General features: G+C 38.4%; 1 protein-coding gene across 1 annotated transcript; it reads right to left on the bottom strand.

Moving 5' to 3' along the window:
* Positions 1 to 41,333: 41,333 nt before the first annotated feature.
* Positions 41,334 to 63,013, bottom strand: CMAS (cytidine monophosphate N-acetylneuraminic acid synthetase). Its single transcript, XM_069489768.1, has 8 exons — positions 62,674 to 63,013; positions 55,405 to 55,547; positions 55,095 to 55,250; positions 48,186 to 48,319; positions 46,416 to 46,510; positions 45,846 to 46,017; positions 44,927 to 45,080; positions 41,334 to 41,910 (listed from the first exon to the last, which is right to left on the bottom strand). The coding sequence occupies exons 1-8, from the start codon at positions 62,931 to 62,933 to the stop codon at positions 41,720 to 41,722; spliced, it is 1,305 nt and encodes a 434-aa protein (XP_069345869.1). The 5' UTR covers positions 62,934 to 63,013; the 3' UTR covers positions 41,334 to 41,719.
* Between the last annotated feature and the right edge of the window lie 9,076 nt (positions 63,014 to 72,089).

Raw genomic sequence — 72,089 nt, 5'->3', positions numbered from 1 at the left:
TTTTCATGATACACATTTTCCATGAACTTTTTGAACACCCCTTGTATACCCATAACATACATGTGTCATAAGTTTACCTATCTTTCTCCTGCTCACATCATCATATACACACACATATATAGACAGAAAGGAAGGAGGGAAAGAAAAAAGAAGGAAAGTTAGCTGGTAGACAGCCAGATGAGCTTCCAGCAGACAGCCGGCGCAGCTCTTAGCCGTGGACATGAGCCATCTTGAACGAACAGCTCAGTCTTCAGGTGACTCCAGTCCCAGCTGCCATGAAAGACTCCAAATGAGAATTGTCTAGCTGAGCCCAATAAAATCATAAAACCATGAGAGGTAATAAATTGTTTTAATGCACCACATTTGGGGGTAGTTTGTTATACAGCAAATAGATAATAAAACAGAAATCGATATCTGTATATGAGGTGTTTTTATAACAAAAACCTAAAACATGTAACATTGACTTTGGGACTGGACAGTAAGTGGAAGCTTGACCCTGGGAAAACTGTTAGCAAACTCTTAAAGAATAGTAAGGAAGTTATTACTGAGTGCTGGATGGAAGAGGATGTGTGTTATGTATGGCAGAACAATTAGCAACACTATCCTCCGAGTTTGTGTGGAAAAGAGAAAGGGTACCTAACAAACATGTGACCTTGCTAAGCAAATTTCCAGGCAGAATGTTGAAAGTGATGAGTGGCTTCTTCTAGTGCCTATGATAAAAACAGAAGCTAGAGTTGAAGTAAAGGAAAAACTGTTCAGTTTTTTATCAGAATTTAGCAGAAAACAGAGTCTATGACAGTGTTTCTAGCTAGCAAAAGGTTTTCAAAGTAAGAAATGGCCTCGGAGCAAAGATCACATCCATGGCACAAACAACAATACATAGTCTCAGTGTAAAGACGAAGTCAAAGATGTGGCCCATGAGACCGTTGGTGAAATCTCAGAAAAATTAAAATGTGTGTCCTCATAGACTTCTCAGGTATATAAGAAGGCTTTTACAAATCTTAAGGTCATGTCTCTTTTTACTAGGCAAAAAGCTTCTAAGATTCTTTTGCATCATCTCAAACCACATGATGTTCATTCCAAAGGAGAATGTGGCCTTTCCTGAAGATATTTATTGGTGGGGCTTTTGTCTCCCATGGAAAGAGCACCAATGATATTCACAGAAAACCTGTAGCAGTTTTTTGTTTTGTTTTGTTTTGTTTTATTTTATTTTATTTATTTGAGATAGGGTCTAGCTGTATTGCCTGGGTTAAAGCACAGTGATGTCATCATCATAGCTCACTGCAACCTTGAACTCCTGGGATCAAGGAATCTTCCTGCCTCAGCCTCCCAAGTAGCTGAGACTATGGGCACTCACCACCATGACTGGCTAATTTTTCTATTTTTTTTGTAGAGACAGGGTCTTGCTATGTTGCTTAGGCTGAGATTTTTATTTTCTTAATGGTATTCTAGGGCTTACTTTATACATTTTACCTTATGAGAATCTAGGTCAAATTTATGCTGTTAACTCCAATGAGATATAAAAATATTACTCTTTATTCCTTCTTCCCTCTTTTTGTGCTATTACTGTTATACATATTATATCTATATCTGTTTTAAAAACCAACAATATATTGTTATATTTATTACTTTACATAATTAGATGCCTTTAAAGAAGTTGAGAGAGGAAGAGTGGGTATGTATTAATAGAGTGCATTGTGTTGACCTTCTAATTTACCATTTCTTGTTCTAGTGCATCAAATTACCATCTGCTGTCATTTCCTTACTCCAGTGCTGCTTTTCTCCCATCCACCTCCTTTGTGCTATTGTTGTCAAATATATTACATTTCTATAGATTATATTCAACAATAAATATATTGTTTTATATAATTGCTTTTTTACTCAGTTAAGAAAACAAAGGAAAAGAAATATGCATTTCTAACGTCTTTTATAACTATATAATTACCTTTATGGGTGATTTTTGTTTTTTCATGTGGATTTGAATTTCTATCTCGGTCCTTGATTTCAGCCAGAAGAACTTCCTTTAGATTAGATTTTTTAAAGGTGATCTGGTACAATTGAATTCTCTCACTTATTCTTAATCTGGGAATGCCTTCATTTCGTCTTCACTTTTGAAATAAATTCTTCATTTAGAAATAGTTTTTCTAGAAATAGGATTCTTTCAGCATTTTTAATATAACACCCTGGTGCCTTTGGGCCATCATTCTTTCTTATGAAAAGTCAACTGTTAGAAGAAATAAGTTCTAGTATTTGACAGTACAGTAGGGAAATTAAAGCTAACAATAATTTATTGTATATTTCAAAAGAGCTTGAAGAGAAGAATTATAATGTTCCCAACACAAAGAAAAGATGTATGTTTCAGGTGATGGATATCCCAATTACCTCGATTTGATCATTACACATTGTATGCATGTATCAGAATATCACATGTATCTCAGAAATATGTACAACTATGACATGTCAATTTAAAACATTTTTTTAAAAAGAAAAGTCAATTGTTAATTATACTGGGGTTCCCCTGTAAGTGATAAGATTTTTTTTGTTTTTAAGATTTTTCTCTTGGTGTTTACCTTTGAATATTTTACTATGATTTATCTTTGTGTGGAACTCTTTACGTTTTTGTATTTAGAGTTCTTTGAGCTTCTTGGGTGTGTAGATTAATGTTTTTCATCAAATCTGCGGAATTTTCAGTCATTAACTTTTTTTTTTTTTTTTGCTTTCTTTCCTCTCTCTTCTCTTTCTGATATTCTAATTGTATGTATGTTGGTGCACTTAATGGTGTCCCACATTTCTTTGAGGTCCTGTTCATTTTTCTCTATACTTTTTGGTCTCTATTCTATGGATTGTATAATTTCTAAAAATTTAGCTTCAAGTTCATTGACTCTTTTATCTGCCAGTTCAAATTGTGAATTTTTCATTTCAGTTATTATACTTTGCAAGACCAGAATTTCCTAGGTTCTTTTCTTTCAATCATTTTTTTTCCTATACATAAAAAGACATTGTTATTATACCTTCCTTTACATCTTTAATCATGGTTTACATTAGTTCTATTAATACACGTATAATGGCTGTTTTGAAGTCAGTGTCTATTGAGTATGACATATGGGCCCTTTCAAAGGCATTTTCTGTTGCTTGATTTTTTTTTTCTCCCATTGTGGATGATTCACACCTTCCTGTTTCTTTTTATGTCTCATATTTTTGTTGAAATTTGTACATTAAAAAAATATACTCTAACAACCCTAGATTCTGATTTCTATTCCCTCTTCCAGGCTTACTGTTGATGTTGGGATTTTTGTTTGTTTGTTTGTTTTTTAGCAATTTGATTTGACTATTTTAGTAAAGTATATTTTCCCCCCAGTGTGAAGCCTCTGATGTCACTTCTCAAAGAGAGCAAAGAGATGAGAAATACTGGGTGTGTGCATAGTCACCCTGAGATAATGGTGGTTTTAGCAGGGCTCTCTTTGTCTCTTTTTTTGATCTTTCTGTTGAGCTGTCTGTTTCTCTTGGTATCTCACCCAACTATTAGACTCTACTACTTGCTGGCTGGTTGCTCTATTGTTTTCGACAATATCCTGGGATATAAATTGTTCTACAACCTGACCTAATAAAATTTGAGCTACTTTGCAGAGGTAGTTTTTGAAACCAATCTTTTTAATCTGGTTCTGACCCCAGGAGATCTCTTCTTAGCTGTCCCTTTCCCTGGTGAACAAGATGGTCTACAGTCTATTTTATTGCTCATAGAGCTACTAGACTCCTTTTAATGGCTTATCACCAAAATCTCCATTGTTTTCCAAAGCACCTTTAGTATGGAGCTCCCCCCACCATTCTCTTCCTAATAAAGACAGTTCCTCCAGGGAGAGATTCAGAACTCTAGTCTTATGCCCAGCATCTCCCTTTGGGCAAAATCTCTGAGTCTCACTGCTCTGGAGCTTATAGTGATAACAGTGGTCCATTTCTCCTGGTGTGACACCCCTAATCAGGGCTCTGGGAAGGGATGGTAGCTTCAGTTCTTCTTGGTTTGCCTCCCCTGATATGGAATCTCTGGTGTATGTGTTGGCTGGGCCAAGGGCAATGAGGGCTCCTGTGTTTTTATCCTGCTGCACCAAGAGTAGAGCCTCCACCCTAGGGGTGGGAGCTGGATGAAGGAAGAGAGCCCCTAACTCCTTGGCTACAGTCACCTGGAAATTACTCTCTACAAAACAGAACTAGAGGAGATGAGAAATACTGGTGGCCTGCCCTTCCCAGGAAGGTATTATATCCCTTGCTTAGGAGCCAATGGGAGAGGGAAACCCATATTTTTGGCCATATTTTTCTGTAGTAGAGCTTCCATGTTGAGCTGGCAGGGGTCATGGAGGGAAAGCAGATCATGGCTCTACTGTGGCACTCTCACTGTTCTTATCAAGATTTAGTAGATTTTCTTGATTAAATGTTTCTTTACTTGCTATCCACTTTTAGGATAATTTTTAGAGACCTTAAATGTTTATTTTATTTTTAAAAAAATTGACATGGCTGGGCGCGGTGGCTCATGCTTGTAATCCTAGCACTCTGGGAGGCTGAGACTGGCGGATCGTTGAGCTCAGGAGTTTGAGACCAGCCTGAGCAAGAGCGAGACCCCGTCTCTACTAAAAATATACATATATATATGTATATATATATACACACACACAGAAAGAAATTAGTTGAACAACTAAAATATATATAGAAAAAATTAACCGGGCATGGTGGCACATGCCTGTAGTCCCAGCTACTCGGGAGGCTGAGGTGGGAGAATCACTTGAGCCCAGGAGTTTGAGGTTGCTGTGAGCTAGGCTGACGCCACGGCACTCTAGCCCCGGCAACAGAATGAGACCCTGTCTCAAAAAAAAAAAAAAAAAAAAAAAAAAATTGTCACCACTTTTGGTTGTTTTAGCAGGGAGTACATCCACAGAGCTCCTCAAATCACCATTCCAGAAGAAGACTTCTCCTATAGTGTTAGTTTTAATTTTTATTTCCTTAATGATTGATGATGATAAATACTTTTACAAAGGTTTATTCATGTCTTATGCTCTTTTTTGGTTTTGAGTTGTTTGATTTTTTTTAAAGTTATTAATTAGTAGGAGTTCTTTAAAGAGTGTGCAAATGTGTACAGTATTGAATATCTGTATTACAATATTTTCTTCCAGTCTGTGGCTTGCTTTTTACTCTCTAAATGGTGAATTTTAATCAACAGAGGCTCTTAATTTAATGAAGTCCTATTATAAGTCTTTTTCTTTAATGGTTAAGGCTTTTGTTATCCTGTTTAAGAAATCTTGGTCTTTCCAAAGATTATGAAAATATTCTTCTATGTTTTCTACTGGAAGCTTTTTACTTTTAAAATTTAGTTCTCTGTTCCATCTTGAATTTTTCTTTGTATATAGTATAAAGCAGGATGCATTTTACTCCCCATATGGGATCCAAAAGAATGAGTACCATTCATTAAAAAAGACATCCTTTTCCACTAAATTTCACCTTTGTTGTGAATCAAGTGATCACATGTGTGTGTATCTTTTTCTGTACTCTTTATTCTATTTTGTTGGTTTATATGTGTAGCCTTGAGCTCAGGCTACACTGTCATAATTACTCTTGCTTTATGGTAAATCTTGAAATCTCATAGTATAAGTCCTGCAGATTTGTTCTTCTTTAATGTTTCTTTGGCTCTTCTAGGGCCTTTTCACTTCCATGTAGATGCTTGCTTGTCAACACACACAGGTGCTCACACACACACACACACACACACGTGCATGCACGTGAGATTTTGATAAAACTAAATTGTCTTTATGAATCAATAAGGAGAATTTTGACATTTTAATAATATTGACTGGTCTGGTCCATGGACATGGTATATTTCTCTATTTACTTAGGTGCTCTTTAACTAGTCTCAGTAATACTTTGTAGTTTACAGTGCCTTGCACATGTTTTACTAAATTTATTTTTAGACTTGATCATTTTCATATTATTCTAAATAGTATTGTTTTTCATATTTTATTTTTAAATTGGTTACTTCTACAACACAGAAATATAACTCATTTTCATGAATTGACCTTGTAATCCAGCAGCCATGCTCAATTCAAATATTCATTCTAATTGTAGATTCTTTGGAATTTTCTATGCATATGATCATTTCAAATTTCATTTTCATCACTGTCATGAATATCCTCTTCAATTATTTCTCTCACAGTAGGCCTCAAATTTTTTGTACTCAATTAAAATATTGATTTTTTTTTTGTTGGTGTGTAATATCTTTGATGGTTAGACAAGCAAACTAAGATTCACCTGTGGTTCGCTGAAATAACTGGGAACTTTATTGCCATACCTAATTGAATCTAGGATATTACAATATTAGTGACAAAAGGTAAGAGTGACTCAGACAAAAGTTTATGCACTTCAACCTGAAACTTCTTGCTTACATCAAAGCTTAAGATATTTCTTTTCTGACTTGGGTGTCTTGATTTGCATATTATCTTATCTAAATTACTTCTTGTAAAGTTTGTCTTTAGTTACAGATTTATCTACCAATTTATTGGTAGAAAAATTTATATTTCTCTTTTCACTCTATTCCTCTTTTCCTGAAATGCAAATACTAACTACTTCCTCATCTCTGTGTTAATAGAAATCTAATTTTTTAATCATTTCCATAGTGACGTAATCCATTATTGTCACTAAAGCTTTTCCTTATCTAGGCCAAAGAATTTAATTCGTTTTAGTTCCTTAAGATAATGATTATATTCTCGTAGCTTGGTAGCTTTGTATGCAAACTCTCCTAGCATCTTGTTGGAGGAAAGATTTTATAATACGCTTTATCAGCAAAATTCAGATAACATCATTTTCACAGTAGACTTTGGCTCAGTTATAGTTTGGAATACCAGCTTAGTTACTCCACAATTACTTTCCACTGAGCTAGAGTAAAGATCAAATACCATACTTGCTCTGTGCCTTGTGTTAGGTCAGTGTACTTTTTAATAGATTTGACAAAAGATGTCATCCCAGAACCAGTTAAATGTTCTTCATAAATTCAAGGGTATACTCTTTTCCACTATGTCTTCAAAAGAACTTCTAAATTCTCTGGATTCTTTTGAAGCAAGAGAAGATGATGTGTTTCTGGTTTCCTATCCAAAATCTGGTAAGTTTGTTTTAATGCATTTTAAAAAATAGAGAAATGCAATAATAATAAGACAAAATATTCATTTTTGTGAAACATTTATTTTTCAAAATTTTCCTACAGCTAATTCTAATTAAAAATTTTGATATTAGAGAGCTAAAATATGTGCCTTGTAGAGAATTTAATTGGAAAATTTATAGCTTCACTGTGCTTTTGTTTCTATTTTATTCATGAAGACATATATAGATGTTGATATATACAATAAGCATAATATCTGTAACATTATAAAATTCTCATCATAATAAAATTCTCATTTGCACCAGACATAATGATAACTAAATAATGTTTGTTCAGTTTATTTACTTAATGATTGATTTATATGTAAATAATATATTTTTCTTCTAGGCTTAATAAGAACTATAAATATTTTTATTGTTAAAGGGATTTTACTTCAAAGTTTGTTCTCACATATAGGTATACATACATGAAGAGGTAACTATTATGAATAATATCATTCTGTAGATAATCAAAATAATATCATTCTGTAGATAACCAAAAATAACCGATATTTTTGGATTTGAGAGGTGGGCATGGTATACCATATTCAGTTGCTTGTTGCTATTTCTAGAATAGTGGCTATGCAGGGATGGGCATGCACCTATTGGAATGAGTTCAGCAACCAAGAGCTGGAGCTCCCTTAGAGTTGCATGTGCATTGTCAGAAGCCTAAGAGGTCTTTGCAGGAAAGACCCAGAGTTCACACAGGGCCAGATCCTCCAGGCTTTCTGAGAATAAATATAAACCACACACATATCTGTATTTATACATATATTTATATACATATATAAATATATATATTTGTATTTATACATACATATATACATATCTTCATTTATACATATATTTATATACATATATGTATATTTGTATTTATACATACATATATACACATATACACATGTGTATATATATATACACACACATCTGTATTTATACATATATTGATATACATATATAAATATATACTTTTATATATATATACATATATATAAAAATATTATTTGTCCCTAGCATACTTCAGGGCAAAGTTGAAATGCAATAGGTTGCTCTGTGAATAAATATATCTTATCTTAAATTGATAGTTAGAAAGTAATTTGCTAGGTGCTTTGGCTCACACCTGTAATCCTAGCACTCTGGGAGGCCCAGGCGGGGAGATAGCTTGAGGTCAGAAGTTCAAGACCAACCTGAGCATGGACAAGATCCGTCTCTACTAAAATAGAAAAAGTTAGCCAGTTGTGGTGGCACATGCCTGTAGTCCCAGCTACTCGGAAGGCTGAGGCCGGAGGATTGCTTGCAACCAGGAGTTTGAGGTTGCAGTGAGCTAGGCTGATGTCATAGCACTCTAGCCAGGGCAACAGAGTGAGACTCTGTCTCAAAAAAAAAAAAAAAGAAAGAAAGAAAGAAAGTAATTTATGATACTTTAAATGTTCAAGAGCAGTTGGCTAACTTATACTATATATATACAACCATTCATAGGCTTCCACTGCATATATTGCTGTCTGTAATTTGACATCTGCCATCTAAAGCACCACATGCCAAGAGGTCCCCTTCATGGGCACAAAGCCTTGGATATTCTCTCTTCTTCATTGAAATAAATCAATATGGTTTGCTAAAGTAATACAACTTTCACTACTATATGAGTCACATTTGTATGAATAATGTAATTACAAATATTTAAGACTTATTAACATTGTAATTTAAAATGGTCTTAATGTTAAAATATAATGCAAATGAGAGTACTGTTTAAACTCTAAATACTCATTCAACCATACATTTGTTAATATTTTATCTCATTGAAATTACAACGGGATAAATGAAGACAAGGCCTGATTTAAAATTTTGAAGGGCATTGCTTTCAAATTAGCAAAAGACCCCTCCCCTTCCTACACACTTCTACTTCTCTGCTCCAATTTACTATTGTCTACAACCGCACCCCCAGCCCCCAGGCCACAGACTAGTACTGGACCTCGCCTGTTACAAACCGGGCCATAGAGCTCCGCTTCCCCCCCTTCTCCCCACCCCCAACCTGTGGAAAAATTGTCTTCCATGAAACTTAGGAAGTGGCCACAAGCAGCCAGTGAAGCTTCATCTCTATTTACAGCCGCTCTCCATCACTAGCATCACCACCTGGGCTCCACCTCCTCCCCTGCCCCCGAAAAAGTGTCTTCCATGAAAGTGGTCCCAGGTGCCAAAATGGCTGGGGACTGCTGGTACTGGTGCATATCCACCATTTGCTTCATGTAAACGTAAAGTTGTTTTCCTTCCATGGTAGCAGGCTTGATGATGTTTCAAAACAGCATACATTTATTGTTCAAATGATTTTGCATAACTACTACATATCTGCACATAAACAAAAACAAGATTCAGTGTTTATCTTCAAGGGGGACATGAGGAGATAGACAGGAACAGGAGCAGTGGCAGCTATCTCTGGTGTGGTGGGGGCTCCAACAGAGGGAGGAGCTGGGTGAAGTGTGGGGAGACAGAGGGGCATGAGCAACTCTGCAGGGGATGGGGACTTAGGAGACACTTTATGCAAGAGGAAGATGCATGAGTTTGCACGACCAGGAGAAACCCTACATGGAAAGATCTGTGTGAATTTGTGACTTGCAGAAGGGTCCAGGGATGAGTCGTAGCACAGAAGAGTATTTCAAGCTGTGAAAACAGCATACTCCTTCAGGCTCTTGAAAATATGATTCTACCTATAAAACGAACTAGCACCTCAAGTGTTTCAACAGGTTTCAATGGGTGTCAGGAGGTAATAATGACTATTTATAATAAAGTTAATATGTTCACTTCTTTTATAATATGCTAATTTCTATATTCATTTCACCAAGAGTGACATTTAATTAAAATTGCATTTTATTTTACTTTTGCGTGAAGGCACTCACTGGGTTGCAGAAGTCATTGGAAACATCCCCAACACTAAAATTACTGTAACATCTCCTATTGAATATGGAGACATTTCCAAATTTGAAGAGCTAAAAACGTATTCTAAGAGAAGAGTAATTCCAACGCATTTAAACTACGACATGCTACCCAGGAATATTAAGCAAAAGCAATGCAAGGTAAGTTCTATGGTAGAGGGCAGAGGCTCGGGAGTCTGACAGCAATGGGCTTTGATTCTTGCTGTGCCACATGGCTTGAAAGTGGCGGAGCAAATGCTGCTTATATTAATTATTTTGTCTATCAAAGTTGCAGGGGACTATATAGAAAAATAAAAAGAAATAAACTGCAATATAAAACGCTCAAGAATAATTACTGCAAGCCATTTTTAAAGTGCATATGTTATTATGTTAAAAATGAATTGCAATTTAAAAGAATATTTTCTATTTTCAAATATTTCATATTCAAATTTATTTGTTCATGGAGAAATGCTTATGGGGTAAGAGTAAGTAGAAACGATGTTTTTAAATCCATATACACTGAGTAATTTCGATGTAGTTAAAATATACATGCACATGCATAAAAACAGACTAGATGTAAATATATCAACATGCCAAGTGATTTTCTACAGTATGCCATTAGGGCTGAGTTTTATTTTCTTTAGAGATGGATGTATGAGGAGTATTTTAAAATTCTATTTCGATCAGGAATAAAAAAAAGAGAATATTTGAATAGCAAAGGCAAGATACAGGTGACAGCTGTAACGAGCCCAGTAATGAAGGCTCTTCAGACAATGTCAGCCATATTCTAAACATAAAAACAAAACAGCCTACCAGTGAAACGTGCATGAGTGAGAGCAGATCTTCTGTGATTGCGACTGTGTGACCACCATGCCTCTGTGCACCCCGTCTACTCTTCTGCCCGGGTGAAAGTAAACACAGTCAACCAGAGAGGCAAAATGTCATAGAGTTTTGCCTTCATCCCCAGCAAATCTGTCAGAACAGGGGAAGGTGTGTTAACTGGAAGCGCTTTGGCTCAACCAATCATTTTCATCTCAAACAGACTGTTTCTAAGACAGAGAGGGAGGGAGGGAGGAAGGAAAGCAGGGAGGGGAAGGGGGAGAGAGAGAAAGAGAGAGAGAAAGCCACTGAAACAGAGAGAGACAGAGAGAAACAGAGATAGAGACGATCAGAGAGAGAAGAGACGGGGGAGAAAGAAGAGAAAGAACGATTTGGGAAGAAAAGGAGCCCAGCAAGCACGATAATCCTTACTCAGGGTAATGCAAAGAGACTGAGAACAAATAGCTACTAAATATTAAGCTCTATGTTTTATATGCATAATAACAATGGCAAGTGTGGGCATTTCTCCTTTGATAAATGAAGAAAGGTTAGGGTGCCTCTCATTATCATGCTGAGGGTACGGCCTTAAGGTCCAGCACTGTCGACATGCCCCTGCTGGGGACTGAGCCTCTCCACCTGCCCCTGTCCTCTGCGGCTGCGGCTAGCTCAGCCCCTGAGCTGGACAAGCCTTTCTTGCTCCAGCAGGGCCTGTCAGACAGAAGTTCCTTCCCCAGTCTTTCCCTACCACCTCGCAACCCCACTTGGCCTATATTCTCTTCCTAATTCTCGTTTTGCCTTTTTTATGTTTCTAAACTCTGTGATGTGAAATTTATGCTTTCCAGCTCATTTCATGATGTTTTGTTTAATATTTGATCCCCCCCCCCCAAAGTACTGTTCTGCCTTCTCTGCCTCTCCCCCACCCCCTCCAGTTTCTTAGAACAGTTTCTTTGGCGAAATAGGCATTCATGGGTTGCATTGTCTTGCCCAGTAGATAATAGAGACATGTCACTTTGGGGGTTCTCCAAAGGCCCTAAGAAACTCTTTTCTACGCCAAAACAGAGACATCCAACTGAATGGCTGAGGCTTAAAATTCTGCCATGTTATCCCTTTTTGGTAAGGCAGTGGATGTTTAAAGCTCTGCTCTCTGAGCCCTGGACTCTGGGAATCCACTCAGAAAGCCCAGAGGGGTCAGAGAAAGCCCGATATGTGTTGGGTTCTTCCACAGTTCTCTGTCGGGATAAAGAGAGGACGGGGTGGTGGCAGGAGTGGTGGGAAAGGTGACTTCTGTTCTGTATGCAGTGACCTTTACACATCTCTCAAGGAAAGAAGAACAGGCGTGGTTCATGGAGAACACACAGTGCCTGGACTATGAACATGATACAGAAAGAGAGTAGTCAGAGTGACTAAGCAAATATTTTCTTACAAGTACAATTAATTTTTTAACCCGACTATCAATTAAACAGCAGGTAGAACATCTGGTACTCATGCAATGGTGACCATGATGGCAAATACACCTATCATACCCAGCTGCTCACACTGGTTTCTTGTGCTTTCTTATACGCATGTGCCCACTGCCCTCTGCACTTCCCCCATTATAATACAGCTCTCACAGCTAATCGACCTCCTTCACCTGACTGTAAATTTTGAGAGGGCTGGGACCATTTCGTCATTCTAGTCCTTGGACCTGGAACACTGCAACCTGCCTGGCATGCAGGAGATACTAAATACATATTTATTGAATTGAATTGTCTCAATTGCACTTGCAGTGTTCATAGAAATTGAGAGCATATCTCAGATTCCCTGCTCCTTTGGGGATTAAACTGTAGAAAAAGGAAATGCCAAAACAGTAGTCTTCCTATAAATAAGAATAGATGACCCGGTGCTGCGTACACTCGTGCCTGTGATCCCAGCACTTTGGGAGGCCAAGGTAGTTTGCCCTCGCTTGAGGCCAGGAGTTCAAGACCAGCTTGGGCAACATAAGGAGACCCCCATCTCTACAAAAAATTAAAAAATTATCTGGGCACACTGGTGTATGCCTGTAGTCCCAGCTACTCAGGAGGCTGAGGCAGGGGGATCACTTGAGCCCAGGAGTTTGGGGTTATTACAGTGAGCTATGATTGTGCCACTGCGCTCCAGCCTGGGGGACAGAGCATGACCCTGGCTCTAAGAAAAAAAAAAAAAAAAGAAAGAATAGACAATTTATAAGAAATCTTATTGTATGTAAATCAGTTTTATAATATATACATATTAAAAAAGTAATTTTGTCCTATGGATAGTAGGGTTTTCTTCATGGCTGCCCTAAAAGATAGGACCAAAGTTAGTGCATCAATTTAAAAAGTGTGGTTGTGGGACTAGCAGCAAAACGTCACCGGACGCTTGTTAGAAATGCAGGATGCCCAGCCAGGTCCTGGACATCCGGAATCAGAATCCGCATTTGATTCTCAAGTACATTAAGTTTTGAGAGACACTGGCCTAAGTCTGTGTTTAATCATCAGATGAAGCTGCCAAAATAATTGTGACTTACACCGGTAAGTTCAGCTGCTACTTTCTTTTAGGAAATGTTTTGTATTGGGGTAATTTCCATCCAAGAACAAATTCATTTTTTTTTAACAGATTATCTACATCGTCAGGAATCCAAAAGATGTAGCCGTTTCTCTGTTCCACTACTACAGAGATAACCCTAATCTCCCCTGCATCGACACATGGGCTGCATTTTTAGAGCTCTTCCTAAGAGGAGATGGTAAGTATAGAAATGATTTTCACTTGTAAAGTACAGTGAACTTTCTCACTGAAAATGAAAGCGTTTTCCAAAAATTTAAATGGATCTCAACGGCCTATTTTCCAAAGTGCATTGAATAGATTATTCTTTCGTTCCTTTTAAGCAAATTCTTTCTCACTTTGCTTCTTCATAGTCTTTCTTACCACCTGTGGGCAGTACCTATTACTGATTACTTATGGAGCTGGTTTTAATGTTTTCAAAACAGAGATTAATTCTGTACAAGCACCTTTTTCTTTTTTATGTATTATCAGTCTTTTCAGTGAAATAATTATGAACTGATTGAAGTGCAGAGATGTATAGCTAAAACCTGAACAGGTAGCCTGAAATATGTTTGCATATACCTGCCTGGAAAATAAAACAACACAAATCAACAAAAAATATACAAACACACCCACAGAGTTTCCGAAACAAACAAATAAACTAACTGTGAAATAACTGGTTTTCTAGAAACTAAACGAAGCATTTTATCTGGAAAACATCACAATGGAACATGATATCATTGAGCTGTGCAACATACATTGGTCCTGCCACTGTGCACAACCTTTGAATTTATTCCCCTTCCTTTCACTCAGTGGTGTCTGAAGCACTTAAAAAAGCCAAACTATTCTGAGTTCCCAAGCCTTTCATTAAATAAAAATAAATACGCAAAAATAAATAAATAAATAAATACGCCAAGACAATACAAAATTTAGAAGAGAAATAATTTAGAAATGTTGTGTGCCCAAAGAACCCTACCTCTTACTGGACTTAGAGTAGATCTTCTTAATTGCTAATTGTGCCTTTTTACCTGCAAATTGTTAAACTTTTACTTGCTCATTTTAGGAAAGTTACAGCAAGTGTAACTTTAACCTGAGGATGTTGGTAACTCACAGCAGTAGGTTTATACTTTGTTTTGCTCTATTCCCTTTAGAAGAGTATGCTATGCTCACACTATTTTAACTCCCTTTCTCATCTATTTTCCTCCTTGACTTTCCACTAATGGCACACATTTAGTGGAATCATAAGGTTTCAGGAATGGCAGATGCCTTAGAGTGTATCTGGTCAACACAGCCACCTGATGTTTGTGTCACCTTTACAACATCCCCCAGGGTTGTATGGGCTAAGCCTGAAAGTCTTAACTCTGAAAACAGATTCCCCACCCCTGCAAAGCATCTTGGAACTGCTGAGATGTTAAAAAAAAAAAATTCTTACCATTGACTCTGTGCTGCCCGTGTGATACAGACACTTGGCTAACTGCTATGCAAACACGGTCTCATTTTTTCCTCACTAGAACACCATGAAGTCGATGTTATTATTCTTATTTCACAGGTGAGGAAAATGCAAACCTTGGGAGGAAAATGCAAACCGTGTCCACAGATGTGTAACTAACAAGGACCAGAGTCAAGATTTAAATTTAGGTGACAGCTCCCAAATCTTTGCCCTCACCGCTGTGCCATAATTCATCCATCCAAAAAAAAAGTTTTCCGGATTATTAATTCCTCTTCCACGTGATAGGCTTCTAAATATTTGAAGATAGTTAGCATGCCTCACTCCACCTCAGTTCCATTTTTGGAGTAAGCAGAGTTTAAATACATAAATTAAAAAGAAACACAATAGATAGAGTCTGCTTTTCCTCAAGACAAGAAATGCTGTTTTTGTCTTCCGTCATCGCACGCTGTGGTTTACCACCGTCTCTCGTGGCTGCATGAGCTCATTTGGCCACATCTCTGTTGCTGTGCAGTTCCCAGCAGGCAGAGCGCACTGTAGATATGATGTGACCAGGGCAGTGGAGAGCAGGCCTAGCACTGCTCCTGTTTGTGAGATTATTTTTCTTTTTGAGACAGAGTCTCACTCTGTCACCCGGGCTAAAGTCCATGGCATCAGCCTAGCTCACAGCAACCTCAAACTCCTGGGTTCAAGCAATCCTCCTGCCTCAGCCTCCCAGGTAGCTGGGACTACAGGCACGCACCACTGTGCCTGGCTAATATTTTTTTTCTATTTTTAGTTGTTTGGCTAATTTCTTTCTATTTTTTTAGTAGAGACGGGGTCTCCCTCTTGCTCAGGCTGGTCTCGAACTCCTGAGCTCAAGCACTCCCAAAGTGTTAGGATTACAGGCGTGAGCCACCATACCTGGCCTGTTTGTGAGATTATTTTTCTGTGGCTGCAGCCACAGCAATGCCAGCCCAGGCCAAAACTTGGCACAGCTCACTGGAGTCATAGAGCATCTACCTTTAGTACCATCACATTCTCAGGAGCCATAGCACGATATCCAGCAGGGGCAGAGTGGAGCTCGAAAAGTATTCCAGGTGACTCTTTGATACCTTCTTAGGAGAATAAATAGATTTTTAATTGTAAAGGATCTTTCTTGTAAGTATTGTACAGCTGGGTGATCCATCCTAGGCAAACTTTCATCCCTGAATAGCTGAAGCTTTTAAAACAAATCTATCTAGGTGGGAGCAGTAGCTTCACTTTTCATTACTTACAAGATAGGGTTGTTTGCTTTCCTGGCAAGTGCGTATGTGCTATATACATGTGACTGTGTTTCGGGGATGTTCTTCAATGACTTTTTGAGGGGAGGGTTATTTATTTCTCTTGCAAATGAACTAGAAAGACCAGGCAATGGAGGCAGAAGACCTGCATCAAGCCCTGACTGTAACGCATTCCCTGTGTGACTTTGGACTAGCAGCTTAACCACTCTGTCTGCATTCCTAAAATAAAATAAGACTGATAAATGATCTACTTCATACATTAGTAAGATAAGATAAGAAATGGCTGAAATATGCTGTAGAAATTGTAGGGAGCAAGGCCCTTGGCCCCATAAGTGTTTGCTGAAAAGTCACTGACATGACGCAGATTGATTAATAGGAGACAAAGGCATCATAAAATTTATTTTGATGTGTATATGAGGGAGCTTTCAAAATGAAAACTCAGCTTCTCCATGAGGTATGGCAGTTTTCAAAGAACGGGGGCTTGGATTGTGGCCAAGCAGGTCTTGGTGACAAGAGAGGTTATGGAAGGGAGAAAGGAAGTTTGGCTAGCAGAGGGGGGATGTCATGCTGTTGAAACCTTACCGGTACCAGCCCTCAGAGGAAATAGATGGTGAATGTTTCTTTTCAGACCTTTCAAGAAATCAGTTAATCTTTCCTAGACTCGGTAAGTAAAGACCTGGCTGCATTAACGGAAATTCTGTACAGATGCAAATTTCCCCCCACAAAAGACAGCTTTGCAGCATTCCTTCTATCTGTGAGACCCATGGCAGCCATCTCAAAATATGTCAAAGAAATATATTCTGGGGTAAACTGTTCCTGATTTCCTTCAAAATCTACTCACTTGCTATTCTACTAGATACAGAAGACTTATAAATGGTTTCACACCAGGGTGAAAATGTTGCAAGTAGGTAGTTATCTAAAGAGATTATTTTACAACTGAGGCATCACGATGTCCTGTACCCGCCTTCAAATATAGTCATAGATAAGAATTATATAAGACAGTACAATAAAGAGACATAGATAGCTAGACAGTTATGTAATCATCCAATTTACCTTTCATATGTTATATAACTACGTGTTAGCTTTTCAAGTTAAACAATAACTGTAAGTTGCGTTGTAATAAAGTCCTGGTAGATTAACATCTCAATGAAACTAATACCTTAGCATTTTGCTTTTTCTTTTCCCCTATAGCTCCATCCCAAGTCTTATGTGAGTGCTCTGTATTTCCTAGGTTACTTCATCCCATAGAGTTTTGCTTTTCTGCGCAACTATTGTGTTTTCAGAGTGCTTTCTAAAAACTAGAAGCTAAGATGCTCATTATAATCCAATATCTGAGTGGGGCAGGAGGATTGAAGAAAGCAGGGAAGGTTTGAAACAGCTGATGGGAAGAATAGCATGTGTTAATGTAGAACAAATAGGTTTGTTAGGTGACCATGGTGTAAACGCAGAGTCGGATCAATTCTCCAGCAGTGGTCTGCAGCAACAGGAGAGAAGAAAAGACAGTGAAGTGTTTTGATTCAATACTGGGTGTTTATTTAAGAGATTGAAATAAGCAATAAAGAAGCAAGGAAGTTGAAGGTTTTGGCAAGAAAACTGTTGAGGGGATGAACAAGGGAAAGAAAGCGAAGATAGAAAACTACAAAAATTGCCAGAGCAGGGTATCGTAGAAGGTATTTATTAAAGTCACTCTAGCTGATGGTGCGACCTGAGATGACACAGCAGACTGTGATCTAAAATCAGAGTCTTCTACAGAAGAGGAAAGGCCAGAAGGTCAATGTATGCCTGAGATAAGGAAGGGAACAGTAGTATATTCAGATGATTCTCAAAGAAGCCTGGGCTTTATAGGAGGGAGAATTGTGGAAGTTTCTAGCAGCAGTGAGATTTCTGACTTACTCTTCAGGCCCATGACACATGGATTGGGCAAGAGTGAGCAACTTCTATTCAGGGTACTGGGGCAAACAGAAGGCTCCCTGAAAAAACAACTCACAATAAAGCAGAATAATGAAAGAAAAGCTCATTTATTCTAATGTATATACATGGGAGCCTTCAGAATGAAAACTCAACTCCCCAATGGAATTCAGAAGCTTACATGCCTTTGTGATAAAATGGGTTGTGTGGGGGGAAAAGAATTCTATGGAGGGGCAATAAAGAATTGCTAAAGAGGATGAATGGGGCCAGTGCAGTGGCTCATGCCTGTAATCCTAGCACTCTGGAAGGCCGAGGCAGGAGGATCGCTTGAGCTCAGGAGTTCAAGGCCAGCCTGAGCAAGAGCGAGATCCCATCTCTACTAAAATAGAAAAAATTAGCCAGTCAACTAAAACTAGAAACAAAAAATTAGCTGGGCATGGTGGCTCTCGATTGTAGTCCCAGCTACTTGGGAGGCTGAGGCAGGAGGATCGCTTGAGCTCAGGAGTTTGAGGTTGCTGTGAGCTAGGCTGATGCCATAGCACTCACTCTAGCCCTAGCAACAAAGCAAGACTCTGTCTCAAAAACAATAAATAAATAAAAATTAAAATTAAAGAAAAAGAGGATGAATGGAAGAAAAAAAGATTAACTATTAACCCTTAACCCTTCACCCTTAACCATTAACCCTTTGGAATTTAAATGAGATGAAGAAAGGGAACATTATCTTTTTAAACAGTCTGTTCATATGTGGTCACATGCCTGGTCTTACAGGAAAGGGAAGCAAAGAACAATTGTTCTAGATGGGTCTGGATCCTTGATGGATAAAGAAACTTCAATGATTTGGGGAGAGTTGATGGTGGTGGTGGTGGGGCAGGGGGAGGGGGACAGGGGGGAGGTCAGAGAGATCTTGAGGCTTCTTCCGTGAGTCCGGTGTATTAAAATAAAATGCCATATTTTGGCATAAAAATATTTCTAATTTCCTTTAAGGGACACTCAGGGAAGGAGTCGTTTTGGATAGCAGAGAAAGGGCAATCCAGGTGTTACAGAAAGCTCAGCACTTGTATCCGAGGCTGCATCAGAACAAGGACAAGCGTTTTGAGGAAAAGGAAAGAGAAGTTCATTAATTTGCTGGCAAATGAGGAGGATGGAGATTCTTGTCTTAAAGTACCACCATTCTAACTAGAAGCAGAAATACAGAGCTTTTAAAGGGAGGGTTTTCAGCTTCAGAATATTGCTGTTTAACTACAGTTGATAGTTCTGATCCATCCCATCTCCAGAGAAGACAATCTCCTGACCTCCACCTGGACAATTCCATTGAGCCATCTCCAGTGGTACAAAGAACAAAGGACACTCTCCTGCCCCTCTGATTACTGGCCTTGGGCAGGAATGTAGGTTTTGATTCCCAAAAAGAGTGGGGATAGTTTTAAAGAGACAATTTGTAAAACATGTTGCCCTTTTTCAAGCCGTCCCCTCTGTTACACAGGCATAGGTTAGCTAAGGCTAGGAGGTGCTGGGTTAATTCTGTAATTAACCAAAGAATGTGGAGAAAAGCATTTCTCAGAAAAGGAACCCTTCAAATGTCTATTTTAGAAGCTACATTTTCTTCAAAGCCACAGGTCTACAAATAACGGGACCATGAGGATTCTGATTTCAAAATTAACCAAAACTGTCATTTTAAAATTCTAACCCTTTAAAAAAAACTTTTCAAATATATTAACACACTTTCCTATTAATACATTTCCTAGTAAGGAAGGCACAGGCAGCCAACTTCTTTAAATTCTTTTGGCTGATTTAAGTCCTTTTGGAACAAGGTGGGGTATAAATTAATTAGTCAATAACAGAACAGTTGGCTCTCAAATTGCCATCAGGCTATGGCTCCAAAAGTTCATCCTTAAGTCTGTTTTGAGGCGTGTTGCAATACATTTGCTACTGAAACACCAAAACGGGAGATCAGTCTTCCCACTCCTCGGTTTTAATGTCTGGGAAAAGATCGGGCACTCTTAGAAGGTGAACTTCTTATTGCTGATATGGTAATTCGGGTAATTCTAAGATAAGGTATTGTGTAAGTCACTGAAACAGCCTAAGATGGCCAATAACTAAAGACTGTATCAGGACAGCTTTTCTAAGCAGCCGTTCTTATTACATAATAACCTTGTGGCTTCCTGGGGTAGAAAACGGGGCTGACTCTTTAATGAAACCGCAGTAGTCCAGGAAACTCCTGTTTTAAAAATACTTTATGGTTATTTTCTTGCCCTTTGTTTCTTCAAAAGCTGAAGCCATAAAAAAAAATTGTAGTTAGTTTGGAGTTAATTATATTTCAATTTATTCAAAGCTTTAATGTCCGAAATGTCTCCCACAATGTCTGGAAGACACTCGTGGCTTAATACATGTTTATTCAATGAATCAAAAGTCAGCAGATCTTTAGGAAATCACTAGTAGATTAGTTCTTTCATGTACGGGGCATTAGCTAGAATTGAACCTTTGGATAATAAGGATGCATGGATGATATACATGTAGTACTTTAAATTACTATGTCTTATGCTTTAGATTTTCAAGCTAGTTGACTGCTTGGGATGACAAGAAGTTGCTCACTTTTTATTCTTAATCATCCCTGCTGAGAGGTAACTTTTTATGATGCTATTTTACTTCTAAGCCCTGGAGGTTTCTTAAGACTGCCATTTAACAACAAGAAAGAGATGCAAAATCAACTACAGATAAATTCCTAAGACTGTATTTTTCAGCCTTGAAATAAGATAAGTGAATAGAAGCTTTTTTTAAAAAGAAGTTTATAAACTTTTTATGCTAAGAGCCTGTAATTGTGAAAAACATGTCACATTACAGGAAGAAAATGATAAATTCTCAGTGTTTCCCTATTTCTCCCAAGAGCCAAAGCAGTAATCAGAGCATAATTATTGGGAAACTGTGTATCTTTGTATTTCTGCTGCCATTTTTTCTGAATGATAAAAGAATAGTTACTGGAAATAGAAAAAAACACCAACAGGCTTATGAAAAGATATTGCTGTCCAGCTCCATATCACAACACCGTTTTTAGTTGGAAAAATAGTGGCTTTGAGCTTCTCTAAGGAAAATTTTCACTCCAGAGTCTATGCATGTGCCTTACTTTGACTTCTTCCCCAAAGTGGGAAGAACCCAGGGACACAAAGCCACAGTGTTTAATATTAATACAATTCACTTTTCTTCCAGTTGTGTATGGATCCTGGTTCGATCATGTTTTAAGCTGGGAAGAGCATAAAGATGATAAAAGTATTCTGATTATATCCTATGAAGAAATGAAAAAAGTAAGTCCTCCTTAATGTTTTGACAATCAGCATTTAAATTAAATTAAGTTAAAATAAGATATCAGTCAATAGATTCCGCTTTCAAGGTTTCAGGGTGTGAATTGGGGTTTTGATAAGAGTTTCACTTATTTTTTTATTTTCTTGCTGCTCAGGATCTTTCTAAAAGCATAAAGAAAATAACTACTTTCTTTGATATAAATGTGAGTGACAGTGAAATTAATAAGATTTCTTGGAAAACATCATTCAGCGAAATGAAAGGCAGTACAGCCAAAGAAAACTACAACCCAAATCACACCATCTGCGCCCTGACATCTAACAGGAACCTGGTCTTTAGGAAAGGTAAGCTAGAAAGCCAGGTGGTGCTTTGTCTGGGGCTCAAATCTGGAAGTAGTTCCACTTTGCCGTTTTTAACCTCTCATTTCATCTTCACATGTAGCCCATATCTTGCACAATGGATTACATATTGTCACCCCTTAGCGCAGGTTTATTAAATGAAATTCTTGAATTGCATTCTGTCCAGAGTTGAGATTTCCATGCCCAGTTAGGAACCAACTGAGAGAGAGAGAGATACAGGAGTCAAAAAGGTGGAAGCAATAAAGCTATTTGAAGCATGTGCCTCAGGTCTGCAGCCTAGTGTGTTGCTAATATTACCTTGAATAATATAAATATACCCACTTAGTCACAGCCAATTGAACGCAGTCCTCTTCCCCGCTGGGGGAGGACACTAGAGCCTGGCGGAGCATCCTACAGGACACCCGCTCTCTTTAGGAGACAGAAGGGAGCTGGGGAGTGTGGACAGTGCATGTCCCCAAACTCACCAACCAGAAAAATCACCCTCCAGGAGTAAGTAAGGGGCGAGGAGAGAAGCTGCGATTGTTATCTAAGGAAGTTTCTCTGCATGGAAACACACAAAGAGGGAAACAAACCTTTCCCACTAATTCCTAAGGTTTAACATAGAAGTAATTTGGGTATATCTGAATATAGAATTGTTCTGAAGGCCATGTGAATTTTTATCCAGATCTGGGAGAAAAATGTTTTAATATAACTTAACAAAGGCAAATTTTTCTGCATTGATATACTCAGGTTTCTTACCAGAAAACACATTTTTTCCCCCTTCTTTGGCCCAGCTGGACTTAATTTACCCCAAAGCAAATATTTCCCAATTTATAGTAGAACAGATATTGTCTTAACTTTGCAAATTATTATTTTCTCTTTTGGTGGCACATTTTTTTAGTTTCTACATAGCTGCAAAAGGGCCAGAGGGAGGTGAGAATTCAATTCAGCAAATATTTATTAATAACCTGTTACTTCTAGGAACTAAGATTCAAAAACTAAATAAAACACAGCTCTTTCCTTCAGAAGATCATAATCTAGACAGTAATACAAATGATACAGCTATACTAGTGTATGAGCAGATATGAATGAGAACGCAGGTAAGAGAGAGAGAGAATTTTCCCTACAAAGTAGAGCTGAAAGGGAGGCTTCTTGCACCAGTTAGCCAAGTTGTGAATGCAAAGGAAGAGTTCCAGAAGGAAATTAAAAGTGCTATTCCAGGGAACACATGAATGATAAGGAAGCGAAACAGCCTTCTTGCCGACATGGAGAAAGTTTGAGTGGTCTGGGTAGAAGATCAAACCAGCCACAACATTCCCTTACGCCCAATCCACAGCAAGGCCCCACTTTTTTTCAATTCTGTGAAGGCTGAGAGAGGTAAGGAAATGGGGAAGAAAAGATAATAGAGAACAGTAGAAGATGGTCTGTAATGGGGAGATAAAATGATGTATTACTTGCTCTAGTACATGTGGACCACAGGGATGAAGCCTGAGACCAGAAGAGGCAAATGATCATGGGGGCAAGATCCAGGGTGGGGGCTTGGAATTGTGTGCACATTGGAGGTGAGAAAGGCAGTCCTGAGGGCTTGACCCTGTGGCTAAAGCCAAGAAGGGTGATTTATGCAATCAGCAGAGGCTAAGGAACTATGTGAAGTATATATATCTTATCTCAATCACCAAACACCTTATAACTTGTATGTATGTTTACCTAACCTGGTTTTTATGTTTTCAATTATCTTATCAACTTTAAAAAATCAATGTCATTGCAATGAGACCAATTACCCATCCCTAGGCTATGTTATCAGCATAGCATCTGCTGGGGAGGTGTACGGGGAGGGAAATAAATGAAACATCATCCTGTCCACATTGTCTGCTTTCTGTTTTCATTAAGTTTGGGTGATCAACTTCTTTGCCTGCTATACTGACACCTATGAAATTTAAGTATTTTAAATCTGCCTTTATTTTTAAGAAATAACTTTTTAAACTACATAAAGTAATATACAACTATTACAGAAGAAGTTAGAAACAAGATATAAGCAAATAAAGAATAATCCCCTATCATCTTATATCCAAGAGATACCAAATGTTCACGTTTTATGATAAAGCTGGCAGATTTCTTTTGTGAATACAATACATTTAAATCGGTTCTTGTCTGATACATTTCCAATTTTTCCAGGCGCAGTGGGTGATTGGATAAACTACTTTACTTCAAAGCAGAAGAGAGTATTTGATGAACTATTCACACAAAGAATGAAAAACAGTGAACTGGCAAGACGCTTTGAGGATTACTCTAAATAGAAATGGGAAATGGAACTAGTTTTTATTTTATGCACTGCAGTGCTTGGGGAATACGTAAAAAAAAATTACCAATGTGAAAATCAGTTGGTTTTTTTGGTGAGAAACAGACACTTTATGAATGTGTCAAAGTGTCCTGTGTGAGAGGCTATTATATGCGGTGATAGCAGAGAATTTTTCACAAAAGGAAGTATAAAATTTTTGAATGGCTGAATTTTATATCTGTTTTCAGGATATTCAGTACAGCAAGGCAATTACTTCTATTCAGAAAGAGCGTATTACTCTAGGTGTTTTATAAGCTGCATTCATGTACAACAAAAGAGGTGAGGGGTTTTCTAAAATAACAAATGTCTGTCAAGAATTTATTTTCTGCCCATTTGGCTGATCGTGATCTCTAGACAAACATTTTTATTTCAACATTCCCCAGTGTCTGTGTAGAAATAGTCTCAAGTGTCATCACGATGACAAACATAATCTTACTAAGGTGGAAACCACTAAGAGGTAAATAATATCAAATAATCACATTCCGGTATGTTGATGAGAAAAATGAAAAGATACTCTCTCTCATTAACATTTTTTTTGGCATTCGATTTATTTTCTTTATCTTTGATCAAGTCAGTTAAATAACAAAATTTCTTATCTCTCAGTTCTGAAAGCATAATTTTCTTTGAAGTGTTTTTTTTGTTTTTTTTTTTTTTTGTTTTTTGTTTTTTTTTTTTTTTTTTTTTGAGACAGAGTCTCACTCTGTTGCCCAGGCTAGAGTGAGTGCCGTGGCGTCAGCCTAGCTCACAGCAACCTCAAACTCCTGAGCTCAAGCGATCCTCCTGTCTCAGCCTCCCGAGTAGCTGGGACTACAGGCATGCGCCACCATGCCCGGCTAATTTTTTCTATATATATTTTTAGCTGTCCATATAATTTCTTTCTATTTTTAGTAGAGGTGGGGTCTCGCTCTTGCTCAGGCTGGTCTCGAACTCCTGAGCTCAAACGATCCGCCCACCTCGGCCTCCCAGAGTGCTAGGATTACAGGCGTGAGCCACCGCGCCCGGCCTGAAGTGTTTATGATTATTTACAGTATTTTGAATATGTATGCATTGTCCCAGAAGCATTTCTAACATTAATCCAATCTCTGTAATTCTTTCTCTCTTATAATGAATATGTTTCTATAGCTTTAGCCTGGAGGACATTGTGATGAAATTTCAGTGAACTTATTTTAAGACTATTGATTATCTAAATGACAATCTATAAATTATGTCATATTGTTTACATTTGTCATAATACCAAACTCCAGGCTTAATGGGAAATCAAAATCGTATATTGTGTATGACTCTGAGCTCTGAACTTCAAGCAATACGTTGAGTTAGTTAATTTAAATACTTTGATTTTGTGCCTTAATGCATTGTGAACTTTATTTTTAGTAACAAATCTGTTGGAGTCTTTTGTATCAAGTTGATCACAACTTAGTAAGAAATTAGATCTTCATAAATCTTATATATGTATATCTTTGTTATAAATAAAATATACTCTTGCTGACTTCAAGCAATTCAGTTTTTTTCTTCAAAATTAATATTCATTCAGTTTTACTTAGACATCTCCCTTCCTCAAGGTTAGTGAATGGCAAATGCAATCAAGTGTGATGTTGAGAAACAAGTCTTCATCTTCACGCTGGAGCTAAAATCACACTGAGGCCTGAAGCCTTCATTGTCAAGTTGGAGCTAAAATCACACATGTTGGAGCTAAAGTCCCACCTGATGTTGGTGTTCAGGGCATGACGAAGCCATCACAGTAAGGAGATCTGATGAGGCTGGCAAGTGAAGAAAACAATGACTGTAGTGTTAGAGGAACCAAATCCCATGAGTCTGTATCATCTTTTCTCAACATTAAAATGATCATTGAAATTGAAAAGACTGAAATAGGACTCTATTTGATGACATTAGAGTATTTCAGATCTGTAAAGTACCTTAGGGATGTTATAATCCAACTTAGGGAATTGCTTAAGGTCAATAATCTACAGATCAAGCACCTTAACTCTCAGTTTATTATCAGTCAAAAATATTTTTGAGCACCTTTTGTGTGCCAGGTTCCGTTGTAGACTGCAGGGACACGTGATGAACTTGAAAGGGTCCCTGCTCTCAAGGTGCTTACATTCTAGAGGGGGTAGATATATAATTTTTTTAAAAAAGTAAACATAGGAGACATGCCAGCTACCAACGTGTGCTATAAAGAAGATCAAATAAGGCCAGGCATGGTGGCTCATGCCTGTAATCCTAGCACTCTGGGAGGCTGAGGCGGGTGGATCATTTGAGCTCAGGAGTTCGGCACCAGCCTGAGCAAGAGCGAGACACCGTCTCTACTAAAAATAGAAAGAAATTAGCTGGACAACTAAAAATATATATGGAAAAAATTAGCTGGGCATGGTGGCGCATGCCTGTAGTCCCAGCTACTCGGGAGGCTGAGGCAGGAGGATTGCTTGAGCCCAGGAGTTTGAGGTTGCTGTGAGCGAGGCTGATGCCATGGCACTCTAGCCCGGGCAACAGAGTGAGCCTCTGTCTCAAAAAAAAAAAAAAAAAAAAGGAGATCAAATAAGGTAATATAGTGGACAGTGACTGCAGAGCTGCCTTAGATGGGGTGTTTGGCTGAAGACCTGACACAGGGAAGTTCCAATGTGAATGATAAGTGGGGGATAGCTGGCTTGGAAGCATGGAAAAGAGTTTGGATTTCATTCTAGATGGATTATTTTCCACAGGGAAGTGAGACATTCTGATAGACACTTTCAAAAGATCACCCTGACTAGTAGATGGAGGATGGACCTGGGGGATCAAGGGAAGAGGTGCAGGGATAAGTGGCTAAGGCAAGGCTGTAGACAGGAGAAGAGGGGGGCTTGGACTATGATTGCAGCAGTGGAAATGGTGAGAAATGGACAGTTTCAGGATATAATACAGATACCGAGCTTGCTAACCTATAATAGAAATAAGAGAAAGGAATAGGTGATGAAGCCTAGATTTTGGCTAATCAACTGCATAATATCTGAGGGTGACATTTATTTAGATGTGAAGGCTTGCTAGCAGAATGATTTTGTGGGGTGGGGAGGGAGTGTGTGGATAAAAACTTGTGTTTGGGCCATGCTGTTTGAAGTGTCTATTAGACACCAGGTAGTTGGTTGGATAAGAATCTCTCTGCTGTGTTATTCTCTGGGGTACAGTGAGAGGTTGTGTTGGATTAGAAGGTTTCAGAACATTATGGAAATGAGGATCTGTATAATAATGATTAATGACCTGGGAATCTTGGACCTTTGATAGTGGCTGAGATAGTTTGGGATAGAAATCAAGATGGATTTATCCTGTGGGTCAGAGCATACTGTACATGTAGATACTGGCCATTGCTTGGCTTGCTTCCACTAACACAGTTTAATGATATCTATTAATAGCTATATAGATGTTGAAAATTATCCTTAGCCTTTCCTTTTTCATTTTCATAAAAGAGTTTTAATAACCAGTTTTAAAATCCCTTTCCTGGTTAATGTTTCTAGGATAAAAGTTTAGAAAAATTATTTTATTAAAGCTTATTCTGTACCCATGAGTTCAATACTACTAATGAACAACACCCAGGAGTTGCGTCTTGGTGCACACAAATATAGCACTATAAATTGTCAATGGTTCTTTCACTGAAGAGGCCAAAACACAACAAAAGAATATCCTTCAGTGGGCACTTTTCTTTTACCTGCTATAAATATCAGTTGCAGTCAGGTACCTAATGAGTGGGCATCTACATTTAGCGACAATGCGGCCTTCTCTAACTTTAACTCACACCCACTGGCTCTGCTTCTGGAGGGCAGAGCAGGGTTGGAGGATGTACAAAGAGACTCTGGTAAGTTCCTGCAAATCCTACTACTCATCCTTTGCCCGTGTCCTGGATCATTGCCCAGACAACGAAAGCAATCGCCAGCCAGGCCAGCCAGGTGGGCTAAGTCACTCCCTGCGATCCTGGAGCCTGGTGCAGGCTGGTGGCCCTGGGATCGTGCCCATGGGGGTCTTTCCCTTTTCAGAAGGGATCTCTCCCCCTGAACTCTGACCTACCACTTTGCTTTTTCACTTCCTTGGAGCTTATAGAGCAATTTAATATGCATTTCCTCATCCAAACCACCTCTCACTATTCCCCTATTGATTGATTTCTTCTGTCACTTATTTTTTACTTTTCTCCTCCTCCGTTTCTCCTCCCCCTGCCTCTTTGTAGTCAATGAGTAACTGCTAAAGCCTGATGATACTTCTAGGTTTCATTAGCCGGCACTTCCTCACTTCCAAGCATTCGTTTGTGTCTGAACATCACACCCCACAGTCGGTTTAACACCAGCTCTATGAAAACCCGCTCAGACAGTCCCCAGTCTTGGCTCCTGATATTTTCCCTTCCTTCCTCATTGACGCTCCGGTGATTCCTCACTTGTGTTTCACCATCCACACTTAACCATTGAAGCCTTGTATTATAAGGTAAATGTCCCTCTTCCATTCTAGTTTGTAAAGTTCTTAACGGAGTCCATGCTGTGTCCATTTCTGCATCCTCCACCACACCTAGCCTGGCACTGCACACATTATAGATGTTTAACAAATGTCGGTTGTGAATTGAGTTCATGGACCAGCTTAAATTCTACATCTTCTAGAAAACTTAGTTCCAATACTGCAACCCACATGGATCCTATTTTTGTATTCTCCTAGTACTTCACGTCTGCATTAGTCAATTCTTCTTTTTTTTAAACTAATCATATGTTCCCTTCCATTATTATCTAACTGTTTCACATTGCGTAAGTTTTTTCTTCCCCGTTTTATTGTAAACATGCAGAGTTATAAGGAGCCTCTTCAGGGACTGATGCAGTGCATTGCCCACAGAAATTGTTCAGTAAGTGTGTGTTGAGTGGAACAATAAATGAATCACACATGGTTTAAAGGATGAATGAACACATTCCTGTCTCTTTACCGACCGCTCAGCTTCCTGTACTGTGGGCACGAATGCTTAGAATGGTTAAATTCTTTGCTTTTCCTCCACTTTTCAGTTGAAACCAGTCACAATCAATGTACTATTGATTTTTGTTTTTTAATATCTCTTAATCCATTCTGAGTGTCATGAAAGACTTTACTGATCCTCCTTCAAACATAAAGGTAAGCCAAAATCAATTATAAATTATAAGACTTGTCTGTAGCTACCACCTATATGATAAATACATCTGGTGGAGAGGTCAATGTGGTTCACACAACATGTTTTAACCTTTTTTTTTTTTTGGTAATTTCTCCTTGTAATGTGTAAGACTATAAAATAAAATTATTCTTTGTCTTCAAGCAGCTCATTTAAACATTTATAAAATACCAATTAAAGTCAAGTAACTGAAAATTGGCATCAAAGAGGAATAATGTAGCATTTAAATAATGTTCACATTGGTTTTATTTACTTTTACTTTAGTTTAATAAAAGAATTGTTGGTCCTTTTCCTGCACAGGTGCAGACCTGAGTGGAATTTTCAGTCAGCAGAGGAGTAAGCAGGAAACTTCCCTTAGGGCTACTTTGGATGAAAAGCCACAAGACACATGAGTAAATAAGGTGTCATCAACCCACCTAGCCCCACAAGGAACCGAATAGGAAACTAATTACAGGCAAACACTGTGCCCCATTTAGATAAGGACAGTTTGGATTATCACCTTTCCAAAGTATGAGGCACATGATCTCAAGCTGTAACTAAACAGATTTGGGTAAATAGGTTTGAGGGTTTTTTGGTTCATTTGCAATATAATCATTAGTAATTTAACATCTTCCTGACTATTGCTATATATCTATGAGGTTTTACTAATCCTTAGTTGTTGAACGGCTGTATTATCATTATCCCTGAGATGAAAAGGAAATTCTCAAGCTGTAATTAATAACAGGAGTATAAAACTGAACCAATCTGTGTCTATGATAAATAAGTAGGTACATGTATTATTTCTAAAAATATGATCTTGTTCAATTCAAATCTGCTATTTCTTTCAATGGTTTATATTAATTTACAATGTCAAATTTGCTCTAATAGAGATGAGAAAATGTAGGTCTTTGGATGTTCTCAATTATTTATATTCTCTTTCATTTTGGGAAAATTTCTTATAATCTATATTTATTTATAATACAGGATCTGTATAAATGACAACTGAAGAGAGAGGCAGGCAGGCAAGGAAAGAACATCCTGCTGGCGACTAGCCAGGTTTTAGGGACAGGGCACACTTCTAATTAATTGGCCCAAAGGGAATTTTAGTGAAATTAGTGAGACCAGCTAGGTAGTATACAGCTGAGCTAGAAAATGATATGGAGAGGTTTATTTGCTCCAGACAGAAATATTTTAAAAGTACCAGGTAAATATACACATTAATAATGTTAATTTTTTCTAAAAAAAAAAGGCAGTTCAATAAATACCTAGCCAACTCAATAAATATCTCATTTCATTCTTCTTTTGCTCACACAAAGAAGGTCAACTATCCTGTTTAGTGAGAGTTCAGCTTCTGATTTCAACTGAGGTTATTAGGCTTCCATAGCCAGTAGAGTGAAGTAAAATTTCACCCCCGAGATTCATAAAACCTTGGTAGGAATCCCTTGAGCTCTCTACAAAATGCAAATAAAGCTGAGGCCCAAAAGGTAATGAGTCTACAGTGACAGGCCTTGTCACAGTGCTCTTTCTAGCATGCCAATCAAGCAAAGCGCCAAGCATGGCAGGAAGGATCATTTGTGTGTGAGTCGGCCTCGTTTGATACCTATACTGTTAGAGACAGTCATCTGTAGGCTCCAGTGAGCTCCTGGCCTCAATCATAGGTGTTGGCTCCTCCAAAGTTTTGTCTAGGCCCAGCTTTCTGCTATGAAATGTAAGATACGCAATGCAAAGGAAGGAAACTTGAGAGGTAATATTTATTTCTATAAAACAAGGCTGTACAAAAAGACCCCTGAGGGCCCACCCATCAGCTCAGCAGCTTCCCCACACCCTGAATCGCCCCCCTCAGGGTCACTACCTCTGAGAAATGGGGAGAATGGGTGTGGCTGCCGAGTGTCTGTGGAGGATGGAAGGAACAGGACACAGAGACGTGGGGTCATTTTCCCAGCCACGTCGCCTCCTATCTGCACTCTGACTTCTATCAGTGTTTCAGGCTTTCTGCTACGTGGGCATAAAAGGGTTTCATTTAGAAGAATTAACCCACTATTATTACAGATGACGGGGGAAGGACGGAGAGTCCTTTAGAATGGACTCCAGGTGCTGTACCAAAGCCTAAAATCACTGGCGAATAAGCCAGACAGTGCTGTCTCTTCACAGCTTCTATCCAGAAGTGGAGGGTGATGATTAAACAGGAAAAGTACAGACCTGAATGTCTGTGTGTGTGAGGGGGCAGGACTGGGATGCAAAATGGAGCCCTGAATTGGACTTGGGGGGCAGTGCTCCCTCACGCATGACGGACGCACCTAACAGACAACTGTTCTGGTGGGAGTGTGCCCGGGGTGCTCACGTGGCCAATCAGGTCTCATCTTTTGCAAAACACGTCCAAGTGGGTCAGGCGTGAGCAGAGAGAGACTGGCTGAAACTGATGGCCCCTGGACAGATGCATCCCTCTCAGTCTCTGACACATGGTTCAAGGCTGCCCCATCTTTGGATCCAGAAAACCAGCCATATTTAATGTTGTCTAGAAGGATCTTAGCCTAACTTTTTAAAAACAACTTCCTTGGCATTCTTTTCCCAGCTGTGCATTCTCATTCTTTAAGACAGAGTTCCTCAAAGTATGTTTTGCAAAATATCAGCATGGGAATCAATCACCTCTGTGGTACTTGTTAAAATTCCATTTAAGAATTATTGCTCAAGAGCAGTAGTTGTCAACTCTGGCTACACATGAGAATCTCAGGGAAAAAAATTTTTTAATACCAACTCTCTGGGCCCCACACCAAGATTCTGATGCAATTGGTCTGGGTTAGTTCCAGGCATCTGTGTGTGTGTTAAACGCTTCCCAGAGTGACTCGAGTAAGCAGTCAGGATTGACAAGCCCTGAGTTAGTGCAGGCCTCCACCCATGAACAGGTGTATGTCCAGAGAGGGTGGAAAGGATGAGGCCACCTGAGGCCTGCCGGTAGTCAGGAAGAAGTTCTCCGATGCACACAGGGTACCTACTGAACAGCGCATGGGATGGTTCCTGAGCCCGGATTCCACCCCTGCTATGCTTTCAGAGGGCCGTTCTCTCTCTCTCTCTCCTTCCTTCCCAGGAGAGGAGGCCTTCCCAATTTCACTCCTCTAACAAACGGATGCTCAAAATTCCATATGCCTTGAATTCCATCACCTGCTGGAAGTTTGCTAATACGCAGATTCCCAGACCTTATTCCAGAGGCTCTGACTCAGGAGTTCTGGGATGGGGCTGAAATATATATTTTAACAATTATTATATGAGATTTTGATGAAGGTGGTGGAAGGACCATACTTTGAGGAGACACTGCCTAGGCCTTTACGAAAGGTAAAATCTGCTACCCTTGGGAATGTTCTCTGTCTTGAATTCTGGATCTGCCACCTAGTGTCTGATGTTGGTTGTGTTATTAACCTCTCTGTGCCTCAATTTCCACATGTATAAAATGGAGAAAATAAAAGTGCTTTCTTTATAGAGGTTGTGAGGATTAAAAGAAGTCAAGACAAATAGAGGTCATTTTTATGGCCTGAATAACCAGGCGACAGGTCTGGGTAGCTTTGGGAATAGGTCTTTCTTTTTAGTTGATGCTAGTCCTCTAATAAAGCAGTAGTCCAACTGTATACACATCCTCACTCAATCTTAGCATTCCAACCACACTTCCCTACTCACTTAGGCCCACCCCAAATGTTGTTTGAAGAAACTTTACTTCCATCCATGTGATTTGTCATGAAGAAAGACTGAAAAATATCAAAATCTTACTTTACAAATAATTTCCTATAGTGGATATTAATATTCAGTATATGAGGGTTGAACAACAAAAATATGTCATCAAATCTCATTAGACTCTATTAGTTATTTCCAATCAGCTGGTGAAAACACCAGATTTTTAAAGCTAGATCTGTGATGACACCCAGTGGCCGAAATGTTAACCACCGAAATTTTTAAAAATACATTATTTTCCTCAGCATACAAATAATATTGCATCTACTTCATCTTTAAATTGAGCAATTCAATAACAAAGCATGAAATGGTCCTTCATTGGGAATGTCATCAATGAAATGTGAACAAACCAAAATTCTTTAGAACTATTTTTAGTAGAACTTTCCCAGCCAGTTCATGCAGACAAAAGCACCAGGTTATCAAAGGTGCCATAAAAAAACTTTTAGACTTGGAGAAGGTGACTTGTATCAGTGGTGTAGTAAACAAAAGACCAGACACAGGAGAGTATAACAGAGACTGTGAAGACTTCACAGTAATCACACATGGCCCTTTAAATAACTAGAAAATAATTAACATGCTTACTTTGGCAATTCAGGTAACAGTAATTGCATAATACCCATATCAAAATTGTATAGGGTTTTCTGTATATTCATTCACTTACTCATTCAAAAAAATATTTCCTGGTGTCCTGGGTTGAGAAGCAGACTGAGAGGGAGGTTAGTGCCCAGGGGGTTTGTCAAGGTGTGCTCTTGGGATCCCAACTGTAGAAGGCAAAGGAAGGAGGGAGGACTGGGGAGAGAGAAGAGGCCATGTAGTCTCAAGGAAGGCCTCAGCTGAGCTCTCAGAGAGCTCTGAAGCTGGCAGGGCCGCTCAGTGCTGTCTCTTATTGGGGTAAGAGGGCAGGGCTTTTATCTTTGTATCCGTCCAGTCCCTGGACGTGGGCTACCCCCAGAGAGGGAATAACAACCCTGGGTGAGGCAGTTCCAAAGAGGTCTGACAGCTGAGGCTTATTTGCCAACAACATTCCCAGCATTTGGGCAAATGAGTCCTCCAGCCTCAAGAATGATCTGTGTGGACCATCACAATAGCCACCACACTGCAGCAATATGGTGCCAACGAAACAGACAGGCTTTTTGATCTTTTATAACTTAGAGATACGCGTTAAACCAGTGAACAGTCAGATAAATACCTAGGGCTGGAAGGAAGAGTAGGCTTTAAGAGAATGGGCGGGGTGGGGGGAAGGAGGATGGCTAATGCCTGGCTCTCTGTGGGTTTCATAATCAGGGTGGAGTGCAGGGAGGATAGGAAGAGAACTATGACATTGCCACTGGGGAGTGTTTACCTTTTCGGTGGGCAGTGCGGAGTCCTTGTGAGTTTTTACAAAGGGAAAGAAAGCACAAAGTAGACAACTAAAATGATAATAGAATAGATTGAATTGGAAGGACATTGGGCATTTCAAAGTCAACACAGGGATTGAGCATTGTCTTTCAAAGATCACCCCCAGTTTGGTCCTTGTTTCTGGTCTTATTTCTCATCCTTACCTTCTAGATCCTTTTGGTCCTGTACACAACGACTTCTTCCATTCTCTGAACACCACATGTTAACACCATTTCTTTGATATTATCCTTTGACACTAATGAAATTTTCTGCGATCTTTCAGGCCCAGCTCAAATTTCATCTCCTTCTGAAAAGTTTTTCCTGCTTCAAGCCCTTTAAGGGTCTCTCTCTACCCTTATTTGCAGAATAAAGCAAAAATTTCTTAGTTTAACTTACAACCACCTGTATGATCTGGTCTCTGATTACTCACCTGTCCAGACTCATCTCATCCCATAGTGTTTGTTTGCCAGCCTAGGTGGTGAACTTGTGCTTTATTTATCTTTTTAATTTCAAGAAATATCATAGTGTCTTTGACATGCTAGATGCTTCATTGTTGAATTGAGAAAAAGTAAATCTTCACAAATAAAATTACTTTTGATAGCTCTTCTTTAAAGAATTATAGTTTAATAAAGAGTGTTTCCTTTCCAAGTTCACTGATGTACTAAGAAATTTAAGACTTCTGCACTATAATTTTGTAGCCAATCATCCCAAGAGCCCTAAAATGCCCACATTTACCGTAAATATGGTATATATTTCTTCTGTGTAAAATATTTCTTCCAAGTACAATATCTGTACATTTGCAAGTGAAGAATTAGAAGGGATAATAGAGGTAGTCTATTATGAGCTCCTCAATTTATAGTCAAATAAACTAGTTTGGGAGTGTTAAATGACTGAAAAATGTCACTTATCTAGTTCGTGACAAAGTCAAAGCTAGAATCCAAGTGTATTTAATGCCAATAATAATAATCAACATTTAGAGACTCTATGTAAGCCAAGTTACTCCTCTAAGCATGCTACTTATATTATCTCATTTAATCTTCACAATCCTATGAGGTGATTCTATTATTATTTTCAATCAGAGTAAGGAAACTGAGGCATAGAAAGGTTGGCTGAACTTGTCCAAAGTGCAAAATGCATAACAATTATAATCAACACCCTCAAATAGATCTCTCTTTTTCCAGCTTCTTACATTTCCGAACCCAGACACATCAACATACATGACACATAAAAAACAGAACTACTTCCATTAGGAAGTAGATAATATTTTCTGACTCCTTAATCCGAGATGGATGGTCATCAACTAGACTGACTTTGATCTGTAGAACCGAGGCTGAAGTAACATTGTGTGACTTCTGGGGAAGCCCTCCAAACGTGTTGCCGTATCCAGTCTTCCCTTCTTGCTGCTCGGAGACTTCCGTGTTACCAAGCCTAGGCTAGTCTCTTTCAAGCTGCAAGACCGCAAGAAGAGAAAGGCCCAGAAAACAGCTGGTGTGTGAGTGAAACTCACCTGGACCATTCAGCCATTCCAGCCACCAGCTGACTGCAACCACAAGCAATAGTAAGACCGGAAGAACAGCCCTGCTGACCTCAGCCCAAATTGCTGACCAATAGAGTTATAAAAAAAGTAATGGTTATTGTTTTAAGCAAACATGTGTTGAAGTGATTGTTACATAGCAATAGATAACTGATAGAGTGTATGATATTATTGTTTGATTAGTGTTAGCATGATGTTTCTTTTTCCATCTCTTTTAACTTTTTGGTGTCTTTATATTTAAAATAGGTTTGTGATAGACAGCATTCAGTTGGGGCTAGGTTTTTTTTAGTCCAATCTGACAATCTCTGGTGGGTTTCAACCATTCACATTTAAAGTGGTTATTTATGTAGTTGGATTATAATTTACCATCTTTGTTCTTTCTCCCCCTCTTTTTTCTGGGTTTAATCAAGCACTTTGTATAGTTCCATCTTACTTCTTCGCTTGGTGTATCATTTATGTTTCTTTTTTAAAAACATCTTTAGTGATTGCCCTAGGGTTTACAATATATATATACATTTTCAAATACTCTGAGTGCAACTTCAAGTAATATTACACAGCTGCACTTTTTATAAGAGTACAGTCCCAGTTCATCCCTCCCATCCCTGTGACATTGCTGTCAATCATTTCACTTGTCCTTATGCTGTCGTCACTCTCTGCCTTGTTGCTATTAATAAACAATTATCATTTAGATCAATTAAGGACAAGAAAAAAATAAATGATGTTATTTTTCCTCATTTATTCCTTTTCTAATGCTTTTTTTGAAAGATCTAAATTTTTGACCTATATCATTTTTCTTCTCTCTGAAGAACTTTAATATGTTTTGCAGAGCAGGTCTGCTAGCAACAAAATCCCTCAGATTTGTCTGAAAAAGTATTTTTTTTTTTTTTTTTTTGCTTTTGAAGAAAAAATTTTGCTGGATGTAGAAATGTAAATTGCCAGTTTTCTTTTCAGCCTTTCAAAGATTTCACGCCATGCTTCTTGCTTGCATAGTTTCTGAAACCAAGTCTGTTATAATTTGTATCCTTATTCCTCTATGTTTTTTTTTCCTTCTGGCTTCTTTTAAGATTTTTTCTTTGTCCTTGATTTGCTGCAGTTTGAATATGATAGGCCTGGTTGTAGGACTTTGTTTTTAATCCTTTGAGATTTGGCGTGAGCTTCCTGAACCTGTGGTTTGGTGTCTGTCATGAATTTTGGGAAGTTCTTGGTCATTATTACTTTAAATATTTCTTCTCTCCTGTTATCTTTCTTACCCTTCTGATAGTTCTTTCCACATATGTTACAGCTTTCAATGTTTTTCCACAGTTCTTGGATACTCTGTTCTGTTTTTTCATTTTTTTTCCCTCTCTGTGTTCAGTTTGGGAATTTTTTAAATCCACCAACATTCTAGTTTACCGATTTGTCTCAAATCTACTGATGAACCCATTGAAGACATTCTTCATTTCAGTTACTATGTCTCTGATTCCTAGCACTTCCTTTTGATTTTTTTTATAGTTTCCATCACTATTGACATTATCTATCTGGTGTTGCATGTTGTGTACTTTTTTTCATTACATGCCTTTACATATCAATCATAGCAATGTTTTAAATTGCCTGATACCAACATCTGTGTCATACCTCAGTCTGGATCTGATGACTGTTTTCTCTTCAGACTCTGCTTTTGGTATGTCTTATACTTTGTTTTTGTTCTTGGAAACTATTAAATAGATACGCTTGAATGAGTAATAGGTACTAAGACAAATAGGTCTTTGATGTGAAGATTTATATTAATCTTGCTGGGAGTTAGACTGTATTTAATCTCTTATAGCTATAGATATAGGAGATTTCAAATTCCTCCAATGTCTTTGTTTTTGGCTTTGGGACTTCCTTTTGTATTTTTTCTTAGAAAAAGTCTGTCTTGCAGCCTTTTTTTTTTGTTGTTGTTGAAAACCATGTTATTATACTGGATACTTGTTATGGTTCAGGGTGTGGGAGAGAGGGAGCATTCTAAAATCTTCTAAGTCTTGGTCTTCCAGTGGGCTTGTGTCTTGAGAGTATGACCTTCACAAGTGTTTCCCTTCCGCCCCCAGGGGTATAGCTTTCTTCCCACTGTTCCCTATTGCATTCCCAGTCTACTTCCTTGGTGCCCTCTCTCCTGTTGACTATGGATGTTTTCGCCCTTAGATGAACCAGGGAAGTGGGCTGAAGTTGAGCAGAGTTCCTTTCTCCTAGCTGGGGTAAGTTTTCAGTATTGCCCTCTGGGGAGAAATCCTTCCTACTGGGGAATAGGCCTTTGTTAGGGAGAAGAATCTGACAGGGTTTCACAATGACTGTTCTTTCCCTGCCTCCAGCCAGGGCCTTGGGAGATTTCCCTGGAACCCTTATAAGCTCCCTGTGAGAACCTGTTGGTATTCCTGGAGGGGAAGTGTTTTCATCCCCCCACCCCAACCCACCTCCCATGAGAGTAACCTCCAGGAGTTTCTCGCTCTCCTGGTCCACACTTAGGCTCCAGCAATTCATCAAAATTTCTAGCTAAGTGTTTCTGTCAGTTTAGGGTATCTTGAGGTAAGCAAGCATCAGGTGCCTTATGTCTGTGCATGTGCCTGTCTCTCCAGAGTAGGTAGCTGTTTGTCCTGTGACCTCAGTTCTCTGGTAGGTCCAAGTCATTGATTTTCAGTTTGTCCAGTTTTTCTTTTTGTAACGATAGGACCGGAAACTTCTAACTTCTAAATTCCTTACATATTGTAGCTGAACATAAGATATTTTCTTAAGTTTCCCTGCTGCTGGGAACACAGGAAGTAGTTTTAACAGTGAGAACTGAATTGTCTCCTTGTGCTTGGGTTTGGGTCATTGAAATTAAACAAGGACTCCAATATAATTTATACTCACACACAGTAATCAATTTGGGTGGCAGTTTAGCAGAAGTTTTAGAGGAATGAATCATTCCTGCTGATGAAGGTGGGGCTTGAGAAGAACAGGCTATGACTGGGGTGGAGTGACCCACAGTACTCAGCAGGAACTCTGGCTGAGTATATTAGGTTGCGTCCAGACTACAGTGTTTGGTCTGAAGTACGTTGCCTTCTGTGGTCAGCATGGCGTCACTGAAAGATTTTGAAAAGGTTAATAGCAAACACGTGAACAATTTATCTAGTGATAGTATAGGATAAACCAAAAGGACACTGGCCCAGTAGTATCAAACTCAAGATTTGGTGTCTGAATACAGATAAAAATGAGAAACTGAGAAAAGCTATAATGTCTTAATAATGGAAAGATCAGAAACTTGAGAGGTGAAGTCCAGGTGTCTGGCTTATAGCATGAAGCATTTGAAACACAACCAGAATTCACAAGAGTATTGGGACTGGAGATTAGATTTGAGGGTCATCTGGACGAAGGTTACAGCTGAAACCTTGAGCGGAGATGAAAGCGGGGATGCAGCCACAACATTCCCTTAAGCCAAAGCCCAATCCAGAGCAAGGTCCTAATTTTTTTCAATTCCATAAAGGCTGAGATACAGGGAAGCTGCAGAAGACAAGTTGGAAGCTAGTATGGTTCATGAGGTTTAAGGAAAGAAGTTATCTCCATAACGTAAAGGTACAAGGTGAAGCAGCAACTGCTGATGGAAAAGCTGCAGCAGGTGATTCAGATCTAAGATAATTGATAGAAGTGGCTAAATAACAGATTGTAAAGTTAGACAAAACAGACTTCTAATGGAAGAAAATGCCATCTAGGACTTTCATAGCTAGCGAGGAGAAGTCAATGCCTGACTTCAAAACTTTAAAGGACAGGCTGATTTCCTTGTTAGTAGCTAATGCATCTTGGTGACTTTAAGTTGAAGTCAGTGCTCAATTTACCATTCCAAAAATCCTAGAGCCCTTAAGTATGTATTATGCTAAATCTACTCTGCCTGTACTCTATAAATGGAACAAAGCATGGATAACAGTACATCTATTGGCAGCATGGTTTACTGAATATTTGAAGCCCACTGCTGAGACTTAATGCTCATAAAAAAAGATTCTTATCAAAATATTACTGCTCACTGACAATGTACCTGGCCACCCATGAGCTCTGATGGAGATGTACAAGATGCATGTTGTTTTCATGCTTGCTAACACAGCATCCATTCTGCAGGCCATGAATCAAGGAGTAATTTCAACTTTCATGTCTTATTATTTAAGAAATAACATTTCATAAAGCTATAACTGACATACATAATGATCCCTCTGATGGAGCTGGGTAAAGTCAATTGAAAACCTTTTAGAAAGGATTCACCATTCTAGATGCCATTAAGAACATCCATGATTCATGGAGGGAGGTCAAAATATTAATACCAACATTAAAAGGAGATTGGAAGTTGATTTCAACCCTCATGGAGGACTTTGAGGGGTTCAAGACTGCTGTGGAGGAAGTAACTGCAGGTGTGTTGGAAATAGCAAGAGAACTAGAATTAGAAGCAGATCCTGAAGATGTGACTGAATCGCTGCTGATCTGATAATAAAACTTGAACTGTTGAGAAGTTGCTTTTTATGGATGGGCAAAAAAGTTTCCTGAGATGGAATCAACTCCTGGTGAAAATGCTGTGAACACTGTTGAAATGACAACAAAAGAGTTAGAATATTACATAAACTTGGTTGATAAAGCAGCAGCAGTATTTTAGAGGATGACTCCAATTTTGAAAGATGTTCTACTATGGGTAAACAGCATCACAATTCTACAGAGAAATTTTTTTGTCAAAGGAAGAGTCAGTTGCCTTATTTTAAGAAATTGACACAGTCACCCCAGCCTTCAGCAACCAACACCCTGATCAGGCCAGCAGCTGGCAACATTAAGGCAAGGCCTTTGACCGGCACAAGTATGTCTTGCTGGAGGCTCAGGTGATTGTTAACATTTTTTAGCATTAAGTATTTTTAAATTAAGGCATGTACATTGCTTATTTAGACATAATACTACTGTACACTTAATAGACTACAGTATAGTGTAAACATAACTCCTATGTGCACTGGGAAACCAAAAAATTCGTATGACTCATTTATTGTGGTGGTCTGGAACCAGACTTGCAATATCTCCAAGGTATGCCTATATACAAAATTACCATTATTTCAGAGGTAACTCCAAGTAATTTACTCTGCTTTCTCCAAATCAATATATAACCTTCATAATATATAAATTTATTTTGATATTTGCATTTGTATATACAGTTGACCCTTGAATAACATGGGTTTGAACTGTACAGGTCCACTTATTATGTATGAAGATTTTTTCCTACTAATTGTGGATCAAAAATACAGTATTCTCAGGATGTGACCCCATATATACGGAGGGCAGACTTTTTGTATACGCTGGTTCCACAGGGCCAACTGCAGGACTGAGTATGCACAGATTTTGGTATATGCGGGGTTCTGGAAGCAATCTCCTGCATATACTGAGGGACAACTGTATATGCTATATGTATACATATGTAAAGATAATGTACACCTGGGATCCACGGTTTGTTTTCCACTAAGATTGCATGGTTAGTGTACAAAGGAAATGAAGGAAATAATTGGTAAATTTCTTCTATATCAACAAGGCAGTTTTCATCAAGTTTGTGAAATGTAATTTTATTAATAGAAGGGCATGTCTTACCAGACACACTGTCCCCAAATAAATAAAATCCCAGCATCATTGAAAGCACACAAAGACACAGTTTTACAGGGTACAATACAAAGTCAATTTTGATGATGTTCTTACTTGCATTTACTAAAAATCTGAGAAAGACTATAATCAATCTCTAAATAATTATCTGGCATAAAGAGAAAAGTAGAGCACAATTATTTCATAGGTTTTGGAATGATGATTTGAGAAGATTTGCTTTGAAAAGATATTAAGCTATATCACAAACCAAATCACACCCTCTGTAACATTACAACATGGAATTTTACCTAATCAAAAATAAAAGCAAACTGGCTGAAGAAGGCTGTATCCTTTCTTTTCCAATTTCTATTTTTGGCATGAATTATTAACCTTTTCCATTAGTAGGAAAATGTGCTCTGCAAACTCCCGGATGGCACCACGGCCACCATAGCATTTGCAAATGTATCCAACAGCCTTCTGGGCAGTGGAACAGGCATCAGCAGGAGAGCCACTTAGGCCCACTCTCTTCAAGCACTCTTCATCAGACACTTCATTTCCTAGCAAGTAAAATAAATACAGAGCGAGCATTTAATGAGACAAAGAATATTCTAGCTAAATAATGCAAATAGCAACCAATAAGTAACTCTGACAACTTCAGTAAGACCTAAGGGCACTGCATGTAAGAATACTAAAGATTAGATGGAACAAAAATATTTTAAAGTATCATTGAAGCCTAGGGTTTTCCCCAAGCAATAAAACATAAACTGTTATCAGCTGGAGAAGGAGAATGGAGTATACTTTCTGTTGGCCATGCATATTACAATTGTTAGAAACTCCATATATACATTACAAATTATTTGAACTTTTTATTAAGGAAAATTTCAAACGTATGCAAGAACCCCAATTTCATACTGAAGGATTATCAATGTTTTAGATCATTTATCAGTATTTTTCTCTATTCCCGGCTCCCTATTTTTTTTGGAAGGAGGGAGAGGAAGGAATTCCCAAACAGCATATTTTACCCAAAACTCTTTAGCATTTACCTCTAACAGATGAATATACTTTCTTAATGTGACACAGTATCATCAAACTCACAAAATGAACAATTCCTTATCATTTAATAACCTAGTATGTGTTTGAACATTCCCAATTTTCTCAAAATTCTCTTAATAGTTGACTTATTTGAATCAGAAGCTGAATAAGTTTCATATATTATATTTTGTTGATATATATCTTAAATCTCTTATAATTAATAATAGTTCTCATTTATGTGCCACTTATTTACTGAAAAATTATCATTTTTAAAGTGTTAAATACTAAATCACACTGACATAATTTTACCCTTTCTTTCCCTCCTCCCCTTTTTTAGGATAGGATGAATTTCAGAAGTTCCCAGTACCTTATATTCACCATTCTGAGTCAAACTATTTATATTAAAATTTGAATTTTCACTGAAAGTTGATGAAAATTAAAGTCAGTATTTCTTTGCATAATCCAGTCTTTAAGATTTATTTACTAAATTTTACTAATAAAAGTGTTGTTTTTAAGAAACTCATTTTTATACATTTATGTGCCATATATAAAACACTGCTCTTTTGATTTTTAAAATAAAATTTGGAGACTACTCACTATTTTCTTAATATTCTAACCTCTATTTCTTTTTTTTTTTTTTTTTTCTGAGACAGGGTCTCACTATTGCACAGGCTAGAGTGCAATGGTGTCACCATAGCTCACTGTTGGGCTCAAGCAATTATCAGCCTCTCAAATAACTGCGACTACAGGTACGTGCCAACACACCTGGCTAATTTTTCTATTTTTTGTAGAGGTAGGTCTCCCTATGCTGCTCAGGCTGTTCTCAAACACCTGGCTTCAAGTGATCCTCCCACCTTGGCCTCCCAAAGTGCTAGGATTACAGGCGTGAGCCACTGTGCCTGGCTGAACGCCTACTTTTTATAGCATTTTTTAAATGTTATATAAGTAATGTGTACTCTTGGTCAAAACCTTTTTTAAAAAAAATACAAACAAAATCATCTTAGTTATCACTATTTGTGGATAATATTTTGGCATATATAATTCTAGAGCTTTACCTATATAAATGATACATTTATTATTATTACCATATGCAGCCACTATGTTAAGCATTTTATATTATCTTTGTTTTTCTTTCCAATGGCCTGACAAAGTTTGGTTTGTGTTTACATTATAAATAGAAAACTAAGGTGTAGAGAAGCTTGCTTAACAGCCCACAGATAATAAGTATAGCTGGAATTTGTTATATGTTCCATTAAAATTGGTTTCTTCTTACAAAAAGTTGGATCTTGGCCAGGCACAGTGGCTCACACCTATAATCAGAGCACTCTGGGAGCCCCAGGCAGGAGGATTGCTTGAGCCCAGGAGTTCAAGACAAGCCTGATCAACAGCGAGATCCTGTCTCTTCAAAAAATATAAAAATTAGCTGGGTACAGTGGCACACGCCTGTAGTCCCAGCTACTTGGGAGGCTGAGGGCTGAGACAGGAGGATCGCTTGAGCCCAGGAATTTGAGGTTGCAGTCAGCTACAATGATGCCACTGAACTCTAGCTGGGGCAACACAGAGAGACTCTGTCTCAAAAAAAAAAAAAAAAAGAAAAGAAAGAAAAGAAAAAAGAAAAAGAAAAAGAAATTAAAAAATTAGACCTTTCTTTAACAAACATTCTGTAGTATTTTTCTCCATTGAATCTTCACGTGTGGTTCAAAGGCTATTCCTAAAGTCCTCAGATCATATGCTCCCAAAATATCCCTGTGATGCTTCTTTGGGGTCTCATACTGCCCTTGTAAATAGTTCTTTCATACATGTATTAGAGTTTTTAAGCATCTTAATAACTTGTCATTATTAATATTTAAAATGCTGACAGCATCAGACTACCAGTTTCATGCCTACATATCATAGGGACCTGATATATATATTTGTATAACATTAAAGTGAAAAACTTATTGTTACATCTGACCATGCAGTAAATACAGATTACAGTATTGTTTATAATGGTTGCATGGTATTCCACTTTATGTATACTCTATTTTTTGCAGGACATTTAGGTGAGTTCTTTTTTCCTCCACTATTGGCACATCTGTCCAATTTCTTTCCTGGAATTGGAATTTGGAGGTAAAAAGTATGTACATTTTAATAATAGCAAAAAAATATTAAGAGTGTAATTCCTATATAGTAGAAACTCTGCTAAGTGCTTTACCCAAATTATTTTATTAACCCCTACAAGAGCCCTATGACAGTAGGTACTCTTGGCAGCCCTAGTTTACAAACGAGGAAACAAGGCTTACCTTATCAAAACTGGCTAGTCAGTGGTGAGGCCTGATTCCATAGCTTGTGCTAGTAATCTAAACTGGATACATATTATCAAACTAACCACGGGAAAGGCTGTTCCAATTTAATACTTTGATCAGCAGTGTAAGAGAGTTCCTATTTCCCTACAGTCATGCCAATTGGGGAATTTTGTTTCTTATTTATATATTTAGTTCTTAAAAAAAAAAAAAAAAAAGCCTAGTCCATTTTACTATGGCTGAATAAAGAGATACCAACCAAGATACGCCACTTCTTTCCAGCACAGGCCCATTTCTTTTCTCCATTCATCTACAAATGCTAGCTTGTCTGACACGTTGACTTCCATTTTGCAATCCAGTTTTAAGGAAGAGAGTGTCTGCTTTGAACATGCCCTTTCTGAGATTAGCCTCACCTTAAAAAAGGAGTAGGGGGAGAGAAAAATTAGAAAGTGAAGAAAATAGAAATCTTTCATGATAAAATAAAACCCTGTAGATAATCCAAGCCACAAATGAGTACTCCTTGGACCTTCTGAAGGTCCAAGTAAGAAAAATCAACTGTCATTTTAAAATGGTAACACTTTAAAACAATGCTTGTTTTATTTCTAATCGTCCAGTGAAAATGAGACCATTTTCTACAATAGAAAAGAGTCTATCTATAGGGAAAAAATATAAAATACACTATCTAATACTAATCTAAGATTCTCCTATAATTCAATTTATACAGAGGAAAGTCTATAACCTCTCTCTCGTGCTTCTTACCAAGACATATTTAAGATTTCTAGTGAATTATAATTATCTTAGCCTTCATTAAAAAATACACTTAAACATTATTTTGAATTTGTAAAAATCCACAAGATGTTTTCCTTTTTCTAAAGGCCAACCTCTATGATCTAGGATATTTTTCTTGTTGCAAGACCCTATGAAAACTATCAGATAGCTTCTATTTGAAAGTAATATGTTTATACTTATTGAGTAAATAAGAAATATTATTTGATGACTGACAAATTCCTAATTCTATTTAGCTAAAAGTAAATAGTATAATTTTCTAGGCACATGAAAGCCAAATTTCACAGAGTTTAATAGTTAATGCTAAAAATTTAGATCTCTTAATTCCTTGCATGTCGTTTGACCCTGAATCAAAATGTTATAAAATATTGCTATATTCAGGGAGCACATACCTCAATACCACTTTTCTTTAATAAACTTATCCCAATAGCATCTTTTACATCATAAGATATAATTTCTTTTTGGTCTCCTGATACATAAATGTGGCCATTGGTGAGACATCCATCAATATTGCAAACCAAAAGTTTTATCTCCTTAAGCTTCTCTTTGCCAAAATAGCCATATCTAAAAGAAACCAAAATAGACCTTTGAGTACAAGTGCAATACTCATCACTCCTTCTTATCTGGCTGACACCAGTGACTTGAATAACTCGTCCGCCATTCAATTACTCAAACATCACTCTTCAAATTTACTTCACATATACGCTTCAACTTATAGCCCAAGAACTATAAAAAGTGTGGTCTAACCAGATTATGTGTTTTTCAGATTCTTGAATAAAGAATGTAAAGGCATATTTTACATATAAGTCTTCCCCATATAAGCAAACTAATTACAAAGATCATAAGATATTTGAAACATCAGAAATCAGTATTTAGAAGTATGGTTAAACACATCTACTAAAAACAATGTTGGGCTCTAGTGCAAAGGCTATACAAGTCTTCTTTTTTTTTTTTTTTTTTACCTTAACACTCTTTGCTCTGCAATAGGCCAATCAATATCCACATCTATATCCACACTGTGCTCAGCTCGCATTTCGTAGTATGCCATTTTCCCACCCTAAAGATAGTGCAAATATCGTTGAGTACTGCTTTTAACATTCATTCACATGTATCAAAAGGTTTATTATTATCCAGAACAATGAATTCATTTCTACGTTACTGAGAAAAAGGAATAACCTAGTAAAATCAGGGATATACAAATAATTTTTTTAAGAAGAAAAAGCTCACATAAAACAATCTTAACATTTTTCAAATTCTATCTATACAGTTCAAGTTCCCTATTTTAAAAAAAATATTTCTAAGATTGAAAAAAGCAGAAATAATGTCCATCCTCCCATATTCTGATGACAAAGGATTTTCATCCCTTAATTTTATATCCTCTTAATTTTATATCCTCTTTTTTTCTGGAAGTCTCTCCTATCATCACCTGAAAGCAGTATAAAGGTTTTTGGAACTTTTGTTCCAGTTTTTCACTAACAGGCAAGACAGGTGAGGAAAAATAACTGTAGCACCTGTTGTACAGAATTGTCTTAGGTCCCTGAGCTACAGATGAGAATAGACAATAGTTGTCCGAGTCACATGTGGGCAAATGCAGGGACAGTCTCCCCGATTCTGGGGCATGCAGGCAAGAGAAGGGGCCTTTTCTCTTATAGTAATTATCTGACCGACCAGGTTAATTACTGGAAAATTTCATTTTCCAGACTTGTTAGTCTCTTCACAGATCTTGTTACAATGAGAAACATCGTTTTTCTCCGCACTTTAGCAAAGGGTTAGACCACAGTCCTCCTTAGAAAAGATCTTGGGAAGGATAGTGTGTGTCAAATCTAATTTTCCTGAACATTCAAATTTAACTTAACAGCCAGTCTATGGTTTGCCTATACACCAACCAGAAGATTGGAAAAAATGATTTTTCCTCTTTTCCTCAGAGCTTGAGTCACTTAGAATTTTTACTATACAATGTAGAGGTTTTTCTCTTTTTTAATGCTATTTTTTGAGTAATGTAAGGACCTGAGTCCAAATCCTGATGGTACCATTTACTAGCTATTTTTGCTAGTCAATTACTTCATTTTTCAGAGCTGTAGTTTTCTCCTCTGTAAAACCAGGACAGAAATGTCCACCTCATACAGTTGCTATGCAGATTACACTGCATACTATGTAGAGTATTTCATATAATCCATGGTACATAGTGTTGAATAATAGCTATAACTAAAATTAACAAATTAAGAAATATATGATGTAATCACGTGGGCTGTAAAGATGAGAGAGACATGTAACCCTTTATTTTAAAATGAGAGCAATGAGAGTCAGCACAGATAAAATGATACAGTTAAGGTCACTTAGGACTAGAATCTGGTTTTCCTGACACCCAGGTTGGTGCTCTTTCATCTCTATTACATTGGTTTTTTTTTTTTTCTCTTTTTAAAGTAACGGAAGTTATTCAACTGTATAGCCACAACCTAACTGTAACACAAATATGGATTACAATTTTGAGTGGAATAATATGAATACCAGGATATCTGTAAGTAGGCAGTACTTGATTCATTTTTTATCGTTATAACAGAATTCCTTGTACATTTACTGAATGGATTCCAAAGATCATTTTGGGATAAACCCACTGCCTTTCTCCTAGGGACTGATATTTCCTTTACAAACTGTGACAGGCTTCTTCTCTAGAACTCGCACTATACATACAAAAGGGTTTAGAAGGGTTTTGCAAAACAAAAAGTACAAACCTGTAAGTAACCCATCTCTATCAAATGTCTTTTAGCAAAATAAAATGATCCGTTTTCATATAATTCTCCATCCCAGTCTTGTCGACGAGGCCGTTTAGCTGGATTCAAATTCAGAGGCTCAGTCACTTCACGAACTAAAAGCAAAAATTACAGTCAGTCCACGTTGCTTTGAATATAGAAAGTTTTCATTTAGTAACCTTAAAAAAAGCAAATAAAAATGAACTCCGAAGGCAGAGTATTTATGGATCTAGATAAATAACTAAAGGGACTTTTTTAAAGGATGAAGATCTCTAATAAGTCTGATGATACTTGCTTTCTAATAGTTAACAATAGAAAAAGTATAAAGAGGCCAGGCGCGGTGGCTCATGTCTGTAATCCTAGCACTCTGGGAGGCCGAGGCAGGCGGATTGTTTGAGCTCAGGAGTTTGAGACCAGCCTGAGCAAGAGTGAGACCCTGTCTCTACTAAAAATAGAAAGAAATTAGCTGGACAACTAAAAATATGCATAGAAAAATTAGCTGGGCATGGGGACACATGCCTGTAGTCCCAGCTACTCGGGAGGCTGAGGCAGAAGGATCGCTTGAGCCCAGGAGTTTGAGGTTGCCGTGAGCTAGGCTGACGCCACAGCACTCTAGCCTGGGGAACAGAGTGAGACTCTGTCAAAAAAAAAAAAAAAAGAGAGAGAGAGAAAGTATAAAGAAATGTGGGATAATTAAGGTTTTAGATTTTTATACAAGGCTTTGGGAGGACATCAAGGCAACTTTAAAGTAGCTTCAAAAGAACTGAGCTTCTCATAAAATACCTATATTCAATATTTGAACCCTTTAATCTATTTCTCATTTTTGCATCTAGAGAAATACTGCATGTGTGTTAATTATCTATTGTGGTTGAGAAATCACTTTCATGAAATTATTATAGAAAACTAAAGATTTTCCCCTTCAATTACTGAAGCTTTTATACTGATGAAAATATTTATATATTATACATTCTTACCAGTAGTTAAAAAATATATTAAACACAATGAAAAAGTATATTTATTGTCTTTTTTGATAATAAAGGCTCAGCAATATCAATATTAATGATTATAAGATAATGTTATAAATAAAGACTTTGGTGTTGGTATATAGAGATTCCTTTGCCCTTTTGCTAAATTTTTCCCAAATTTATGTGTGTAGATGTATATGGGTACACGTGTGTGTGTGTGTGTGTGTGTGTATGTGTGTATGTGTGTGTAATAGCTGATGATTCTTCAGAATTTTTTTTCCACTTTTGGCTGTCACTTCTATGTATGAAGGCTTCTAAGAATAACCCTTAATTCCTTCCCTAACTAAACCATCCTCCGTTCGACTCCACCCCAGCGTTTGAAATAATCGAGGAAAAACCCTCAGCAAATATACAGTGAATAGCTACAGGTAGCATAGCTTTATAGGCACTGGATACACAGCAGTGAACATAACTCTCTCTACTCTCATGGAGTGTGCAATTTAGTGGTGAAGATAGGCAAAAAACAAACAAACTAGGTAATTCAAGTGGTACTTTGAAGAAAAGGAGAGAGAGGTACAAGTCTTTCCTAGGATTAGTGGCTGCTTTCTCCCTGGGGATATTTGCTGAGTCAGAGGAGAAGGTGTGAGAAAGGGATAGTCAAGGGAAAACTGGATAACCACATGCAGAAGATTGAAACTGGATCCCCACCTCTCACCTCTCACAAAAATCAACTCACCATGGACAACAGACTTAAACCTAAGGTGTGAAACCGTAAGAATTCTAGAAGAAAATGTTGGGAAAACTCTTATAGATGTTGCTCTAGGCAAAGAATTTATGAAGAAGACCCCCAAAGCAATCACAGCAGCAACAAAAATAAATAAATGAGACCTGATCAAATTAAAAAGCTTCTGCACAGCCAAGGAAACTATCATTAGGGTGAATAGAATGGGAGAAAATATTTGCATGCTACACATCCAATAAAGGGCTGATGACAAGAATCTATATAGAACTTAAGAAAATTAACAAGAAAAATCAAACAACCCCATCAAAAAATGGGCAAAGGACATGAACTGAAACTTTTCAAAAGATGACAGAATAATGGCCAGCAAACATATAAAAACATGCTTAACATCTTTAATCATTAGTGAAATGCAAATCAAAACCACAATGAGATATCACCTAACTCCAGTGAGAATGGCCTTTCTCAAAAAGTTCCAAAACAACAAATGTTGGTGTGTATGTGGAGAGACTGGAACACTCTTATACTGCTTGTGGGAATGCAAATTAGTACAACCCCTGTGGAAAGTAATTTGGAGCTATCTCAAAGAGCTAAAAATTGAAATATCATTTGATCCAGCAATCCCACTACTAGGCATCTACTTAAAGGAAAAAAAGACGTTCTATAATAAAGACATCTGCACTTGAATGTTTATAGCAGCACAATTCACAATTGCAAAGATGCAGAAACAACCCAAGTGCCCACCAATACATGAGTGGATTAATAAAATGTGGTATATGTATACCATGGAATACTACTCAACTACAGAAAGCAGTGGTGAACTGGCACCTCTTATATTATCCTGGATAGAGCTTGAGCCCATCCTTCAAAGTGAAGTATCACAAGGATGGAAAAACAAGCACCACATGTACTCGCCATCAAATTGTTACTAACTGATCAACACTAAGGTGCTCACATGGTAGTAATATTCACTGGGTGCTGGTCAGGTGGGAGAGAGGTGTTGGGGGTGGGTAAACTCACAATAAATGGATGTGGAGCACACTGTATGGGGGAAGGGCACACCTGTAGCCCTGGCTTGGGCAAGGCTAAAGCATCATATGTAACCAAAATGTTTGCACCCCCATAATATTCTGAAATAAAAAAAAAGCTTGGCATAATCAAGGGGATTCTGCTGGGGTAAGAAGAAACCAGAAGAGTTTGTAATGGCCCTGTGGACCTGAGTCACGGATTGTCATCTGTAGGAACCCCAAACAGAGAGCTAGTTCTTCCCAACTAATGCTTCCCCTTGCAGGACTTTTGCTGAGTGTGCTGTGATACAGTAAGCTGGGAATGGGCTGGAAGGCAGGGAGACAGCATTATAGTATTGTGATGCTTAGACCCCAAAGTCCTGTTAGCAAGAGTAGGGGAAGGCAGTGGGTGTCAGAAATATGTACAAGATATATCTCCTGATAAGATATTTGCACTAAGAGATGAATTGAAATTAAAGTTTCAACCCAGCCCAACCCCAAATTGGATCAAAGTGACTACTAGCCCCTTATCCTATCTGTCTGAAAAAAGAAAGAATGTGCACTCTCTGGAGGAAAATACATACTCTAGTCAGGCATACAATAAAATATGAGACATATGAAGCAGCAGAAATATGTGACTCACAATAAAGAGAAAAGCAGTCATACTAACAGAATTACAAATGACACAGATGTTGAAATCTGCAATCAAGGACTTTCAAATAGCTATCATAAATATGTTAAAGAAATTAGAGGAAAAGATTTTAAAAAATGGATGAAAAGATGGAGAATTCCAAAAGAAAATTGGAATCCCTAAAAAAGAACTCAAATATACATTATAGAATGGAAAAAACACAGTGTCTGAAATAATTCACTGGATAAGATTTACAGCATATTGGACATGTCAGAAGAAATGATCAATAAACTCAAATATAAGTCAGTAGAAATTACTCAAAATGAAGCACAAATAAATAAGTAGTATAGAACCAAGGTGAGAAACATGTGGACACCATAAAATTGTTTACAATCTATGTAAATTGAAGTTCCAGAAAGGAAAAAAGAGATAAATGTGGCAAAAAAATTTTGAAGAGATAATGGCTGAGAATTTTTGAAAGCTGACAACAGATGCTAACCTACAGGCACAGATATGAGAAGCTCAGAGAATTCCAAGCAGGCTAAATACAAAGAAAACCACAGTCATACAAATTAGCGTCAAACTCTGGAAAACTAAAGATAAAGAGAAAATCTTAAAAGCAGCCTGAGGAAAAAAGACACATTATTCAGAGACACAACAGTCAGAAGGATGGCTGATTTATTTTAAGAAAAAACTGAGTGGCAGAAAACAATGGAATGGTGTCCTAAAGATGCATCTTCATCTTTAAGATGTTTAAGAATAACATCTTAAAAATGCAATCTTCAAATGCTCAAAGGAAAAATAAGGCCAATCAAAATTTTATGCTCACTGAAAATACCCTTCAAAAATAAAGGCAAATTACGGATATTTTAGACAAAAGCTGAGAGAATTTGTCACCAACTGTTGCATACTGTAAGATGGAAGCACATATAAATGCTAAAAAATGATGAATAACAAGAAAGTATAAATATGCAAGTGAAGATAAATGATTATCTTGAAATAAGTTTTAAAAGACTATTGCTTAAAATAAATACAACAATGTATTGTGGGATTATAATATACAGAGAAGTAGATTGTTTCAATAATAATACAAAAGGCAGGGGATAAACAAAATCATACTAGTGTGAGGTTATTAATTATTTGTGAAGTTGTAAAATACTGATTCAAGGTAGACTATAACAAGTTAAGTGTGCAAAGTGTAATCTCTAGAGCAGTGCTATCCAATAGAAATATAGTTTGACACATATATGTAATTTTAAATTTTCTAGTGGCCACATTTTTAAAGAGAGGAAACAAGTAAAATTGATTTTAATAATACATTTTTAGCCCAATGTATCCAAAATATTATCATTTCAATATGTAAAAAATATAAAAATTATTAATGAGCTATTACACATACTTCTTTTATACTAAATCTTAGAAATCTAATATGTATCTTACACTTAAGGCACACCTCAGTTTGGACTAGCCACATTTCAAGTGTTAACAGTGCTGGTAGCTATCATATTAGTGCAGTTCTAACGTAAGGACTAAAAAAAGAATACAAAATGTTATAGAAAATAAAGTGGAATAATTTTGAAAGCATTGACTAATCTACTAGTACTTTTAGCAGTAATGACTGTATAAACAAGAAGCGTAGGAATAGAATCCTAAGAAATGCCAGAATGGTACAGACTCATTGTCCATCAACAGCATTCTGTTTCACAGCGGTTCTAAGGGAATATATCACTTGAAAAGACAAGGCTACTGTCCCTAACATTCACTCTTTTTTTGTTTTTTTGAGACAGAGTCTTGCTCTGTTGCCCAGGCTAGAGTGCTGTGGCATCAGACTAGCTTAAAGCAACCTCAAACTCCTGGCTCAAGCGATCCTTTTGCCTCAGCCTCCCGAGTAGCTAGGACTACAGGTGCACACCACCACGCCAGGCTAATTTTTTTTATTTTTAGTAGACATTGGGTCTCACTCTTGCTCAGGCTGGTCTCGAACTCCTGAGCTCAAGTGATCCTCCTGCCTTGGCCTCCCAGAGTACCAGGATTACAGGCGTGGGGCACTGTGCCCAGTCTCCTAACATTTACTCTTAATGTTAAAAGATATTTCTTCAATCATTCCTAATTTTCTTTAAACATACTTATGGATCTGTTATTTATGGATCTGTCATCTATTTAATCTAGATATTTCTTGAACTTATCTAACTTCAGTTATACCACATATATAGCTCAATATTCAGTTTAACTTTGGGTTTCCTTGATTTGCTTCAAAAACTTATTTCTTAAGATTAAAAAGATCCTTTCTAGATCTTATTTCTGGGATTTGGTGAATAAGTCCAAAATTTTATACATATAGCTTAACATAGAACCTGGCACAGAAAAAAAACAATAAATGTTTATTGAATGAAATCAATAAATAAATGCATTCATTGACATATTTTATTCCTTTTGATAACATTTACATTTTGAGACTGAAAAATCATTATTTTCAGTCTGCCTTCATCCTCTTTTTTTTTTTTTTTATGTTAAAACTCAATTTGAGGTGAGTTTTATTCATGTGGGTGATTTTTCTTATCTATATTTTTGAAGTTTTTGCTTGGTTATAATGAGCATGAATTAATTTTACATTTTTTTTGCCATCTTAACAATATTTTTATTTATTTTATTTTTTATTATTATTTCAGCATATTGTGGGGGTAAAAAAGTTTAGGTTACATATATTGATTGCCCTTGCCCCCCTCACCCCCCCGAGTCAGAGTTTCAAACGTGTCCATCCCCTAGACAGTGCGCATCACACCCATTATGTTATGTCTTCATCCTCTTGGTCATCTATTAAGATGATTGAGGAGCCTCACTGCTCTTTTTTGTACTTTTTCGAGTTATATTACATTTTCCTTAGTATCTCCTTTAAGTAACACATTTGTTAGAGACAATTAGTCCAGTTTTTCTATATTCAACAAATGTCAGCACAATTGAAAGAAATCACAGTTTCTCCCCAAGTATGTTACATTTACCTATTTGTTGGTGATTCTATTCTTTATTACATATTTTGCTAGCTTACTGGCTAGAAATCAGGCTCCTACTAAACCCTACGGAACCTTTCTTATATACAGAGTTACAAATTTGGGGAAGCAATTCTGAAATTTCTCCGGGAGGTCTTCTATAACTCTTTGGTGGATGCTTTCTATTCCCATACCATTTGTATGGAGTTTATCAAACCAGTCTAGAACAAATAAAAGTATTTGATCTAGAAAAATGACATGTCTGTCTTAAAGGCAAACAGAAATACAAGGTTAGAATATCTCTTTGTAAAGAGCAAAGAATTAGTCTGGTCTAGTTGTCTTGCCTCAGTAACAAGATTTAGAACTGATTATAAATGTCATTACCCACTATAGTTATGAATCAAATATTCTCTTTTACTGCTCCTTTTTTAGTCTCCTCACTCCTTAAGAACATTTGCATAGAAAAAAATTAATTATCTCTGCAAGAAGGCTGTCCAGTAAAAAAAAAAAAAAAAGGAAAAAAATTGATAGTAAAATGAGCTAAAGACTGACAACAGATTACCTCCTTTCTGAATTTCACTCCATCGAAACTGATGGCGTCTCACAACAGAGAAAACAGAATCATATCCTTCTTCTCGAATCATTTCTGCAACTTTCTGAAGGTCAGTAGGATGTAAACATGGAGAAGTAGCTTGAATATTTCCTACAATGTCAACCTCTTAAGAAGATAAGAGAAAACGAAAAGGACATCAAAATAAAGTTCCTTGCAAGTAAGTAACACTAAGGTTTTGAATTCAAATGTTAAAACAGGTCTTGTGAGATAAGGTGGAAATTACATGAAATTTTGAATTAACTATTAATCAAACTCATACCATTGTGATAATTAAGAAATTCTATGATGGCATCTAGTGAGGTAGAGCTGTCTTTTGAAACTTCAGAACTTCTTCGATGAACCTGTGCACCAAATTGTTTGGCCACATTCTCAATTTCATCATGGTCTGTTGAAACCCACACACTGTTCAGACAGTAAAAAAAAAAAAAAAAAAAATTAAACAGCTCAATAAAGGAAATCATTAATTATAAAGTGGAGCTCTCTAACACTAAAATACAACTTATATGTTAGGATAGTTTTTGTACCATCAAAATAATGTTACAGATCCAAAGTAATATAAAACGTAAAGAAATTATAAAGTAGTTTGTATGTAAATTATATTAGTGTCTGAATAAAAATGTAGTCCTTCCTAGATATATTTACACATAAAATATGTTTTATGAATTATACATTATTTACATAAATATTATTTAGGTAGCCCTAGATATAGTTTTATAAAATTGGAAAAAAATAATACTTGGCATTTTTTAGGATTACTGCTATATTAAGCAACATAGCACTAAAAGTCAAATCTAAAGGAAATTAAAGAAGATACTGTTTCTTGTTCCCCATCCAAATCCAATATACTGTATAAAGTATTTTAAAATACTTGCTAAGAAAAAAATGGACTTCATTTAGCCAAACCATAAAGGCAAAACAGTTTCAAGTTTAAGAGAGAAAACTGCCCAAGTCTGAGCTCAAAACAAACATATAATCCAACCTTTTTTGTTTTTTTAAACAACAAATAATGGGTATATAGATATTTCAACACAGAATCAACTGGCCTATAGCCATTGATAACAACAGGCATGGCGAATATGACTTCATTGACTCAGGAGAATTTAACACTCTGTTAACCACAGCTTACATAATTATCTATTTAGATTTTATAAGATGACAACTAAGGGCAAACTGTTATCTTGGGGAGATATACTAGACTCTACTGCAGTTTTCTTTCCTGAACCTTCAAAAATTCCCACTGCTAGAAACAGAAGATATGACTATTACTCTAGCCACAATATTTGAACAGTGATATTATGCAAAGATATTTTAATGATTTTATAGTCTTTGACATACACACACACACACACACACACACATTTTTTCTTTTATCCCATTCATTCAACACCCACTGAAGGAAAGAGAATTGCGTATTTCATATTTCTATGCTCAACTGTCAAAAGTGAAAATGTGTGAAACTAAAGAAAATTTTCTAACATCTCTGGATTTCATTTATTAATTTCATTTATGCCCTTTAATATTTGTAAAAGGAGGATTTAAATTAAGTGATAAAGTCAATAATCAAAAAAAATTTTTCAAAGGAAGCCTAGTAAACAAGATGAGCTCTTGGCTGAGTCAGGAGTCTCACTCTATCTGCTCATGTCACTCTGTGCAAGGGATGACACAGAAGTCCCCATTCTCCTCCCTCTTAAAATCTGAAACAGTTTTGGGACGAATCTTTCACTGGAGAAATATCACAGTCAAAGGTATATAACAAAGTAAAGTACCAATGAAAACCCAGTGCATTTTTAAAGTAGAGAAGGTAAAGGGAGGATGATACAGTAGTAATTAGAATACAGTAAAAAGTGAACAATAAAAGCCAAAGACATCGGTCTTTTGACATCTAATTTATATCATTGATTGAAGTATATTACTGAAGCCATTATTTTACTGTCCTGATCTTTACTCCAATGAAAATTCAATACCAGAGGGTTCAGTGATCTTTAGGAAATGTTTGAAAGGTAAGTAAAAAAATGATAGTTTTGGACAAAGTTTGTTTGCTTGTTTTTATTCATTCTTTCCTCCCTTTTTTTTTTCATTTATTCCTTCATGAAATGCTTACTAGGTGCCTATTCTATCCCAGGCACTATTCTGGACCCTGGGGATATAACAATGTATACAGTACCGTCCATTTTCTTGGGAAACTCTTAGCCTATCCGTAGGGACTGAGGCCAACATAGTACTGTAATTCCCCTTTAAACTCCATTAGGGAAAGAAAGGTGAGGAACCAATTAAATAACAACACATTCTTGATGATGCTTTACTTTTTACAAAGTACGTTTGCAGTGCCTGCTACATACCATGTACTTAATATATATTAATATTAAATGAATGGCACAGTATGTGGTTAAGAGCATGGGCTCTGAAGGCAGAGAGGTTCAAATCCTGGCTCCATCCCATGCTAGCTGTATAACCCTGGGAAAAATCTATAATCTCCCTATGCCTTAATTTTCAGTAAAATGGAGGTGGTGATTATAGCAGGTACCTCATATGGCTGTTATGAGGATTAAATATAAACCACTTACCAAAGAATAAACATTTAATAAATGTTAGTGATTTAAAATACTAAAATAGGAATGGTAATCAACATCTCTCACTCATTTAATCTTCCAACACTAAATCTGTTGGAAGGAAAACTGAAGTTCTACTTTCAGATCTTCTAAGGTCCAAATGTTTAATCTGTATGTATTACGTAAGGCAATGGCAGTATGAATATGAAAATAATATCCCATATGTATACTTAAAATACAATGATCACCTGTTATAGGGACTGAGTAGATAAGTTTACTTTGGTTTAAGGGCCTCAGGTGAGGATAAGCTAAAGAGAAAGAATAAACAAGTACGCAAACAGGCCTAACAAAATTTAAAATCAAGTAGAATAAATGTCAAAGTCTAATGCCAATGGCGTTAGCCTTGAATGAAGTTATATTACATTTAACAGGATGAATAGGAATATCAACCATGGTGCCTATGACAATTATTTTTAATCATAAATTTCCATTTTAGGGGTAATAACACATCATAGGCTTTTCATTAATCATAAATCTATATCTTAGAAATGAAACTAAAACACAGTTATTTTTCACAAGTATGTTAGGCAACATTTAAAAATCAATTTGTTCTGAGATGTATTTACACAGCACTGAACCGCTGTTGAAAATTAAGCTCTTACAAAGTCAACTCTAGTAATAACTCTTTATTAAATGAAAAAAATCATGTCAGCATTTTCCTTGACAGCTAACTATCCTAGTTAGTATGCAAAGTTTAGCAACCTCAAAAAGTGTTGATAGCTTTGATTCTGAGCAGGGCAGAGAAATATGCCTCAATTAAGTCAAATCATGGCTTTGAACAAAATAATCTCCAAGGTAACTTCTAGCCCTGAAAAACACAAAGCAGGCAGCTACAATTTTCTTCAATTGTCTCCTAAGGTAAATACTTTTTGAAGGAAGAAAAAGAAGGTGGGAGGCAGAAAGAGTACTCCAAAGTCCTCCTGCAGCTTCATAGTGAGTCAATTAAATTCAAATCAACACATTTTAACTGAGGATCTAATATATAAAAGCACACTAAGATAAATAAGATAGTACTTGCTCATAAGCAGCTTTTCACCTGGTATGGCAGGGGTCACCCCAGGCTAAATCCAGCCGACTCCTTAGCCTGTTTTTGTAATGTTTTATTGCACTACAGCCACGCTCATTCATTTATGTATTGTCATGGCCACTTTCACAACATACAACAGCAGAGCTGCATAGCTGCAACAGAGCCATCTGGCTTGCAAAGCCTAAAATATTTACTATCTGGCCCTTTAGAGAAAAAGTCTGCCGACCGCTGAAATAGAGACTAAAGGCATATTTCCATTAACTCTTCAAAGTCAAAGAATGCTAGCACTAGAAAGAATTCTGAAGATCATTACAACTTTCCTATTTTATTATACAAGAAAGGAAACTGGCCCACGACAGAGATGAACACAGTAAAAAACCTCTAAAACAAGGGAAAAATGTCAACAAGATCACATACTGTGTGCCAGGCACTTTTCTAAGGGCTGCACGTACATTATCTCACTTAATTCCCTTGGCAAACCTAGGAAGTAGACCTTTAAGTGCATTTTGCAAATGAGGAGACTGAGGCATTAAGTGATTTATCCACAGTTGCAGTTAATACACAGTGAAGCTTGAGTTTGAAACCATACAGTTTGACTCCAAGGTCTATAATCTTACCTCCTGGCATGGTACACACACTAAATGAAGGTAGAAACATCACTGCCATATATGGGGAACAAAAGCACGATTACTTTTCAATGAGGGGATCAGCAAAGGCTTCACGAGGAAGTTGTGTTCCTCCCTTCTATGGTAATAAAGTTAAATGCCGGAAAGGATGCCAGGTAGCAAGCAGCCATGAGAACGGAACAGAATAAAGCCACACTATTACGTGTGTGATATTGTAAGTTAGGAAAGGCAGAGTTAGAAATATGCTCATTTTGCTAGTTAAAGGAAAGAATGGTTTTATTTCTTCTAATCACTGTTATTGGTACGGTGACAGATACCATGGGTAGCTTGAAGAAGTATAAAACACTATCCCTATAGTAACGAGCTTATACTCCAGATATATTAAATAAAACTAATTGGTACAAAAATGTTGATACTTGAATCATTTATTTTTTAAAGGAATTTTGTACAAATGCATTTTAATTAATGGAAACAGGAAAATCATTGTTTAATATATACATATATTTTCCAGTCATTTCTTAGCAAAATCCCCAATGTCTGCCGTTATGGATATTTGTTGGGTTTTGACTCCCAGAATCTATTGCCCCTCACTTTTGGTAATTGTACTCCAGTTTTCCTCTTGATGACCTGTCACGTGTTTCAGTGGGGCTCCATCGCTGGCTCCAAGAGTGGAGATGTGGCCAAAGTGTACCAGTACAAGCACTGTGTTCAAGGATGAGCAGGGGACCCAATAAGGCACAATGAGATTTTTGTTAAAGCTTTGAGGAGAGCAGCTCCTTCTGACTACACCTAAACCTGGAAGGATATGAGGAGTGCTGTCAAGGATAAACAAAGCCGATCCTAGTTAAAATGATAAGGACAAGTTGTATTCTGTAACTACTGCAACGGGGAAGAGTCCAGCATGAACCGATCTCAAATTCCCTGAAACAAAAGGCTGGACACTTTAAAGGCTGAGGTGTGCTAAGGGAAAGGTAGTAAGCGGTGTTAACGAGGGTTAGTCCTTGTGACTAGGCCACCTGGATTTGTTAATTGGTACTGATCTGGAGGAGAAACAAACTTCTATCTTTATGAGAGAAGGCAATGGTGCAAGTTGCCCTTGGAAGTTAGGCCCTTATCTTCCCACAGAGTCTGGGAAGGAAAGTCAGAGTTACTTCCTAGAATTTTGCATTTCTCTGAGAAGGGGCTCTCAGGTCCCTAAGGAAACACTTTGGGGTGGTAGATTTTTATCTCAAAGGGCAGAGAAAGTTTTTATAACTCCAAGCTTTCTACAGTAACTGCTTTAAAAGGGGGTTCAGGGTCCTATCTGCCTATCACTAGGTTTTCCCTAGAACAATTAGGAAATTCTCCTGGCAGCATTGGGCCTTCTCAGGTAGGCATTTTAAGGAGAACTGGAACCAACCATCCTAGGGACATGGCCTCAAGCTGCCTAGAAGCCATGCTAGGGTTTGGTCAAGTCTCTTGGTGCAAAGGTTTGGATAGAGTCTTCAGGTACCAAGAGTTCACCACTTTGACACCATAAAGGGAGCACCTATCCAGACCTAAAAAAATTGAGGATTCTGGCAATAGAGGGTACCATCCTCTTACCCTGCTTTATTTTTATTTAAAACATTTATCACCACCGGATACAACATATATTAACTTGTTTGTATACTGACTGTTTCTCCTTATTAAAATGCAAGCTCCGTGAGACTAAGGACTGATCCTACTGCTACTGGTATGACACCTGATTCAGTACATAGAAAGGTTCCTGTCACATGGTGGGCAGTAAGTAATCGCTGAACGGATAAATAATTTTTTGTCCTTGGATCTGACTGTACCCGAAACACGCCATTCCCTTTTTTGTTAAGCCAGTTTGAAAGGCATTTCCTGACATATGGTACCCCAAAGTTGTAAATGATAGTTTTGTTCTCAATCTACTGTAAATATGATTTTGATCTCTAGTTCATTTCACAAAAATGGGATTTTACTTTATTTCTGCGGCCTAGATGCACCTACTTCTTGAGGTCCTTCTTTTCAGTTTGTACCCTCTCTAAGAAGGTAAAAATGTCCAAAAGTTTATGAGCTTTACAAGGACAATCATGTCCATACCATTTATCTCGGTATTCCTTTGGATGTGTATAGCAGAAATTAGGGCTCGATAAATGTCTACTGAACTGACGAAATTCTCAAGTCCTTCCCTATCTCTCTTTTGCACACTTCCTAAGACATTCGTGTTACCTTCTGAGTGCCATATTTGCCTTGCTCCACCCAAGACTTCCTCTGAAGTTGAAACATTAAGAAAATTAGTAAATTTATACTTTTTTGCTATCTCCCTTTTAAACAAGATTGGTTAAATGAAAATCATTTACCTATATGTTAATATGGGTAATTAATTATGAGTAGTTAATATGCTTCAAAAACAGCCATCTCATTAAAAAACAAAACACAAAAGGTTGAAATAAATTAATTTTCACGGTGACAACAAATTTAAGTGTAATTAGGTTGAAGCTACTATGTGTAAATTAATACTTGGCACCGAATTTGATCTCCCATTCTTTATAAAGGACATCAGCTTGTAACTCCTGACCAATTTGGCAATGTCTCTAAATGATGCACAATTAAAACTGTCCTTGGGGAAGAGGAGGTTCTAAAGGTGTAATAAAACCATTTACAAGTATATCATAAAACAGCCAGTGGTATACCTTCCCACTGTCTCTCACGTACAAACGTAAGGAGCTTTCTAGATTGTGCTGACTCACAGGCAGACAGCTAGACTTTTTTTTCAAAGGTTAGGAAAGGATCTCCAAGCTGAGCTTGTCAGCTCTGACACCTGACTCCATTCAAGAACCCGATGCCTCCCTAATCGATCAGCTCCAAGCAGTTATCAGAGGCTGAGCAACAGGGGAGCCCCAAGGCCCCTGTCTAAAGGAGTTCACACGTTACCACAGACGCTGCACTGGGGTGGCCTACCTTCACTTTTGCCCCTGAGGTCAACCTGGGAGGAAGGGACAGGTGGAAAGCGGTAATCTCCCCTTTTCACGGACAGCATTCTCAAGGGCGGGGATAGGAACTGTCCCAGGTCTTAACCATTAGCAATTACGGAATAAGGAAGGAGCTGGAGCTCTTCCTCCTTGGGCTCTCGGCCCGGTCCCAGACACCCCGGGTCCTGCACGCCCCTTGCAGGAGCGATCGTCCCCTTCCAGGAGCGATGGCCCGGGAACCCCAGCCCCTCCCCTCCTCTCCCGACCCCCGCCCAGGCCGCGCCGCCCACTCTCGCACATGCGCACCTCTGGAAGACCCCCGAGTCCAGGGCCGCACGCAGGACCCAGCCAATGAGCGGGACCCCCGCCAGGTGCTTAATGTTCTTCAGGGGGATGCCTTTGCTGCCGCCCCGGGCCAGAATCAGGGCCGCCAGGTGCGGGGGCTTCTCCACACCTCGGCCCTGGCCGCCGCGGGAGTTGCGCTGCAGCTTGGGCGGCCGGCCCCGGGACGGTCGCCCCCGCGGGTTGGAGACGGAGGTGGCGGCCCCCTTCTCCACCGAGTCCATCTTCCTCCCACGCCTTCTCCCCAGCTTCTCCACATCCGGGAGCTAGTCCCTCGCCACCTCAGCTCGGCGCCGCCCGATCCCCGCCCGATCGCTCGCGCGGGGGACTGCTCCGCGCCCCGCCCCTCGCCCCGCCCCCTCGCGCGGCACGCCGGGAATTGTAGTCCTCGGCCTCCCCCGCCCCGCTGCGGAAGGCCGAGCAGGCTTGGGTGAAGGAACCTAAAACCTAAGCCAAGAAGAGAGACCCCAGAGATGTTGAGGGGACGTGCGGTTTCTGGGGTGCTCAATAGTGTCTGGAGATTTCCAAAATAAGCAAAATAGATTACTGACGTTTTGCTAAAGAACGTCCCCACTTAAGAATTATAGTGGGTTTCCTGCTGCACACCCTGATGCACCCTAACACGGATCAATTTTATATTTTAAAATGGATATTTTAAACATCCATCCTTTTTCAATGCTTCTGACTCATTTTTTTCCGAGAGATTACTGACCACCTCATTCAAATATCCTACAGGCACCTTAAACTCAACTTTTTAAACACTCAACTCTCCACGTGGATTCAAACTGCTTCTATCTCTGCACTTTTCCATCAACAACATCACCATCTACCTAGCTGCAGAAGCTAGGAAATCAACCTTACTACTCACCTTTAGTGTAGTGGACACCGGTTTTTGCTTTTTGGATTTTTTCCTGCTAAAAATCCTTTTCTTTTAGGGATTGTTGCCTCCCTCACCCAGTGAGGCTTTCACTCACATTCTTTTCCTTGTAGTGGTGGTTGTGTAACCCCAGCTGGTCAAAGTACCCCATCTCCCTGAACACAGTTGTGTTCTACGGACAGGCATCTGACCAAGCAGAAGACACTGGAGTCCTTTCCAGAGACTCTTGGAAAGAAAGGATCTTTCTCATGCTGAGATTTTGGGTTCTAAGGATCTTGTAAACCTGAATTCTCAGGGTAGGGACAGGGTAGGGGGATAAGCGGGCTTTGCTCTTCTGAAACGGGTTGGGAGACTGATGTTCACACTGAGAAAAGCAAGACCAAGACATGTAGTGTAGGGACAAGAGAGAAAGAGCCCCGATGGCATCATTTAAACCTCTTGATGCAGCTTCTTAAGAGGCGCGCGCGCGCGCGCGCGCGCGCGCGCGCGCGCACACACACACACACACACACCCACCCCTCTCTCTATTTTTTTATATAGATTTTTAAGCAAGTATTTCTGACCTAACACACATTCACCACTTTTGCAAGCCTACCTATATCGGGAAGTAGAAAGCCTCCTTACCTGTCCCAGGTAAAGGCTAAATACATCCAGAAAGAATGGATTGTGGTGTATTGCCTTGCCTTCTCAGGGAAGGTAAAAGACCTTTGTGCCTCTCAGGTCTTGGTTTTTTCTGAAGGGATCAGAAAAAGCCTTCAATGTTTTGGGTCCTAGGAGAGGTTCTGGACACTTTACCTCTCCTTGTCTGTGAAGTAGCTGATGGCCCAGCCCTTCATGGGACTGGTGCCAGGAGAAGGTGCTTCATGCACACATGGGGTGGACAGCTGTGGCAGACATCAATGCCATGCCTGGAGAAGGGGGGCAGGCTCTAGGAGCCATCCCATCACTGTAGGACAAGGGGACAACTTGCCCCATCCCACACTGGCTCTTTGAATAGGACCTTTGCAGATGCTATGCTTCAGAGACAATGACACTGAACTTTTGGTAACTATGCAAGGAGGACACCTACTGCTTCTTACACACCAAAAACTCCTTACTCCTCTCTGCCCCAATAACAACCTTAGTTCTCTCTTGTAGTTGCTGTTCTCCACAGTATTTCCCTAGAAGCCTGTAAATCCTGGCTGGTCACTGACACCTCAGTAGTTTGACTCCTGGGGCACATTGATGTCCTCCAAGCTGGGAATAGACCAAGTGGCACCACTATTACTTATCAAATACCATTATAGCAATTTGCATAAATTCCAGAAGACTGCAGAGTCCCCTAGGAGAGGAACTGTTCCTTCTTTGTAATCTTCTTATCCAGAACAATGCTTGGGTCACAGTACTGAGCGGTAAACATTGCTGAACTAGGTCTCATATCATTTTTTCAGTCTCTGCTCACACATACTTTTTTATATAGTTGCAATCTTATGAAAATAAAGAATTTTGTATTCTTTGTATTGTTACAGCACCATTTTAGTTAGACCTGACAATTGGCTAATCCCAATCTTGAGTTGGGGGGGTGCACAAAAGAGGAGAGAGAGAAACACAGAGAAGGGAGTTGATAAAAGTGGAAGGTGATGGATCTAGTTCAGTATGTGGCACACAGAAGTTTGAAATTTTTTTTTTCAATGAAATTAGAATATACTTATTTAAGGTGGGGTTTTGTGTGAGTGTGTGTGTGTGTGTTTGTTTTTGTTGTTGTGTCTAAAGAGAGAATGACTGTGCCAGGAAGAGGAATAGAAAGTGTTACCTTTTCTCTGCCTTTGGATTACTTTGGAGGAATAATATAAAGTGCTGTCAAAGCAAATATTTGAAATCATCCTTCCTTTAAAGATGAGTATGAAATATTGTTGCCAAAGGAATAATTCATTCATATTTATAGTAAAAGAATATGTCTTTATATTACCTCTTGTTTTATGATTTTGTATAAGAACAAACATGGTACACAGAGGAGTCATTTCATTGAGTCACTCATTTGTTCACATTTATTGCATTCCACAAGCCAGGCTCTGCGCTACCCTTTAGAAATACCAAGTCACGATGAGCAAGACAGGGAGCTTAGCATGATAACGGAGACACAGGTAAACCATGGTAGAGTGTGGTTTGAGTTTTGACAGAGGTATATCTGAGGAAAGGCAAGCACGGGGGAGAAGTATTCAGGCTAGAATGAGATTTTTGTTGGCTGAGATGACTCTTGAAAGGCTTTAGAGTATAAGAATGTTCTAGGTTAAGGGAACAGCCTTGTGGAAAGCACTGAGGAATGAGACTGCATGATAACTTGGGGAGACTTAAAGTGAATCACTGTGATTGAAGCGGAAGATATTTTTTGGCTAACAGCAAAGGATGAGAATGGAGAGGAACACATGGGCCAGATTACAGCACATCAAGGTCTTATGGGCTCAGCCTTGTCCAGGAAGTTATGGAGAGCAGGGTGTGACTTGATTCATTTCATTCATTCTTTCTACAAATCGATATTGCATGACTCCTGTGTGTCAGGCACTTTTCTGGGCACTGAAAATATATTGAGGTGATGCAAAGTACTCAAATTCTGAATATATTTTATAGGCATAGTTAATAGGATTTTCTGACAGACCAGGTGAGAGAAAGGGAGATGGAGTTGACACCAGCATCTTTGGTCTGATGATTAATAAGAAGGAGTTGTTATTCACTGAGATGGAAAAAGGCCATAAAATAACCAAATTTGGGGGATAGAATTAGGAATTCTGTTTTATAAATGCCATGTTCGAGACACCTATTAGACATCCAAAGGGATATAAACTGTGGTCTGTTAAATGAATTGGCCTGGAGTTCACAGGAGAGGTCTAGGATAGAAATATAACTTTGGAGCTATCGGTATGTAGAGACTATTCAAAGCCATATGACCAGATGAGAATGAGAGGTGATGTTAGAGAGAACAGGGAAGAAACCAGAGGAGACCAGCTAGGATGAAAATGTTAGCAGAAAAGAAGTCCAAAGACTGAGCCCTGGTGTTCTCCACTATGTAGAGATTAAGGAAATGAGAAGAAGACAGCAAAAGAAACCAAGATAGAATGCAAAACAGAAGGGAAACCAGTATGGTAGCCTGAAATCTAAGTGAACAAAAGTGTTGGAAAGAGGCAAAAATGATCAATTATATCAAAGACTGTGATTGCCATTGTGAAAGTTATCAATGCCAAAATGAAGTCACTTATATCTAACCCTAATAAAACGGAGTCAGGAGGCCATGGGAGAAGGGCAATCATACACTGTGCCTATACCAAAAAATACCACCAGATTTTTTTCAAACTGTAGCTTGCTACATGAGTCACACAGGACAGCTGGCCAGACAAGTACAGCTAGCTGCTTGTACAAGAATGCTTGCCTGATACTGCCTTCACTAATGAACTTGTGTCAACTCCTGCAATAAGCCCCTATAACCAGTGCTCTCTTTGTTTCAGAACAACTTACATGCACTTCTCTCTTTTGTCTTTAAATGCTTCCCCATACTTCAACCTCCCCAAACGTGCCTATGATCCATCTCAACATGCATACCCAGCTTGCAATTCCCTCCTATTCCCAAATAAGTTCTCTCTTTGGAGAGTGTGGCTCTCTCTGTTGTTATTTTAGATTGACATCATGTAAGAGAAAGAATACATTGTCCTGAGTTGTATTTAGGAATGTGGACTTATGGTGATCTTAAGAAAAGTAGGTCCACTGGCTTGGTGGTGGCAAAAACCGGATTAGGGTGAATTGTAGAGGGAATGGGAGAAGGGTATGTGGAGATCTCAAGTAGAGACAACTGTAGAGTTTTGGTGTAAAGAAAAAAGGGGGGAGACAGTAGGTGAAGGATTAAGTGGGAGTCAAAAGAGTTGTTTTGGGTTTTCTTAAGAAGTGAGAAATATGTGACTTTGCATATTGATAAAAATAGTCCAGTAGAAGGGAGAAATTAATGATACAGAGGACAGAGGGAAGAATTGCTGAAGCCGTTTCCTTGATTAGACCACAGGTGATGTGATCTAATTCTAGGTAGACGGACTGGTTTAGCTGGTAAAAGAAGATAAACTTTAAGTGCATGCAACTATGGAACTAGCTCCTCAAATACTAGATTTAAGGTTACCAAAACCAGAAAAGGTTCTACCTAGCCTTGACAAAATGGATGCTTCTGGAATAAGACCCTGCAATATGGTGAATTAAAAATGTTCACCACTTTGATGATATTAATGGAGAATGGCCATTTTCTAGAGGGATCCGATCATACTCATAATTAACATTTATTGAGAACTTGTGTGCCATTCAGACTGCTGAGTTTTTCTCCATGTATTATCTCACTTCATCCCTGCAACAACCCTTAACTACTTAACATCATATCCAATTGCAGATAAGAAAACTGAGCCTCATTTAGAGATGTTTAACTCCTACTGAAAGTCCCACAGCTGGCAAGTGGTAAAGAAGAGATTTGAATGCAGAGTCCTGAACTCTAGAAGCTGTGTTCCAGGCCCTTATACTAAGAGAGCCAGTCTTGAATGATTTAGTAGTTAAAGTCTGACTTGATAGGGTGAGGAAAGGACAGAGGCATCCACCCTGATTTAGAACACATAGGATCTAGTAAGAGATGTCTCTATAGCATGTTCTCTTTTCTTCGGTAGATGGGGCACTTGGGCAAGATGGTAGAAAAGGTATGGAAACCGTGAGGCCTTAGGAGTGAAGCCAAGAAGGAAGCTAGCGCTGATAACACCAAGTGCCTCGCCAAACTACTTTTTGAAAGAGAGCTGATAGAGAATTCCACTGTTCACTGCACACTTGCTGTAGAGGCACTAAGGCTAGAATAGGGTGGAAAGAAAGTGTTCCAACTGGGATCACCTAGGAAGTAGAGACACAAAGGTGTAGCCCCTGATCCAGGATGAAGAGGGTAGGCCATCTGACCATATCTTTGTCCCCAGATATTGCCGTGAGCAGAAGAAAGTTGCTAGCCCCAAGTCATACAGCCAAATAAACAGGGCCAGCCTCATTGCTGAAGGAGCTTGTGTTGGAGAAGAGGGGCCTCTGGACAGAGGTGAGTTATCCATGGAGGTTGTCACAAAGTAGCCCAGTGTCCTGGCTCACTTGCTAGTCTCCTACTGTGCATGGGAACGGGACTGAATAGCTTCGCTCCTTTCAGGCATGTAGGAGTCTATGACCTTGGGAGGAAGCCAGAAGTCCCAAAGTGCCTGAGCTAACACATTGTCCCTTTCTCTGACTAGCACAATGTGATGCATGAGCAGGGTGCAGATCTTTGCAGGGGACTGAAAGATTCTACAGGGGACACAGTGTCTCCTACGCATGCATTGTGCTCAATGGCCTATGTGTTCAGATCTTCCCTTGACCTTGGGAAAATTACTTATCCTCTGTGAGTCTAAATTTTCTCATCTGTCTCATAGATATGATAATAATAATGACCACATCATAAGGTTGTTTTGAGGACTGACAATGCATAAAGTGCATTTAAGCACAGTGAATAGCATATAATAAGGGTCCAACTAATGGAGTTATTAGAATATTTGTGTAGCAGTACAAAAAGGTTAGTTTAGGAGCAGATGAAAAATACCATATTTTATAAGAAGGTAAGTGTTTTTTTTGTTTTGTTTTGTTTTGCATGATACCTAGGAGGCTTTTTGGGTAAAAAGGTGAAGGCGGGGCCCCAGATGAGCTGGAATTACAGCATTTTAAGACATTTTCCATGCCATGCTGTGCTGTGCTTTGAACACCTCCATGCCTTCCAGCTGGAGTCACCCCCCGACACCCCTCTGTTTGAACCGGGATCTGGGTTAGAGGAGTGCCGTCCTCAGGGCCAAGTCTAGCATGTGGGAGAGCGTGCTAAGGGGGATGCACAAGGTACCAGAGGTAAAGTGGGATTGTGAACACTGCAAAAGCAAGAAGTCAGACCTAGTGATGAGCAGGAGGAGTGTAAGCCTCCCAAGACTCCTCTGAGAAACTGGGAGAGATAATGGCTATCCAACAATATGTAATGGTTTGAAGAATTACATACAAGAATTTGAAGAAATTTTATTTAAATTTTGAGGTACAACGAAACCACAGAAGGCTCAAGGACTTTAAGGACTTATACATAACTGGTACTTAGGTGGCAATTATTACTAGCTTGATTCCAAACTTAATCATGTTGGTGAATGATTGGCAAAAATGGTGGTGGGTCTTGAAATACTAAATTATCTTTGTTTTCATGAAGCCATTTGCGTTTTGTTGAAGGGCAGTGCAATAGGCTGAATAATGGCTCCCTGGAAATGTCCATATTTTAATCCCCAGAACCTGTGAATGTGTTACCTTACATGGTAACAGAAGCTTTGTAGAGTCTATCCAGTGAGGGATCTTGAGATGAAGAGACCATCCTGAATTATCCAGATAGGGCCAGTGTAATAACATGGATCCTTATAAGAGGGAAGTAGGTGCATCAGAGTCAGAGAGAGAGAATGTAAAGGTAGAATTGGAGAGGAAAGCAGGTGCTATGCTGCTGGCTTTGAAGACAGAGAAAGGAGCCATGAACATCAAGGAATGCAGGCAGAATCTCAAACCTGGAAAAGGCAAGGAAACGAAAGTCTCCTAGAGTCTCTGGAAGGAACGCAGGCCTGATTTTGGACTTCTGGCCTGTAGAAGTGTAAAATAATAAATTGGGCTTGTTTTAAGCCACTACATTTGCGGTACTTTGTACAGCAGCAATAGGAAACTTACACAGAGAGGGAGTTTTGAGTATTTGGGCAAAAGAGGGAAAGGGGAGAGGAAGTGAGTGAGTGTGGTGTTTGTCCTCTGCCAGTCTTTATGGACTGGCATCTGGACCCTGCGACAGGAAGAGCTGTTGATGGGAGGAGAAGCAGCTGTGGTCCTCTAGGGCTGCAGTCCCCAACCCTGGGGCCAGTGACCTCTGCCGGATCTGGGGCCTGTTAGGAACCTGGCCATGCAGCAGGAGGTGAGGGGCAAGCAGTGAAGATTCATCTGTAGACAGCCCCTCCCCATCGCTTGCATCACCGCATAAACTCTGCCTCCTGCCAGATCATCAGGCATTAGATTCCCACAGGAGCGCGAACCCTACTGTAAACTGCATATGCGAAGGATCTACGTTGCGCGCTCCTTATGGGAATCTAATGCGGATGATCTGAGGTGGAGCTGCGGGGGTGATGCTAGCGCTGGGGAGCAGCTGCAAATACAGATGATCATTAGCAGAGAGGTTTGAGTGCACAATAAATGTGATGCGCTTGAATCATCCTGAAACCGTGGTCCCCTCTCCCCCATCTGTGGAAAAATTGTCTTCCATGAAACTGGTCCCTGGTGCCAAAAAGGTTGGGGACCGCTGCTGCAGGAGACTTTGAGGGATGCGGGCAAAAGCAACAATGTTCAGGCTCTGTATGAGAAGGTGCGAGACACAGCAGGGAAAGGGGAGGGCTACCCCGCTCCCAGGCTAAGCGGTTTCTGCTCCATCTGTTAGTGGCTGTTCCAAGCAGAGAGAAGCTTCAGAGTCCAGGATGCCTAGGGAGGCGAGGGCATCAGGAGAGCCAGCAATGTCACTGACAGAATAGTGCTTGTTTGGAGAAATGCTAGATATCCGTGAAGACTCCCTGAAAGACTCAACGGACAGCCAATTTGAATCATCGTTTCTCTTCCTTCATTTGTGGGGCCTGGAGGAACTTGGATTACAAAAGGATCTTAACAGAAGTCTTCAGAATCCTGATATGTGTTGCCAAATAGCTTCTAGGATTTATTTACAACGTTCCCAGGGAGAGGCACTTGCAGCAGGCCTCTTCAAGGTGGACTGTATTAAGAGACCACAAATCAAAAGGGTAAGGATATATTCTGACCGCTAGGTGGCCCCATTTCCATGGACTGGAGGATTTGTTTAATGACCTCTGTGCCCCAAGGACTTTTAATACAGCCTAATGGTTTGGTAGAGCAATAACCTGGGTAGGAGGTAGGCACTGGGTTCGACTTTTTTTTTTTTTTTTATTTGTTTGTTTCACAGGGTTATATTAATGCAGAGCCTCCTTTTTTTTTTTTTTACTCTCTCTTTTACTTACAAGTGTTTGTCCACCTGCACCATGAGCAAGGCCTTCTCTATGAAGTCACATTGTTCTCTGTTACCTAGTAGGCTTGAGATGTGGAAGAGAAAAACATTGAAATCCTCATTTTACAAAGATTTAATTTTTTTTCTTCTTCTGAGCAGGATGGAAGGGTAGAATATACAAGGATTTAACTGTTTTTCACTTTAAATGTTGTTGGCTATAATATACTCATCCACTTCCACCAACAAACATTTATTAAGGGCCTATTCTGAGCAAAATAACATTTACTAAGCATCGTGATGGTTGTATAAAATTTTTAAAAACCTACAGCTCTAACTGTAAACAACCTTAAGATTTCATGAAGGAGAACAGATACATAAATTATTAAGTATGACTTATGGGGAATAAATTGTATAATGTAAACTGGCTTCAGTCTT

This window comes from Eulemur rufifrons, chromosome 16, assembly GCF_041146395.1.
Source record: "Eulemur rufifrons isolate Redbay chromosome 16, OSU_ERuf_1, whole genome shotgun sequence".
NCBI classification, from domain to species: Eukaryota; Metazoa; Chordata; class Mammalia; order Primates; family Lemuridae; genus Eulemur; species Eulemur rufifrons.
Note: the sequence above shows the minus strand (reverse complement) of the source record. Positions and strands in the feature narration are given on the sequence as shown.

Coding starts and splice junctions, on each gene's coding strand:
- CMAS (XM_069489768.1), bottom strand. CDS start 62,933: ATGGACTCGGTGGAGAAGGGGGCCGCCACCTCCGTCTCCAACCCGCGG. Junction 48,320..55,094: donor GAGTGAAATTCAGAAAGGAG/GTAATCTGTTGT, acceptor TTTTGCTTTTAG/TTCGTGAAGTGACTGAGCCT. Junction 46,018..46,415: donor GCAGAGCAAAGAGTGTTAAG/GTAAAAAAAAAA, acceptor GGTTTCTTTTAG/ATATGGCTATTTTGGCAAAG.